Here is a 72,089-nt window from a genome sequence, read left to right as displayed (position 1 = left end):
ATAAAATACTTAATTTTAAAAGGAAAAATCGTAACTTTATAGTGCAGAAAGCTGCAGACATCATCTTAATCAAGTGATCAGAGTTAGTATCATTAATGAGATACATTAACAGCATATGCCTCATGAAAATGATAGTGAAAAGAGCACATCACTTCTGCAGTATTCTTGCCAAAAATGCACAATCTGAATTTAATCACAAAGAAACATCAAGCAAACCTAAACTGAAGGTCATTCTATCAAATAACTGGCCAAGAATTCATCAAAAGTGTTAAAATTAAGAAGAAAAAAAGAAGACTAAAAGATTATCTCCGATTAAAAAAGACTAAAGAGGTTGACAACTAAATGTAACATATGATCCTGGATTAGATCCTGGTGCAGGAAAAAAAAGTCTAAAAGCTAGACACTTATACTATGGTCCCTACACCCTATCTACCTCTACCCTCCTTATTCTCCCCACCACCAAAAAATCTGGGTCCTTTTCTAAAGGAAATGAAATAAATTATCCAGGGTGAAATAAATTAACTAGAATCAATGTAACACATCTAAGTAAAGCCTTTCTTATTCTGACATTTACAGGTCCCCTTAGGTAATGCCTAGTATATACAAACAGCATGAATGTCAAAGTTGGCCAAAAATAAAAGTCTTAGATGAACTTAAAAAAAAACAAACAAATATCCATCGTTATCAAGTCCTTTACTGGTACAAAGAGATCCCAGTGAGTCATTCTATTGCCTCATTCTTAAATATAAACAGACAACCAAAGATTAGCAAACATTGGGGACAGCTAATAAAATGGCAGAGTAAGACTAAAATACACACACACACACACCCTCACAATGGACTTAATGAAGAGAGAATTTTTAAAAATGAAAGATTAACTGTATTAGTAACTTCAGATACCAAAAATACTTAATCCATACAATATACTGTAAAATAAAACAGAAAAAAGGGAGAGCTTTTGTATATTTCACACCTCTGATGCCCCATCTCCTATCTTTTCAGCCCATTTTTTTTTCCTCCAGTTTTTGCTGTGACAAGGAGTTACTGTACAGTTATAACCTAATAGCACAGATCTCTCACTTTCTGCACCATGCACCACTGCATACAACTGCTAAACGAACTCACCTAGCACTTATGTGTATAATCTAGCAGTATGTTCAACAGGAGCTCTCTCCTATCCTTCAGGTAGTCATTTGTGGGTATATTCCATAGCTGCTTACTGGGTCTCAGTGGGATTAAGTCCCAGTGATGATCAACTTTGTCCACAGTGATGATCAGCTTTGTAATACACGGGTACTGACTTTTTCCCTTTCCTGGACTTTCCTGTTTCACCTTTCCCTGTCCTTTACTCCTGGAACCCTTGGATTTCTCAAAATAAACTACTGCATTCTGATCCTTATCTCAGGCTCTGAGGAGAACACAGACTGATATCATATATACCAGAACTGGCTTTAAAAGCAGACCCACAAGATGAAACTTGGGAATGGGACAATTCACTCGTAACTGGCAAGAATCATCTCATTGCTGATGACATGTGCAAGGGTGACAACTCCTAGAATTCAGTAAAATCACAATTTTTGATTCATACAGGGGAGTAAAGAATGGGGAAGTAAAGTACTGACTTACAGACTATATGGGCACAACCGTTAATTACAAAGTATATAGAGTGAAAAAAGCTTTGTTAACAGTTTTAGAAGGCTTGTAAAAAGAAAATGACAGCTCTTGGGTGCCTGGGTGGCTCAGTTGGTTAAGCCACTGCCTTCGGCTCAGGTCATGATCCTGGAGTCCCGGGATCGAGTCCCGCATCGGGCTCCCTGCTCAGCAGGGAGTCTGCTTCTCCCTCTGACCCTCCCCCTTCTCATGCTCTCTCTCTCTATCTCATTCTCTCTCTTAAATAAATAAAGAAAATCTTTAAAAAAAAAAAAAAAAAAAGAAAAAGAAAATGACAGCTCAGTTTAAACAATTATCAAATCGAAAGATGCTGTGAAAGAAGTTCTCCTTGGCAGTGTTTAGACTCTTTTCTTCTAAAGCAGCAGAAAACCAGCTTAGAATTTAATTGCAAAGATAGAAGAGCTACAAAAGAGACCCAACTCACAACCTTAACAGGCCTCCTATGCCAAAGTCAGGGCCTGGAAAGAAAAAGAATGGAACCCTGAGACCTGGGGTGGGGGAAAAAGCCTGAAAATCTTGAATCCCCAGATTCTTCTGGGTTCTGCTTCTGAGGGTAGGCTGATAGAGAAAAATCTATCAGGGGACACAGTAAGGTTTCCACCCAACTAAAGCTATGACTTGGTCATTTTGGACTCCTCGTATCAGTGAGACAGAAAATAGTTATTAGTGGGGACAACTTACTCTGACAGTTACTCTGATTAGGATCACAGTTACATGATAGGAAAGAAATAGGGATTGTTCCAAGACCCAGGAGATGTAAAGGAATGCCTAAAATTCAGAGAGATATGATCTCAGTGCCTAATGATAACTCTTAAGCATGTACTTGCAGCAACCATGTCCAAGAAGGCTAAGAGAACTTGAGGATGAAGGCTCATGTCATCCCATCAGACTAATAATTCAGAACAAAGAGCCAAACTGCTGGCCCACAGAGAGGGAAATATGAAATTTGTAATAAGGAGGAAGATGATAAATACTTATTCCCTCAGAACCAGTTGCACAGTGAGGACAAAAGGTTGTTCTTACTAACACCCCTTTGTAAAGGCTGAACTTGACCACCATGTTGAAAACTCTGTCACTGAATGGACTTAAGAGAGGGCACCAAGGGATAAGAGCATTGCAAAATGTAGACTATAGTTATCGTTAATTTTGCCCCACCTCACCTCTTCACTGCTTTCTATCCCGCCACCACCCTTGTTTCCCTTCAGCCACTGCATTATCGATCAGCTTCCTTAAAGAGATAACCAATCACTTACCAGCTGTCCTGCACAATCTTGCTTTCTGCCCGAGTCTCTCCGATGTTACTGTGTGGGACACCTATGAGAACCTCTGTTGACCACATGAAGATCCAAATACAGCAGAGATACACCATACAGAACCCTTGACAAATGGGAGACAGGAGCCATAATACATTCTCTCCTCTACCATGATTCTACATACCACTGTAGATGGTCCCAGCAGGATAGAAACCAGTTCTCCACAACAGTGACCAGGTTGATACCTTGGTACTGGCTTTCCCTCCTTCCTTATGTCACTTTCCTTTTCCCACACTCCTGTTTCATAGGATCAGTTCGAGAAACAAAATACTAACATGCAAGCCCTTGTCTTAACTGCAGCTTTCTGGGGGAAACTAAGCTAAGAGAGACATTCTTGAAAGATAAAAATATAGTGGCTGAACTTGAAATACGTGAAAACAAAAGACATGTTGGAACATAATATAAGGAAATCTCTTAGAATGTATAAACAAAAGACAAAGATAACAGAAAATGTGAGAAATGAGAGAAAGTATTAATCTAGGTAGGGGTCCAAGTAAGATAAACTGAAGAAAAAAAGAACTGAGAAGGTAAAAAAGCAGCAATTAGCAGAACAATGCAATGAAGTTTTCCAGAGTAGACATGTATGTGATCTTCAAAAACAGCCAATGGAGAGCCAAGCTGGATGCATAAAATTTTCATTACTATGAAATTTTAAACGAGGATAAATGGGAAATCCTAAAAGATTTGGGAAGGGAAAATTTTTGATTACCTGCAAAGGAACTGGAATTGTACTTCCCCCAGCATCTCATCAGCAACAAGAAATGCTAGGACAACAGATCAATGTCTTTATTTTTCTGAGAAACCTTATTAATCTAGAGTTTTACATCTCTCCAAATTAGCTATCAAGTATTCAGAAAACAGACTTTCAAATATTTTAGGCATTAAGACAAACTCACACATCCTTCCTACATCAGTCAGAATATACTACGTTATGCTGCAATAACCCCAAAATTTTCCAGTCTTAAAACAATAAAGGTGTATTTTTCTCTCATGTTCCATGTCCACTGCAGTTACACTGGAAGTTCTGTGTCAAATTATCCTCACCCCAGAAACCAGGCTGACAAAACTGCCACTATCTGGTGACTCTCACATAAGAAAAGAGGCTTTTCACTAAAGAAAGCAAGTTAACTTTAGGCAATAGAAACATACAAACCTAGAAGGTGGGTGGTGTGTGCAGAGGAAAAAAATATATGGTAAACAGCACTAATGACTATTAAACTTTCTCAGGTACTTATGTGAAGAATTTACTCCAATAAAACAAAACTCTAAACCAAGAAACAAAAGGAAATTGGAATCACTAAACAGTGATTCTGTGGATTTGCTGGGCCAAGTCCTATAGTCAGGTTGGAAAAGGAAGACACATGCCTCCAGCAGAAGACCTCTTGGTTAAAAAATAAGTGAAAGAGAGGATGACTGAGAAACTTGAAAAAAGTGAGGAAATGAAGAAAATTACTGGCGGGGGGTGTTGAAGGGAGTTGAGGAGGAGGAAGAGGTAAAGAGATAAAGAAAGAGGAAAAAGAGGAAGAAGAAAGATGGGGGGGGAGAAACCCAATTAAAATTTACCCTAGGAATATTATCCCATTCAGGAGCATGGGTGTCATGACATGTAACACATAAAGAAGCAAGCAGTATATTTGGCTTTGGAGTGAATAGTTGCAATATACAAAGCAAAGAAAATGGTATTTATGGACTATGTTAAGAATCAATCTACAAATGACAGAAGCTTTAACTACAGCTACAAAACAATATAAACGTTATCAACCTTGACAATGTAAAAACAGCGTATTTTAGAGTAGTTAGCTGAAGGCAGGAGGTTAATGGAGGTAAAGAGGTAAGTAGAAGGAGAGAAGAACCAATTTCCTCATCTTACAAAATGAAGAGACAAGTGAAGCTTTCTCTAAAAAAAAGATAGTGGTCACAGTTTCTCAGTGGAGGAATTGAGACTAAAAATATGGCTGATTTGGAAGGAGGCAAAAGTTTTATGAGGGTTGGATAAATTTATTAAATACATATATATAATCTAAACTTTATAAATTTTGAAACAGCTATATACTATTATTTAGAGATGTGACAACTATCAGCAAAAACACAAACTGAAATGGTTAAATAAGGCTGATCGTAAGATACTTCTTTTTCAATATAAGCCCATAGATACCATTTGATATGTTTAACCACAAGTATGAATTAAGTTTTTGCTAAGTTGGTTTTTTTCCCCTTCCTCAATGAAGTATTATCATTAAAGTCAAGAACTAGACAAGAATGTTTAGTTGTTAATCTTAACTATTCAGTACTGTACTGGAAAGCCTGGCCAATTCAAAAGAAAAATATGTAAAAATAATAAAATTTTGAACACAGGAAGAAAATTTGTCATCATTTGTGAGTAATATGGTGTTGAGAAAAATCAAACACAACAAATGAAAAATTATCACAGATTACTTAAATTCTGTAAGATGACCAAATATAAGAGCAGTATCAAAACTCAGTTTATTTCCAGGGCGCCTGGGTGGCTCAGCTGATTAAGCATCTTGACTCATGATTTTGGCTCAGGTCATGATCTAATGGTTGTGAGATCTAGCCCGACTTCCCTTCTGGCTCCACACTCAGCAGACAGTCTGCTTGAAGATTCTGTCCCTCTCTCTGCCCCTCCCCTCCTGACCCCTAAAAATAAATAAATAAATCTTTAAATAAATAAAAATCAGTTTATTTCCTAAGAGAGAAAAAAAATCAATCATAAGGTATTGTAGAATTTGTCACAATAGCAACAGAAACATAAAATAAATAAAAATAATCCTAATGAGAAATGTGTAATACATATTGGAAGAAAAATATAAAGATTTACTTAAAAACATAAACACATGAAAAAATGACAAGAACTACCATGTACCTGGATGGGTAATCTCAACATTTAAACTATTCTCTCCAAAGAGTTAATGGGCTCAATGAATCTATTTCAAAATCCCGAAAATATTTTTAAAAGGCACGAAAATGTTATACTATTATGGAATAATATTAAATGTACAAAAAGGAAAACTGAAAGTGAACAATACACACAGGGTGGACCACAGCTTTAAAACACTGTGGCCCAGGTGCAGACATAGATATGGAGATCAAGTATCAGAATAGCATCCAAAACAGAACCAGGTGTATACAGATATTCAGTGTGTGATAAAAGAGGCTTGGAAAATCATTCAGACATGATTACTCAATGATAAACGGTGTTGGGACAATATGCAATGAGATCCCAAAGCCATATTCTTAGAAAAAGAAATTTCAGATCAAATAGTACAGACTTAAAAAACTTTAAAATTTAAAAATATATAAAAGAAACTAGCAGTGAAAACGGCAGAAAATCAAGAGCCCATAAATAAACTACTTACGTATTTAACTGTATGAAGATTTAAACTTTTATATGAAGGAAGATACCATAAACAGATAACTGATCATTAGTAGAGAATACACATCACAAACAATTAATATTCATGTGTGTATTATTCATATACTTAAAGCATAATAAAAAAGTACTCACAAATCTATGAGCAGAGACTAGGAAAGGCAATTGCCATGAAAAGAAATATAAATGGTTAAATGAATTTATGAAAAGATGCTCAAATTTGTAAGTAAGTATGGAAACACAAACTAATACAAAAATGAAATAGTGTTTTTCTCCTGTTAGACTCACAGGAATTTAAGGGCTCTAAATATTCTAGTACTGATAAGAGAATATAGTAAATGGGCAAATCTCAGAGACTGATTAAGTAAATTGTACAACTGTTTGAAGAATGACTTGACAATACCTATCAAAATGTAAAATGACCAAACCATATCATTCAAGACTATCTTACGAAAAATAGTTTAAGTATTAAAATATAGGTACAAGAATATTCATTACAGCATAGTTGTAAGAGCAACATTTAGAAGTTCTGTAACTGTCCAAGGATAAGTAAATGGATAAAAGACATTTTGGTACATTCATTATTAGAAAATATGAAGCCATTAAAAAGAAAAAAAGGCATTCAATACGCACTAACTCAGAAGAATGTTCATGGTACACTGTGCAGTGCAAAAAAGCTCTTTGCAAAAATATACATTATTTTCTAAAATAATAATCTTAAAGCATACAGATGATTATATAAATATTTTTAAAAAGCCTGGAATAATAAGTATCAAACTGATAACACTGCCCATGGAAATTAAGATTGGAAAGTGAGACTATCACATTTTATGTACTTTTTGATTTAATATTTGTTCAAGGGGTATCTACTACTGTTATAATTTCAATAGATAATTATAGTACTTCAGAATTTTCCAAAGTATTACTTTACATTAAAAAAAAACAACCCCAGCAAATAATTCCTGGCAATCTAGCTCTAACATAGCTTTGAATACATTTTCAACTATAGTCCTCTCCCATTCCAAAACCCCACCCATACATCTATACCATTTCTAAATCTCATCCACTTCCCCAAACTTCATCATCTGAGTTTAAACTCACATTCTCCCTGAATATGTATTTTATTTTTTATTTTATTTATTTATTTATTTTTATTTTATTTATTTATTTGACAGAGAGACACAGTGAGAGAGGGAACACAAGCAGGGGGAGTGGGAGAGGGAGAAGCAGGCTTCCCGAGGAGCAGGGAGCCCGATGCGGGGCTCGATCCCAGGACCCTGGGATCGTGACCTGAGCCGAAGGCAGATGCTTAATGACTGAGCCACCCAGGCACCCCCTGAATATGTACTTTATCTCCATATAAGATTTAACCTCCTTGAAGGCAAAGATTGTCTTTTATATCTCTTTATCTCCCAAAGTATCCCACTGAAAATGTATCATACATTTTTGTTGAATTTAATGTAAATTTACTGACATGCTGTATTGAATATACTTACAAATACTAGTTCAGATTTGCTTACCCTTTTTAATGAAGCTCTAAGACTAGATAGTGTTTTTGGAGGAGGCAGTTCAAGATAGTAACGTACAAAAGATCCTGAACTTGTCTCTTCCCACAGACACATGGAATCTACAGCTACATATGTAATAATTACCTCTGAGAAAGACCTGAAAACTAGCTAAGCAATGCCTTTACATTGGGCAAATGAGAAAGAGGCCACATTAAGGCAAACAGGAGAGCTTGAGACCCAATCTCACCATAAACCCCACCCCCAGTGCAGTGAACCACAATTGGGAGGGAACTCACAACCCTGAAACTTCTTCCTGAAGAGCAAAGGCTTAGTCCCCCAAATTGGACACGCCAACTTTTTTTTTTTTTTTTAAAGATTTTATTTATTTGACAGAGAGAGACACAGCGAGAGCGGGAACACAAGCAGGGAGAGTGGGAGAGGGAGAAGCAGGCTTCCTGCCGAGCAGGGAGACCGATGCGGGGCTCGATCCCAGGACCCTGGGATCATGACCTGAGCCGAAGGCAGACACTTTAACGACTGAGCCACCCAGGCGCCCCTGGACACCCCAAATTTTAAGACCCCCAAAACGTATGGTTTGAAAGCTAATGGGCTCATGTCCATAAGACCCAAAGGACTGTAATGAACTGAGAAACAGCTCTTAAAAAGGGTTCGCATGCAGAATCACTCACCACAGGGCCCAGCGCAGAAACAGCTATCTGAAAAGCTTCCAAACCTGTGTGAAAGAAACTCATTTGCTAACCTTAAAAGCACTGGCCAGAAGGGCAGGAGTTTTTTGGGATACTCTCAGGGGATGGAGGCTGCTGGGAGCCACTTTTGACAACTTACCCCCCCTCCTCTCATCATCTTCATACTCTCCCTCTACCAACCACTCTCCAGAGTGCCAGAATTCCCCAGAGGGAAGCTTTTACACTCCTCTGATCCCCAGTTTTTACATCTGGTGTCCCTGACCTTATGGCTGCAACTCAGGGGAAGCCTTTGATCACTTAGCCCTGGGAGGCCTGTGGGGCTTTCATTCCTGGGTCTCATGGGCTATAACAATTGGGAAGGCAGCTCTTGGCAGATTACTATCCCAAGGGTACTGCACAGATAGCAGACAGAAGCACATCCTCAGTCTTTCTGAGAAAGAGGCCTATTTCCAGGAGCTTTGGCCTAAGGGCCAGCCTTCTGGTATAGCACACTTCTAGAGGCCTATAGAGATGCTCTCAGGAAACTGTTAAAAATAATAAATTCAGTAACGTTAATAGGCTACAAAATCAATATAAAAAATTTGTTGCGTTTCTATACACTAATAATGAACTATCGAAAGAGAAATTAAGAAAAAACATTTACAATTGCATCAAAAAGAATAAAATACCTAGCAATAAAGTTAACCAAGGAAATGAAAGACCTGTATAGTGAACACTATAAGACATTGCTGAAAGAAACTGAAGACACAAATAAATGGAAAGATACTCTGTACTCACAGATGGGAAGAATTAATATTGTTAAAATGTCCATACTACCCAAAACAACATATTCAATGCAATTCTTACCAAAATCACAATGGCATTTACAATAGAAATAGAAGAACAATCATAAAATGTGTATGGAAACAAGACCCTGAATAGTCAAAGCAACCTTGAGAAAAAAGAACAAAGCTGGATGCATCACACTCCCTGATTTCAAACTGCATTACAAAGCTATGGTAATTAAAACTGAAGGGTACTGGTGGGGCGCCTGGGTGGCTCAGTCAGGTAAGCATCAGACTCTTGATTTCAGTGTAGATCTTGATCTCAGGGTCATGAGTTCAAGGCCCACGATGGGGCTATACGCTGGGCATGGAACCTACTTAAAAAACAAAACCACAAAACAATGGAACAGAATCCGGAATCCAAAATTAAACCCATGCATATATTGTCAATTAATTTACAACAAAGGAGGCAAGAATATACTATGAGGAAAGAACAGTCTCTTCAATAAATGGTGTTAGCAGGGAAAACTGGACAGCCCCAAACAAAAAAATGAAACTAGATCACTATTTTACACCATACACAAGTTAACACAAAATGGATTAAAGACCTGAACTTAAGACCTGAAATCACAGAGATCCTAGAAGTAAAACATGGGTGGCGAGCTCCTTGACACTGGTCTTGGCGATGATTTTTTAGATAGGACTCTAAAGGCAAAAGCCACAAAAGCAAAAACAAAAAGGCGGGACTGTATCCAAGCAAAGCGCCTCTGCACAGCAGAGGAAATCATCAACAAGACGAAAAGGCAACCTACAGAACAGCAGAAAATACTTGCAAATCACATATCTGATAAAGGCTGAATATCCACAATATATAAAGAATTCGTAACAACTTAATAGCAAAAAAAGAATCCAATTTAAAAAATGGGCAAAAAGGGACACCTGGGTGACTCAGTCAGTTAAGTGTCTGCCTTTGGCTCACGTCATGGTCCTGGGGTCCTGGGATTGAGCCCTGAGTTGGGCTCCCTGCTCAGTGGAGAGTCTGCTTCTCCCTTTCCCTCTGCCCCCCCCCTTCCCCACTCATGTGTGCTTTCTCAAGAAAAAAAAATTCTTAAAAAAAATTAGGCAAAAGATCTGAATAGACATTTCTTCAAAGAAGGCATACAGATGGCCAACAGGTACATGAAAAAGTACTAACATCACTAATCATCAGAGAAATGCATATCAAAACCACAAAGTATTACCTCACACCTGTAAGAATGGCTATTATCAAAAAGACAAGAAATAGCAAGTGTGGTTGAGGATATGGAGAAAAAGGAACCTTGTACACTGTTGGTGGGAATGTAAATTGATTCAGCCACTGCAGAAAACAGTATTAAGGTTCCTCAAAAAATTTTATAGCTACCATGTGACCCAGCAATTCCATTACTGAGTATCTACCCAAAGAATATGAAAACACCAGTTCAAAGATATATATGCACCCCGACTTTCACTGCGTTACTTAACAACAGCCAAGACATTGAAACAATGTAAGTGTCCACTGGTGAACAAATGGGTATGGGTAAAGACAGGATACACGCATGCATGTGCGCGTGCACACACAAACACACGCTAGAATATTACTCAGCCATAAAAAGAATGAAATCTTGTCATTTGAGTAACACGGAGAAACCTTGGGGTATTATGCTAAGTGAAATAGGTCGAACAGAGAAAAAGGCCATATGATTTCATTTATACGTGGAATCTAAAACAAAAATCAAACAAAACCCAGACTCACAGAGAACAGATTGGTAGTTGCCAGAGAGGGAGGTGGTGGTGGGAGAAGACATGGGTGAAGGCAATTAAGTACAAAGGTCCAGTTATAAAAGTAGTCACAGGGATACAATGTACAGCATAGGGAATATAGTTAATAACGTTTGCATTAACTTTGTAAGGTGACAGACAGTAACCAAACTTTCATGATGACCATTTTGCAAAATATATAAATGTCAAATCCACTATCTTGTATACCTGAAACTAATATAATGCTGTATGTCAATTATACCTCAAATTTTAAAAAATATGACTGTGGGCTATTGAGTTAAAATAATGAGGCTCGGGGCGCCTGGGTGGCTCAGTCGTTAAGCGTCTGCCTTCGGCTCAGGTCATGATCCCAGGGTCCTGGGATCGAGCCCCGCATCAGGCTCTCTGCTCAGCGAGAGGCCTGCTTCTCCCTCTCCCACTCCCCCTGCTTGTGTTCCCTCTCTCGCTATGTCTCTGTCAAATAAATAAATAAAATCTTTAAAAAAATTAAAAAAAAAATAAAATAAAATAATGAGGCTCAAAATAAACAACAAAAACCAAAAAGCCTGACTTTATTGCATGCAATAAAGTCTGAAGCACCCACCAGAGATGATGATTAAATGTGACATTATAAAAGTCACCTTCGATTTTCCTCCTTACCCTATTTTTTATTATGCAACTCCAATGTGCTCTGAGCACCTTTCCTCCACATCCACACTCGGATCTGATGAGTCCAGTTACAAGACATATCCCTGTATGACTTCTGGATAAGCCCAAATGTACTTTAACATAATGTGTTTGTCCCTAATGATCCTGCGCCCTCATCCTCTATATTTTATTCAGATCTATGACCTCTTTCCAAATCCTTGACTGTACTTGCAGGGTCTTTGTTTCAAGGTCCAGTGAAAAAGAAAAGTTCCTCAAAGATTAAAAAAAGTTCTACTCTATTCTATCATGCAAGGTAATTCGGGCTTTGTCTTCTTGTTTGTTGGATTTATCTTAAACCAGTTTCCTGAAGCTGGCAAAATAGTTGAACAATTCCAGGCTTCAGTCACATACTGTAGTTCCCTGAGGTGAAAAAGTATCTCTTCTAGTGTCTGTCTCCTGAGAGCAAGTAAATCTCTTTCCCAGAAATCCTCAGAAAAACTCCCATGGCATTTCACTGGCCTATCTATGTATGGTAAAACTGCTCAGTTCTAAGCCAAGCCCTGGCAAAAGGAATGCCATGCCCTGACTGATTTAGGAGTTCCTAGGGGAATAAACTAATATAGGCCAATCAAGTCTACTCTGAGGATGGGGCCAGCTATTCCTAAATCCTCAAGTCTACTCTGAGGATGGGGCCAGCTATTCCTAATTCACAAGGTGGGACAGGATACTTAAGTGATAGTTAAAGAACTGTTAGGATAAATAAAAGAATGGTGGCCATATAGGAAATCAGTAACATTCACCATAACCATTATTTAACATTTAATAATAAAAAGTCAGTGGGGTCTGTTCTCAAATTCTCAAAACTGTGTGTCCTCATGGCAGTAATGACAGCTGTTATATATTACAATGTATGTTTCTAAAGATATCTGCTTACAAAGTATGATGATAGCCCCAGTTTTTGCATGAGGTTTTCTATACAACAGAACATGGGTATGTGATTTTGAAATAAGACATGACAAAAATGGGGATTTAACCTTATCCAAAATCCCCAAAAGGAAGTCTGTATATAGTATATATTTCATATGCATTTAAAGTTTGAAAACACAAAAATAAAAAAAGAACAAGTTAATGTTCTAAGCTTAAAATTAATCCCAATACATTCTATCCCCATAGATTTCAGTTAAAAACTCTCTAAAGTTAAATAGATGGAAAATACTTCATCTAAAGGGAATGTTCCCATAAAAACCACTTAAGTCTTAATTTGTATCCGAGCACCTGGGTAGCTCAGTCGGTTAAGCGTCTGCCTTCAGCTCAGGTCATGATCCCAGGGTGCTGGGAGCAAGCCCTGCATCCGGCTCCCTGCTCAGAAGGGAGCCTGCTTCTCCCTCTCCTCCTCCCCCTGCTTGTACTCTGTCAAATAAATTAAATAAAATCTTTAAAAAGTCTTAATTTGTACCAAAATTCTCATCTACTTCTCAAATATACTACAAATGAACAGGGAAGTACACATCTTTGCATTCGATAAGCCAGTTATTTGCCAACTGATTTAATATTTTCAGCTAAAAACTGAGCTTACATTTCAGAATCACTGAGTCCCTTAGAAACTTTGAGAGGCTAACTGTAGCTGCCTGTCTTCTTGCCTACCATATAATTTAAAAATAAAGTTCCTTTCAGTGACATCAGTGGAAGCCAAATCTACGACAAGAGTTTACTGACCTGTTACACCCTGAATATCATTAGTAGGATTGAACAGTCTTTCAGATGCCACACAGACACACAGAAAGAAGAAACTGAAAGGGAAACACAAAAGTGTGAGAGTTAGAAACGAGGAGGCGGCAAAAAATTAGATGAGCCGGATGACTGTAAATTAAGCTGTTAAGATTCCTATCCCTATTACAGTGAACTTGAGGTCTAAAAGTTCGCCACCCACCCCACAAAAAGGAAGTTTGGCCCAATAATGTCATGTGCCTCATTTTAATAAGTGTACCAAATTGCATTAGGCACTTTTTCTATCCAAATCAAACAATTTTAAAAATCAGGATAAAACGATTCATGTGTCAGTCACCCTTACCTTGAGGTCAGGAAACTCTAGAATAGTCAGTGAAATGCTGGCAACAATTCTCATTTCCTTTTTCTTATTCCATACATCCAACATCCCTTGGGATAATTTTAATAGTATGACAAAGCAGGATCTATGTCCTTCAGAAGAGTGACCAATGCATTCTACAGCAGGATGAAAAGAGATATCCAGAAGAAAGCTATGCCTATGACAAAATATTCTCAGTGAGTGAAAAGTCAGACATTCAGATAATAGTTCTATGAGATTGTGCATTAAATTTGATTAGACATCTGTTACTTTGTCATTTGGAAACTGCCCTTCCTGATGTAATTCCCCTGGAGCTGACTGTATTATCACCTGCCTCTTTTGCCTCCCACACTGGCTGGTCAAAGAACCCCACTTCCCTGAACACACATTAGATCAGAACTGTCTCCATGAAAACTATCATGGCTATTCAGTGCTTCTGAGGAAATGATACTCAGTGGAAAACTGGTCTCTCTCCTTCTGACACTGGTGAAGTATATGGATAATGGAAGATTGGAGGTGGTGATGGACATTTTTAGAACACTTAGACTACAACTAAGAATAAAGCCATTATAGAGGGAAAGCAAAGCCAAGAGAGAAGTGACATACCTGAATTCAATTTCATTCCCTTGAACTTTTACTCCAGATAATAAAATCCCAGACTGATTTCTAAACTTTGAATAACTGAATTTTCTGTTTTTGACTTGAACATATGGGACTGTATGTTACCAATGTAGAGATTTTTAGAATTAACATCACAGAGTCCATGGAAAAAACCATGCCTCTCACAGTAAGAAAAATTATCGTCTTCAATTAGCTAATCAAACATTTCAATTTTACAGGTCTATTATTTTGACTCCTCTGAATAGGGGAAAAAAATTATAAAGCAATCTTTTATACCATGTTCCTGTCAGTTTTCTCATCAAAAAAAAAAAAAAAATCAGGAGAAAAGTTACTGTGAGGATTAAATGAGCTAACGTAAGTATACAGAATAGTGCCTATTAGTAAGAACTCAATACATGTTAGCTTTTTAGAATAAATTAATTGGATAGTTAATAAGCTTCTTAACACCCAAAATACAAAGCATAGGTTAACTTCTAAGTGACTGGACACTTCAGGAAAACCCTCTCCTTAATAAGAAAAGCTAGAAGAAAATATGTTTAATATCCTTAGTAGAATCTAGCACCATTGTTTTAAACATATATTATGTTCTCTTTCCAAAACAGATCAAGTGGCTTCCTTGGAAACACTAAATTAGATAAAAATATGGAAACTTGCTCCATCAATTGCTACTTTTGTCCTCTTGGGCAAGTTTAATCTCTCTGGGCCTATCTCCTCATCTATAAAAATAGGAAGTGGGATGTTACAGGAGGATGAAATTAGTAATGGAAGCACAAAGTACCTTTAACTGTTCAATATGATTTACAATTTCTTATTAGTATTACTATTATTTCAGGAAAATGACTTATTTCTTAAGATAACATTTTTGGTGATTCCACTACATCTTAGAAGTTTTCAGTTTAAAAGGCATGGGGGAAAAAAAAAACCCTTAGCTATTAACTTCTATTAACTTTCTGATGAATACAAACATCAGTGAAGTGACTTCACCAATATCACCGTTTTCAGTCTAATTGAAGGCAATGCAACTAGAACCCAGGTTCCCTATCACCTAGCGAAATGTTCCTTCTTCTCTACCACACTGCACATATTTAAAATAAATCCTTAGGCTTTATTTTTGAAACAGGTAAATAAAACTACTGATTATGAGTGCATGGAAAAAATATTCTAAATGCCAGGGAGAATATAAAAGCAGTAAACTGACAGTTTTAAGTATCTTTCAAGAGTGAAGTTCCTGCATTCCCCTTTTCAGACCAATACAGATTAAATATAAAATTGTGATCATGATTTGGTACAGACTGCAAGGTAAATAGGACACCATGAAAAAAGTGGTCATATACTTAAATACCCCAAATGTTTTAAATATTCAACTTAATAAAAGCCAAAATTTCAGGTATAACTCAAGAAACTGAAATGCAAAAAAGTCTTTCATAAACTATATTCTTGTGCGGCCCTTTATTTTATATAGCTTATTACTATTGGGAAGGATTGATGGATAACTTAAACTATGTACCTGTAAGAGGTAATTTAAAAGTATATTTTAAAAGTAAAATAGAAAAACATCTTTAAAATAGTCCACTTATTGAAGATGAAAACAACAGAAAACCCGAAATAAGAAAACAATCCTGTGACCAGAGTAGATCCAAAAATGTTATCAAAAGAGTAAATACTTAACCAAATATCAACATAATTCCATCAAGTACCATTAGTTCTTATATTAGAAATAGAACTAGGCTTTTAACATAATTGGCCTAGGACAATCATTTCTGCCAAAATATGCAAAAAAAAGGGGGGGGGAACCAGGGTTCCTATACTTCCTAAACACAAAGCATTATGTTATGTCCACTAATGCCTAAGAAAACAAACTTGCATCCAGACAAGAAAGAAGTACAACAGGTTAAGTGTCAATCTTTACCAATTTATTTTATACAAAACAGTAGCAATGTAGAATATGGGAATTATCTTCCGCTGCCACACACGCAAGTTGTGAACATTCCAAGCCAATGTATACAGTTTGGAGGGGAAGGCTAAATGACAGCATCAACCATGCTACTGAACATAGGAATTTTTTATTTAAAAAGATTAAAAATTAGATAGCAATGTCTTCTTAATATTGCTCTCATCATTGAAGACTGAAAAAAATAAAAAGTGACTTTTTAAGATTAAAAAAAGAGGGAAAGGGAGAAACAAAGAGGCTGCTACAACACTGCCATACTGTCAAACCATCATACTTCAATATTTGCATACTTGATAGCAGCATTATTTTTACTGAACCGTGTGCAACTACGTTTAGAAACACATCAAAGCAAAATATCATGGCAGTCATCAATCAAGATCCAAAAAAAAGAAAACAAACAAAAAATAACTCTAGGATGAACACACTATAAGTAGATGAACATTTATGGAGAATGAATCATTATCTACATTCTTGGACTGTTCCATTCTGCTCCAACAAAAGTGTCAACTCAAACTGTCAACTGTGCATTTTTGGAGGATTTGAGTTTTTCCAGTTCTTATTATACTGCATGCTTGGAACAAAGAGGGATTTAATTAACCCTTCTACACAATGAACTTTAAGTAGACCGCTGAAAATAAATTTACTACTTGTAAACACACACACACACACAAAAAAAATACAAGATTTTTTTATCTTTAAACAATCAGTGCTTCCAAAAGCGCATTATCTTCTATATCGACCTCTCTCCCCTCGGTCTCTGTCCCGGTCACATAATCGCTCTCTTTCTCTTTCTCTATCACGTCCTCTATCTCGTTCTCTGTCTCTTCTGTTATCTCTAGGGCGGTCTCGCTCTCGCTCCCGATCTCTTTCACGGGGTCTACTTCTCCGACCACTGACAACAGCTTGTGTGCGACGAAGGAAATCATCCACCCTCATGTCATAATCATGCTAGAAAAGGTAAGAAATGGGTTAGGTATGTCAAAAAAAAAAAGAAATTTATGGTCCCTATATTGTAATTACTGTACAGTAGAGAAAAAAATCTAGAGAAATACACTAATGGATTAATTCACAAAATGCAATTTTGATACTGCTTAGAAAAAGGATTTTGATGTCTTACTAGACACCAACAACAGAAATTATTCAAATCCTGTTGAAACTCACTTCGTGCAGTTTGCTATATAACTTCAATGACTTTTCCATCTAATTTTTTTAATAAGATTCAGGCCAAAGTAACAACGATCACAGATACAAGGCTGATGCCAACTATGCTAAGTTTCATCAATGTTTTTCTGCAATAGGTGAACCCTACTTTTTTTTCCTTCTTTGATTCTACAAACTAACCTGACCCAAGTCTGCCCTCTTATGGTAAAATGAGGAATTCTTACATTCCAAATTTTCTTTCAAACTAAACCAGTTAATGACAACTTATGAAATAGGACGTGATTTTAAGAAAATACTTTAGTAAGATTGTTAAGTCTACTCCACACAGATCTAATAATACATAAAAGGCTGAGGAGGATGAGAGAGGGTAAGATGAGCAACTGTCCAAGTTGTCACCGTGGCTACTTATAATCTTGTTCCCTGCTCTAGCTTTCTACTCTTGGTTCTCAACTCACCTTTACTTAACTGAACTTGGTCTTTCTTCAAAGGTCAGCTCAAATACTCAGAATGTAAGGTTCAAAACCACAGTTCCACTCTACCTCTCACATACAATGAATACATGAATATATTAGCATAAAATATATACACTAACCAAAAAATTACATAAAAAGGACAAGTACCCTTTAGTAAAAGAATCTTAGAATTCCTATTTTGAAAATTATGTAATCATTTATACCACCACAACTTGGGATGCCTGGGTGGCTCAGCTGGTTAAGCATCTGCCTTCAGCGCAGGTCATGATCCCAGGGTCCTGGGATCAAGTCCCACAACAGGCTCCTTGCTCAGCAGGGAGCCTGCCTCTCCCCCTGCTTTTGTACTCATTCTGTCTCTCTCTGAGAAATAAATAAGTCTTTAAAAAAACAAAAACAAAACAAAACAAAAAAACACCACAACTCATCTTAGCCAACTAAGATTTCATCATACATAGGCTGTGTATTTCTTCCTGTGTGACTGAAAAAAAAAAAAAAAGTCTATTAGTCAATTAGGATTCTCAAATTGTTTCACGGAATATTAAAGATCCTAAAATGACTTGATTTTGAAGAATTAGTATCTTTACGAGAATAAGAAAATAATTAACATAAAAGTATCTCAAAGATAGGCTGGGCTACTCTTGACTGGCCCTCTCAAATATGCATGCTCTTCAACTAAGCAGGAAGATAAAGAATATTTATTTGGCCCAGCCAAAAAACTCACGTCAAGTACGGCAGCGGGAAGGAGGTCGGGGATGTCCAAACTGTACATCCTACTTTAACAACCAAACTACCTTTCTAAAACTATCAAATTTACACACAAAGGAATCATAATAACAAGTACAAGGAGACAATTTCAGTTTAAAAAAATAAAAGTACTATTAGAGGGAAAAAAAGAGTATCAACCATTTAATAAACAATCTCTAACTAGTATAATGAAAACCCAAGAAATCTCCAACTAGAGATTGCCTTTCATTCATTCTGTTTTGAAGTTATCAAAAAAAGCTTTCCATATCAACCATATCAAATTATTAGAACCAGTAATTACTAAAGGACAACTACTCATCTGCCTTTCTTAACATCTGTTTGTCATTTGTTAGCATCGTCTTAAGAATCAGACAGTGGAGGTGAATTGATAAAATCTGGCAGAGAAACAAATAACTAAATGAGACTAGAGATGACCTGTTAAGTAACTTAATACACACCATCTATCCTGTGAAAACTAAGTCCGAATATACAGAAAGCTTAGAAACACCTATTTGCAATAATAATTAGTTATAACTGAAGACCCCTGTACCGAAAGAAAATATCCTAGTTATGATATCCTTATGACATTAGCTAAGAGTTACAAGTAGAACTTGCCTCAACTTGCGCAGTCTGCTTGATCAGTGAAAATAAATACAGTCTATTTAAATAATCCAAAGGGATTAGCCATATTTAATTAAAACAAGTTGTGAATTACTTCAAAACAGCATTCAGTAAGAATATGAAACAGTCCACCACTCAACATAATCTAGTATCCCCACATTTAAATTATCAACAGAATTCAAAGTAGTTCCCTCACACTTGAGCCTTCTCGTGCACTTACTACTCGCTTATCTCTGTATCTTGCTTCATGTGGTACTGGGTGATGTCCTGAGTAAGGGGGATGAGCTTGAGGAGGTGGAGCATGGTGTTGATAGTAAGGATGGTGTGGAGGTTGTTCCATTCCAGGATAAGGAGCCTAAAAAAAGAAAACCACTTCCATAAACATCTACCAAATAAACCATTCTTAGAATTTCCCTATACAGGGCGCCTGTGTGGCTCGGTTGGTTAAGCGACTGCCTTCAGCTCAGGTCATGGTCCTGGAGTCCCGGGATCGAGTCCCACATCGGGCTCCCTGCTCAGCAGGGAGTCTGCTCCTCCCTCTCATGCTGTCTCTCATTCTCTCTCTCGCAAATAAATACAATCTTAAAAAAAAAAAAAAAAGAATTTCCCTATACAAACCACCTATCCCAAACAATTAATTTAATAATCTGTACGATCCACTTACTCTGACATTAAGGTTCTTCAAAATACCCTCTTTATGTGCTTGTTGAAAATATGTGCATAATGAACTAGTTATACATCCTTTAAGATTTTAAATACTAATAGAACACAACAAACCATTACACAGTGCTTACAATGAACAAGGCACTGTCCTAAGCACTTCACACATCTTATTTCTCACAGCAACCCAATGAAATAGGTACTGGTATTCCTAGTATACAAAAGAGGAAACTGAGCCACCAACTGGTTAAGTAACTTGCTTAAAATCACTGCTAGTAAAAAGGTGGATCTGGGACATAGCATCAGGCATTCTGGCTCTAAGATCAATCATTAACCATTATGCAAACATTTACCCTTAAAAAATAAAAAGACCTCCAGGACATACTGAATTTTTAAATGCCATTATAAAATGAGTTAAGGGCAAATCAAAGATTACTTTCCTAGTTAGCGCCAAGATAATATTCTGACTTTTTAAAAATTTCACAGAATCTAAAGGAAAGCCATCCTATAATTCATCTATCTGTATACAGTACCTTAAGTGAAATAAGTCAGATGAAGAGGCCACATTACAGGCAGCATTTAAAAAAAAAAAAAAAGATAATAAGAACTACTTAAACTTCCAAGTTTTTTATTTCTCAGGAACTAATGCTTCGGCTATCCTCAATACCTTAAAAGATACTCTAAGAATATTCAGTTTTCTTACAGAAAGAAAAAAAACTAAAAATCATGCACAAGAAAAAAAATTATGCACAGGATTTAATTAGCTTAATTTTTTAAAAGATTTTATTTATTTTAGAGATAGAGAGCACAAGCAGGAGGGGGAGAGGGAGAGAGAATCTCAAGCAGACTCCACGCTGAGCATGGAGCCTAATGTGGGGCTCGATCTCATGACCTGAGCAGAAACAAAGAATCAGACGCCTAACCGACTGCACCACCCAGGGGCCCCTAACCTTATTTTAGAAAGAATTTACTGAGTATTGGGATCAAGCACTATGCTAAACTTTACATATATTTTGTAAATTATCTTCCCCACACTCCCATGAGGTCAACACTGATATTCATTAAATTTCAAACCATACAAAGACAGACACAATGTCCATTTCATTCACCAACCCAGCGTAAAGCGGAGTGCCTTACACAGAATGGGTACTAAATATTAATTTGATGAGCCAAAGAATGAACAAATGTCCACTGAGTTTTACAGATAAGGAAAACTAAGAAGAAACTTGTCCAAGGTCACAGAGTTGAAAAGGGAAGGCATTTGAACCCAGGCAGTTTACAATACTAGCCACTACAGTAGTAAACCATAACACTTAAAACTTGCATTAACACAAATCAAATTATTCATTAGTCTTTAGTTTTAAAAATAGCCCTCCAACTATTTAGATTTATATTTTAAGTCTCTTAATGGGTAACTGTAACAATCACATTCCAAATAAGCATTCAAAATATATGGAACTGCGAATGAAATTAAATAATTTGCAAGAAAAGAATACAAACCATTCCTTGCCAAGGTGGTGGTGGTCCCATGTTATGAAATTCCCTCACATAATCATTGTAGGACTAAAATGAAAAATATTAATGTCAATAATAAAAATCAAACCCGAACTATAAAGTAAATCAGATCCTGGTTTTATGAACATTAAATATATAAAATAAAATACTTACCCCATTTAAAAACACATCTCGGCGAACTCCTGAAAATCGTCTGTTGGGAATAAGATTTGTGAAACTAAATTCAGGTAATTCATAAACTAGTTCCAAGAATGTAATTTAAAGCTAAGCAAGAGTGAACCCAACTTACCTGTCTACTTCCTGGTATCGTGGATCCTTTAAATACCCTGTTCAAACATCAAGCATTTTAGTAAATCAAATTTATATTTTTTATTATGGCATTATAATTAAACCTTCCTTACCACTCATTTCAATTCTTCCCATGAAATATAGTGATGCTATTATTGTATTATTCCATTTTCAGATTTTCTTCTCAGATTACATGATAATCTAGGAAGTAACTAAATAACTTACTGATATCACAGAATTATAAACTGCTAGAGAGGTTTTCATATGAATCTTCTAAAATCCACACCCCAATTCTCGCTAGATAGAAAATTTCTTCATGCTGCACCATAAGGAAAGTAAGGGCAGAGGAATTATCTTGAGGACAGTGGTAACAGGACTTCCTTAAATCAAATGTTTACCTTCCATCTTAGGTATACACAAGCTTTGCTAAGTCAACCAGATAGTTTTAAAAAATGCAAACTTAAGAGGGAGAAAAACAAAACTGCAAAAGTCACAAAAATGAAGATTATACATTTTAAGTGAAAGAACCATGGTGAAAAAAGAAATATTCTTTCTCCCCTTCTTTAGTAAGGACTTAGCAAATTAAAATGTAAAAACATTTGCGTGGCCATGTTACTGAGGAAAAACTAATTTCACTCTCTGGAATATCCCATTTTGGAAAAGAATAAGGTTTATCAAGCCACTTGTTATGTAAAAATGCTGTAATGCTCACTAACACCAATTTTCAAATTGCCTAATTTTTATAAGTGTATTACTGTTTTAAATAAGTATCTTCTCTTAAATACAGTTTGCCTTTTTTAATTGGTAAGGGAAAGACTAGCTGAAAAGCTGCTGTGTAGATTAAAACCAAATTATTTCTCATTCCTCTCTAAAAACATGATGTTAAAAGATTTTTATTTAGAAAATATAGTATAACTTCAGTGTCTAATTAAAGTTATATACCACATAAGATATTAAGTATAATAGGAAATAAAAAGCATAATAAAGTGTAAGATTACTGCTTTCCCTAACCACTTTTTAATCTTAAAACATGTGTGCAGTTTCCATTGTGAAATAATTATAAATTAGCAACATCAGGTAATTAACAGATTATGATAATGAGTCACACTAAAATAGATAGCCTTCACAAAGTAGAAAAATTTAAGTGACAACTACTGATAATTTCCTATGGTTTAAGGAGTCACATCCTAAAGTTTTCTCACTTTTAGAACTATAGGATTATAATAATGTTTTTGTGGTGTTGTTGTTGTTGTTTCATAATTTTAAGTCAAATATCTGCAGGATTATAAAATATTAACCTGGTCTCTGGTGAAACTCAGGGGCATAGTCAATCCTTGGTTTCTTTCTGCTGTTATGAATATCATAATCTTCTGGTCGACGCCTACACAAATTAGACACATTAGAAATTAAACCAAAAACTGCTGGGAGAACAAACAGCAATGCAAGAGTTTCTGACAGAAGTAAGTACAAAGAATAGCCCATTATTTCCTTTAAAATAACATCCTAATTTCTGGTGAACAAATCTTAACAGTTTCTAAATTTTAATCCCTCTAATTATTATAAATCAATCCTTGAATGTATTGCTGGAAATAGATATTCTCTGTAATCCTCACACTATGATGAAAAACTTGAATAGTCTGCTCAAAATATGTAAATCAAATTTTAGTATTCTAAACAAAAGTAAATGAGCGGCCCTCAAACTAATGTAAATATCAGGTTTAACAAAACACTTTCCCAAATAAAGTCTCCATTCAGGTGAAAAAGAAAATAAAAAAAACTATCATCATTACACACAACACGTTAACTCTAAAATCTATATATTCAAAGTTATTAGAAGTCTAAACAAAATTAAGAATGTCTTATTTCTTTTTGCTTTGCACAGAATGATGCTTTTCACATGATCATACAGAAAATTTGATACGTACTAAGTGACTTTACAGGAAAGTTTTGAAACTCTTGATACTTTGAAAAACTAATTTCTATAGTTAATAACATTTAGAGTTAAGGGAATTTTCTTCTAGAGACAATGCCTTAAAATAAAACTGGAACGTAATGGGGCAGTTTTAACAGAGTTCATAAAACAATTTCAAAGTATATTCTTTAGAAGGTGAAATTTTACTGTCTACAGAGGGCTGCTCTTTACGGTCTCCCATAAATCTCAATGGTTAATGTAATACACCATAAATACACTTCATTTTATTTAGCATTTGATAAAGTACTACACAAAATAAAAACAAAAATTCCAAGTTTTTTTGGTAATAAATATCTTTTTACCCTTTATGTCAAATAAAAATTCTGTAATAACCTGGCATCACTAGTTTTCCAGCTATTTATCAACTGCTTTCATTAACTTTTCCAACACAAGTTCACTCAAACTGCAAAGTGCAATAACCCCAAGCCCCCCAACAAAATAAAAACAGTTGCATCTACAATAAATAAGACTAAGAAAATGAAAAGCTGGTTTAAAAAATAAACATACCGCTTTCTTGTAGTTTGGGGAGTGCATTTACGACCGGTATAAAACATGATAGTAACAGTTCATATAGTAGTCCAACTACTGACTTTAAGCTGTAAGCCACATACATATATGGAGGCCCTGGCAGGCTTGAGAGAAGGTGTAGTGGTGTAATAAGTATAGTTTGCAGTCCATTGCAAAACTGAGGTAAAAACTTCACTTGTATATATTGTATTGCACTGGAAACCTCTTAGCTTAAAACTTCAAAAGACATCTTGGTGTTCAGTCCTTTAAGGCCAAAAATAAGGGGGCTCTGCCAGGTTTCCTCCTACCTACTCGACAGTGTCCTTTTTAAGCTCAAAGAAATGGGGACTCTTGTTGGATTATCTGTACCTACCACAGGATGTTTCCACCAAAAGGAAACTTAACCAAAGGTTTCATCCCATCAACCATACATCCAACAGTCTTTAGCAGAATATTTTAGGTTTAGCTGTATGCAAATCTACACAGGGAAAGGTGTTGGGTAGAAGGGCTTAAATCAGTCCTTTGCAAAGACTTCTCCAATTCTGTAACAAGTTAAACCCCCTTTTCCTGGAAAATGCTGCTTAGTTCATAAAGTAGTGATCAATAACCATGGCGATCCTCTAAAAAACACTTTAAGTCCACAGGTACTGCCAGCATCTGGAAAAGTTGTAAATAGACACAGCAACAGCCCTTCTTTTCGGTTTGTTGCCGGGTCTCCCAGGGCCACTTGATCCCCTTTGGAAAGAACCTATTGTTTTCAGAAGCTCAGCAAGATGTGTGAATTCACTGGGTACATGTTAGAGAATATTTGGCAATGGGGTTAACACATCACGGTGGTAAAATTTGAAACAGTCCCAATAATGCTCCTCTTGAATATCAAAATAACTTAAAATATTTTATCCTCTAAATGAGGCGTCATCTTCTGAAAAAACATTAGTGATCCTTTATAAAAGTCCCATATCTGATAAGGCTTATCCAGAGACACACCTGAAAGAAAAGGCTTTTTACAAAATATTAACAATTTTCGCAAATAAAGACTTCCTCCTCTTCCTCCTTTCTAGCCTGTTCTTAGCAACAAAGGCCTACCTCATTTCAATTGTATACATTGTATGATCAGAATATTATCTAATTTAAACTGGTTATCATCACTCTTTAGCAAATAATTTTTTTCTGCATAAGGAAAGATCCCCATTTTCCTCTTCAAAAATGACTGAGACCAAGGTGACCATGTGAAATCCTCAATGAAGCCACAAACTAGTCCATGCAGCTTGATTTGAGGATTTTCTCTTTCTTCTTTACCGCAGGACAAACTTTTGACGAATCACATTCCTCCATCATGTTATTCTGATACATGTGCCTATTATCAGTCCAAAGAACGTTTCTAACCTTCCCACATCCCGGACTGGTTCTCGACGGGATGGACGTCCTCTTGATCGGGGCTGAGAATGCATTCTTCTCTTGTGACGCATTTTATGAATGACCTGATACAAGTCAATACTTTCATCGGGGGGAAATAGAAGACAAAGCTGGGTTCCACATTCAAGTTCAATTTCCTAGAATAGGAAAGTAGCAATTTACAAGACGAAAACAGGAGAAACTTTCAATAGACTTGTTGTATTTTCCTGAAGTACAAGAACAAAAACTGACTTGGAGACTTCCTTCTCAAGGTTGATGATCATATGGGATTCCAAAAACTTCCTTTGATATTATCCTTATATAAGGGTAAAAACTGAAAGTGTAGAATCTCCAAAGTTTAATACACCAATGCAGTTGCTTAAAACTGTGACAAGTGTCCTCTACAAACAAAGGAAAATTTCTTTGTGCAAAATACAAAAATATCAGAACAGGGTATCTACCTTAACTCAGCGCAGGAAAAACATGTTAGTGTGTGCCAACGACTTTGATAATCAGGAACTGCGACATACACTAAAATACATTAGATTAACTACAAAGAGATACTGATGTATGGACTTTTTAAAATGAGTTTTTATTTTCAACTACCAACAGTTTCATTTATGAGCAATCAAAGCACACCAGTTGTGGTTCAAAGTTACGTGTAGAAACTATGGGGGTCAAAGATTTGGGTTTATTTTAAACCACCACACTTTTAATTTGCAGACTTGAAAACCTGGGTACATATACTTTTCATACAGCTTCCTTCTATTCAGAAAACTTGAATGAAAATGTTATAATGGCACTCTGAAAATTATACAAAGTGCAGTAATAATAAATGAAAAACAATTTAAAATCAGGACCAGAATTTCTCTTCAAAAAGTTTTAATTGTATTAATGAAAACACCATATAAAGATGCCTTTCAACATTTATGGAGGTCTTACTAAATGGTCAAAATCACAGTAATCATGAATTCCAAATAAGAGTATTTTCCCTTAATCTATCACATGAATTCTTTCAAAAATGGCTTAGAAATGCCCTTCGATAAAACTATCTAAAAGGATTAAATGTGTGTGTTTTAAATAATCAATTAAAACAACAAACCTGTCCATCACGTCCAATCTTTACTGGTTTATGTTCATTCCAAGGATTGGTGAGATGAGCTGACTTAGTGAAGGGTAATTCACGCCTAAATACAAAGTAATGTCAATTATATTCTTTTGCAGAAATCTTTGGGGACCTTAAACTACACTTCAGCAATTAATCTTGATTTAAATGTGACTAAAATTTAAAGAATCACTTAGACTAGTAGCGTTTATTCCCCAGGGAAGGAGCCCCTTTAGAGATGTGTTCTTTCCACATTCTCCAGTGTTCTCAAAAAAAACCTAATTAATATAATGCTTAAGAACATGGTTTAAATCCCAGCTCTCTCTTAACTTCTCTCTGAGCCCGAGTTTCTTCAGCTTATAAACAAGGGTATCACTACCTACACTTCATACTTGTTCTAAATAGTGTGCAAAACGATATATGAAATGTTTAGCTATCTCTTGCTTCTGTGTACTCAAAAAATTGTTTTTATTAACTAATCAAAAGAGCTGAACTTTAATCAGTTAATACTAAATTAAAATAAGTGTTCTCTATCCTTGGTTCAGAGCTGCTCTCCCAGATTCAAATGTCACTGCCCCCTTTTTCTAAATAAATCTTTGAGAGAGAGTGAGTTCGAGCATAGGGGAGGGGAGCAGAGGGATAAGGAGACACCCTGCTGAGCAGGGAGCCTGACTCTGGCTCGATCAAAGGACCCTGAGATCATGACCTGAGCCGAAGGCAGACGCTTAACTGACTGAGCCACCCAGGCATCCCAGTTCTCCCCCTTTCAATAAGGCAATATTCCCTACCACCCATGGAATGGCTCTTGACAATATGAATATTTACTTAGAAATTCATCTATCTGCACACATTAATTATGCCCTTCACTTACATTACAGTGCAGTACCTATATAACAAACCCTGGCTCTAAACTCTGAGCTACAGGGCAATTTGGTCTCACCAACATAAAAAAAGATATCCTATATTTTTATATTCTTTATCAACCTAGCACAATGCTGAATGTAAACATGACATGTTAATTGTCAAGGAATAATCAAATTAACAGCATTTGATAAGGTTTTATCTATGTGTGCATAAAGTGAGTAATGCCAAATTAAATAAATGCTTTAAGGAACTATTTATTGTCATCTACGATACATGAAACTGCTCAGCCCAAAGACATACAAATTTTCTTCCACAGCTATCAAAAAAGAATAAATAAGCACACACAATTATTTTGGTAAAAGAATGGGTACCACAAATAGACAAGTTTTGTTGTTTTTAATATGGATGGCCATATCTATTTTAAAGAAAGAAAATAATCAAAAAATGCTTCCTGGAAGTAGCATATGCTCAAAGAAAAGTGACCCAAGAAAAGCCAAATGTTAGGAGTTAAGGAAGAGTTACATTTGAAACAATGAGAGAGCTTGTGCAAAGGTATAATGGAGAAGAAAAAACACAAACAAGTAACTTGATCCAGTGGATAAGCTACATAACCATTTATTCTAATCTTACACTAATTTTCTTAAAGATGAATATAGAATGCTCAAATTTTATAACTTCCTTAAACCTTGGAAAAAAAGAAATGTGTATCTAAAGTCAAAGTAACAGGTGGCATGCTCTGTGGTGATGGTGATGTGAACATACAGGGGAAGTGGCCTATGAGGAACGGAAATGCCCACTAGGTATTACTAAAAAGCTTGAATTCTTAGTGTAATATTGATCTTACTTCACAAATCAAGAGTGGTTCAAGAATGTATACACATACACATATACAAAATATATACACATGCTTTTTTTTTTTTTTTAAACTTTTCAGGCTATCAGAAGTTAAAAGAAAAAAAGAAGACTATACTAACAAGCCTATACCAAAGTCTAGAGTATCTAGAGGGAAATCTCTAGTTAATTCTTTGTACTTTAATACTTTCTTAGATTATCCCTCTAAACTGCCAGCTAAAAAAGTTATAGGAAAGGAATAACCTACAAGCCACCAAAATATAGGAAAATTACAAATTATTACTGTAAAGTTATCACTTTATTTAAATATTAGCAATGGCATACTGAAGGTCCAAAATAAAACCATACGTTGAGCTGGTTGAGTCAGTTGGGGTTAATCTTCTTTGGTAGCATTGGTTCTAACTAGCTAGATTCTAAAGGTATTTTTCTGTGTTGACAAATTAAGCTCAACCAAGAACTTGAGGCCCTAGGCAAAACAGGACTCAGAATACATTAAGAGAAACTGCAGGACTATGATCATCACAACTATAGAATAAGCATCCTAAAAATTACCTTTTGAACAGACATGTAATGATGAAGCCCTAGCTTTACTGTGAGTACTCTAGAGAACATGGAAGTAACTCACTGATTTAAAGAGCCTGGTTAAGTGGGGGCAAATTTAACAAAAGAACATACAACTGTACAAAGGTTCTTAGGTACTGGATAGTGTTAGATTCTTAAAAGTTAAAAGGAGTAATGGAAAAATTCTAAAAGAAAAGAGAAAATGGGTTATCTAGAATGGACATTAAAGGGGTGACCATAAAATACCATCAGTTTATTAAATTCTGGAAGAATGACATTTCAAAGAATATAGCCTTATTTTGAACTAACTCCCAGTGACAACTTAAGTCACTTTTTGTGGCTCCTCTCCTATTTGCTAACATGCACCATGTGGTTGTGAACTTCAGTGTGTCTAACAAAATACCTGAGCCATCAGAAATTCATCGGTTTGGGGTGTGTCTCAAGATTCTACATTTTAACAATCAGATACTACTGATGCAAGTAATCTAGGCACCACACCCAAAGATACTTTTGTCTAATTATTATTAAATCCAAAGGGTGCTTAAATAAGTCTATCATAACTACTGTATCTGAAAAGAAAAATACTAATAGCAGTTACAGCAATTAAAGCCTTAGTTGTTTATAAAGTTTGATACTTTTAACTCTGAGTCAAATATAATTCTCATTTTATAATGAAAATTTAAGAGTACAAGAGATTTACCCCAAGGAAAATACCAATGTAATAAATATTACAAGCCCCTCAGAACTCTTAAGTATTATAAAACTACTCTTGAACATAAGTGATGAGTATTTTCAAAATTAAAGCTATATATAAAAAAATTAAAATTATAATTTTATTTAAGAATATTTTTTCAGAGGGTGCCTAAGCGGTTAAGCATCTGACTTTGGCTCAGGGTCCTGGGATCAAGTCTGGTGTCTGGGCTCCCTGCTTCTCCCTCTCCCTCTACCCCTCCCTCCCCCTGCTTATGTGTGTGTGCTCCCTCTCTCAAATAAATAATCTTAAAAAAAAAAAAAACTCGTTCTGAGCACAGGGTGGCACAACAGTCAGTTAAGCACCCAACTCTTGGTTTCGGCTCAGGTCATGACCTCAGAGTAGTGAGATCAAGCCCCTTGTCGGCCCCTATGCTCAGCGCAGAGTCTACTTGAGAGTCTCTCTCCCCCCGCTCCACTTGTGCACGCTCTCTCTCTCTCAAATAAATTTTTTTTTTTTTTTAAGATTTTTATTTATTTGACAGAGAGAGACACAGCGAGAGAGAGGGAACACAGGCAGGGAGAGTGGGAGGGGGAGAAGCAGGCTTCCCGTGGAGCAGGGAGCCCGATGCGGGCTCGATCCCAGCACCCTGGGATCATGACCTGAGCCAAAGGCAGACGCTTAACGACTGAGCCACCCAGGCGCCCCTCAAATAAATCAATCTTTAAAAAAAAAAAAGGATATTCTTTCCAGATAAACCTAAAACTTAAATACAATAAAGAAACTTTACTACCCAAAATTTTGTACAAAATGTTAGTAGGATCAACTTTTGGGTTTGTATCTCTTCTGTTGGTATATGCATTTCAAACAAGTTAATGAAATAGCCAATAAGTCAATGAAGAGGAATAGGAAAGCAATAATATACGAACAAATTAAGCTCACCTTCTGAAATAAATTTCCTTATCAACAATTTGGAAATGAAGATTAACAGAACAAGTAACATTCAAAACAAAATTTGCTTCCTAATCCTAGGGCAACATCATCTCCAAATATTTTCCAGTAACACCAATGTTTCTAATCATAAAACCATAGACTAACAAACTTCTTGGGCCTTTACAGTTATAGTCATCCAAATAAATCACTCAGTCTACCTCTGCTAAAAAATAGTAAGCACCTTGTTTTCCCTATAAAGTGCCACCGGATTTTGAAATTTTATAATTTTAATTTGATTATAATTTAAGTGTAACTTAATTACAACCTTAATTTCTGAACAGCCATAAATTTATATTTTAAAACCCTGGGTGCAATGGAGCAGGGGGATATCACCTAAGGTCTTAACACTGCATTCCCACATTATAATTATGTAATTTTTTTATTTGTTATGTTTTTCCATGTTGTTACATGGATAATTCTTCATTTAAGTGACAAACCATAATTTAACCAATTTCCTACATGGAAGAATTTAGTTTGCTTCTAATTTTTCCCTATAGAAAGTAATGATGGTGTGAAGAATAATGATACATTTTCATGCAGACAGCTTTTTGCAACAGTATCAACAATCAACCTAATGCACTATTTTTAACTATACAGTTGCCCATGTATCTTCATAGTCTTTCACTGTCCCGAAAGTAAAAGTTTAAACTCCTTAGGCTGGCCCATATTATTGTTCATCTTTGTCTTTTGTTCTCTTTATCACCTGCTTCATAAAAAAAGGTGGCTCCCTATCCCACTCACATACCCCCCCCACCCTCCCACCTCCTCAGCCCAATGGTTTGTGTTTCCATGCTCTTCTTCTGCTGGTTTGTCTTCCAGAACATGAATAATATTTTTCATTCTCCATCTCCATCAAAATCTAACACCTAAGCTAACTTTAACTTACAAAAAATACATATGGTCTGTTTCAGGTAATTTTTTTTTTTACTGAAATTAATTTTATAGGCAATAGATGTATGCAGGTCATTATAAAGTTCACTCAAATAATTAGCTTTTTATGTTAAAATAACTTTCTAGGTCCAGGATGTAACTGCTCGTGCCCAAGGTGCCATGCCAACAGACTGAAGCTTAGATTTAACTTTTGTATCCCTGTGCTTGGCTCGACCAGAAATGCAGTATATCCAATCAGCCAATCCCCAAACACCAAGCCACCCCAGTATGGGCTTTTTATCCCAAACAAGGTTGACAACATAGCCCTATCCAACCATTTTCTATTTGTCTCTTCCTTGTTCTTTATTCTTTATCCTATAAAAGCTTTCTGCCTTCTGCCCCATTCTGCAGTTCTCCACAGGACACTGACCATTTCATGAAGTGTTAAATAAAGTCTGTATCACATAAATTTACTTCTTTAATCATTTTTTAACATTGCACAATCATTCAGTAAGAACATAAAAATAGTGGTAATAACTCGGTGCTCAAAATGAGTCTTTTTCTAATAAACAAATTTAAATCTTGATCACATCAGTTCAAAACATCATAATGCCAACTAAACATGACATGCTAACTTCCTTAAGAAATAATAGTTGCTGGGGCGCCTGGGTGGCTCAGTCGTTGAGTGTCTGCTTTCGGCTCAGGTCATGATCCCAGGGTCCTGGGATCGAGCCCCGCATCGGGCTCCCTGCTCAGCGGGAGGCCTGCTTCTCCCTCTCCCACTCCCCCTGCTTGTGTCCCCTCTCTTGCTCTCTGTCAAATAAATAAGTAAAATAGTAAAAAAAAAAAAAAAAAAAGAAATAATAGTTGTTCACAACTAAATTAGTCACCTCCAAAATGTTAGCCAAGTTAAAGAGTGACTACTAATTTCCTATTCCAGTTACTAAATGACATAATTAAGTCACTAAAATCATACAGATCTATCCAGGTAACATATCAAGCAATTGTCTAATTCATGACAAACTTACTACTGTATTACTAATATAGAGAACAAATGAAATACATAAAGCTCTCGACTAAATAAACCTTTGCCCTTTACATCATGTATTTATGAAGACAGTGAACAAGACAAGCAAAACATACTGATATATTTTTACTTTAACACTGCTAAATTTTTTGCATCCAAATCAGCCTAGGAATGAAACAAACAAACAAAAAAGAATGATAATCAGAAAGAGTAAGTTAAAATTAAACTGTGGAGTTTTAACATTACTGCCAACTGGTAGCCCATTCAAAACAAGGGCAAATTTTATTATCTCCACTAATGTATAATTTACCTGCAAATCCAGTCAATTTTAAAAACTCCTCCCAACATTTTAGCATTCATTCCTGCCGGCAGCACCCAATGTATAGGAGATCCTCCATGATGTGATTCTGAAGAAAGTCTTGCAAATCCTAAGGGAATCAAATCAAAATATAAAATATAGATGCTAATATAAATGATTTTTTTATATATCCGAATTATTTTTATTCTTACCTTGAAATTTTCCACTCTCTCTGACAGAAAATATTAATATAACACTCCTTGCAGATCTGAATGCAGCATTTAATTTCTTCTCATTTACAGGCAGCGTGGACCAAACACCCTACACAAATGATATAAGGATCACAGACAGAAATTAATGAAAATCTTTCATCTTTGCAATTATATTTGCAAAAGACCAAGGCTACTGATACTGTTGTATTTTAAATTCAAGTAAGCTATAATAAAGGTCTTATTTAACAAGTGTCAAAATAATGTACTAACTTATTAAAAACTCAGGAAAAATATGGAGAAAATTCCGAACCTTAAACAAAATCACTAAAGCAACTAGAAAACACCTTGGGGTGGGGGGATGTCAAATCTTATGGGCTAGAATTCTACATAATAGAAACAATCACCTACAATTATTTCAATATCACAACCATTTACTGTGGTAAAAACATGCTGTTTACAGGTGAATCACAGTAAGTACATTTTTCTCCTTAAAAAACTGCCTAACCAAAATAATTTAAAAATACTGTATTAGTAAATCCATCAGTGAAGATTTTTGTCCAGTTCCTAGCATTTCTCATTTTTTCTATTTAAGTTCAAATGTTTATGCATTATTAGTGTGACTAGAGACCTGTGTTGTACACAGAGCCAGAACAAAGTTATTAATCTCTAAAGAATTTTAATCTATTATTTGTTCATGAAAAGATTAGAAGAAATAGCATGGTAAAGGCAGAAGCTCTAATTCAGTTCAATCTGCTCATACAAACTAGATCTCATTCATACTAAGTGCTTAATTACTTCTGCCTAAATTCACTCCAGCAGAGGAATAGAATAAACTTCCACTATGTAGTTATTTGGTATATAGCTTCCATTTATAAAGTCTGATGGGTAATTATTATTGTGAGAAATATTAAAATATTAACACTGACAAAAATATGTTTAGAAAAATTAACTTTCTAACAATCAGTAGAAGCTGTAATGACTCATTTTAAACCAAGAAAAGAAAAATTTTATAATGGTGTGACAGATGTATTTTTGCAGCAAAAACATAAACATAAAATTAGTATCTTACAACATCCTACAGCAACTGGACATATCATTTTTGTAAAGCATTGGGGTGGGCCTTTAAGCTCTTTCCCTTTTCTTCTAAATTCAAGTGATATTACTTCTAAAACTAAAAGAAATTCTCCGTAAAAGAATGATTTCTTCTCAAGAAGATCTCAAGGTGTAAAACCAGCATCAATATAAAACAAAAAAACGGTTAATTACAGAAACATTTAAAGAAGTGTTAGTACAGGAAGTTAGCAACTGAATACAGAAACACAAAAATCTAAAAAAATACTCTCTTACGGTACAGAGTAAAAAACATACATATTCTTCAATATCAAATATTTTGACTTCTAAAATCATCTTTAGAAGACTCTAACTGAAATTACTACTAGGTTGCCTAACCAGCCACAAAGCAGACCCTAAACGGCAACTGGGCTATGGGTCTTTAAAGTTTTAATGAAAATCACAGTATACTACTAAGATACTCAAGTCCACCTTCCCATTTAAAATTTTCAAGACTGGGATAGTTTCAACAGAACTGATGCTAATACCTTAGCTTTGGCAAGAGACACATTCTCATGGTTGTTACTCTTTATGAGAAAAAATCTTGCATCCTGTAGGACATATTTGAGTTTACTGGTTTGATCTGAAAAAAAAAAAAAAAATCCAAACCAATTAACCAGAGGCCATTATCACAGAGGTGTAAGCTGTACTGAAATTAGCCCTCCACAACCCAGCTAAACTTTTAAAATTCATCATCACCCATTCGACCTGGAAAGCTAAGCCACAACACATAATAGAGCAAAGCTAAGAAAAGACACCAGCATTCTGCAAGAAGTTAAACCTAATCTAGTGATGTTCCGATATATCAGATTCATATTTAAGTATGAAAATAGCTATAAATTTTATAGATTTCTTTTACCAGATTATTCATTTAAATAGACCATTATGCTATTAAATATATATATAAACCAACGACTGTGTCCAAAACTATAAAATATCCTAAGATGTTTGCTATTGTTCTAAAAGATACGCAGTTAAGAAGTAAATGTGGAGCTGTCTCTTTGTTAAGACTACATTATTAATTCTTTCCTTTAACGTAATATATCAGAACATTACTACATTAAAACCAACCATTAATGGAGAACTAATAAGGCAAAATAATGACTTTATGCAGCATGCAATGAAAACAATTTCAAATTTAAATGATACCTTTTCGGACAGCACGAACGGAAGATGATAATTTCTCATGCTTCTTTTCTGAACCTGTATTTAGCCAAAGTACATTTGTTCAGATTGAGCTTTAATAGAGATAAGACAAAATTTCTACAGTCTTGTCACATAAAGTTCTCATTCAAGACAAATTATTCTTCCTGGCGCACCCACACACACACAAAAAAATACTTCTCAATGTGTACGAGTGTTTTTGTTTTTTGGGTTGTTTGGATTTTTTTAAAAATATATATATTTGAACAGTTTCCCACTCAGAAAACTAGTCACTGAATCATCATCTTCCAAGAAAAAAAAAGTGAAATTCCACTTAAGCAGTAACAGAACAGGATTAAAATAATAAGAAAAAGCTTAGTTTCCTCTAGAATTATTACACTGAACATGCCAAAAATCATACTAATGAACATCAACAAGTTCACACTAAACTACAGCCTCCACTCTTTCTACAGCAAATTACATTAGAATCAGTCAGATATGATCACAAATAAAAGTAAAATGAGGATACCTGCATATGACTCTGATGCAGAGCTTCCACTTCTATCAAAAACAATTGGAGAGATGCCTCTAGCTCTCTTCCTTTCCTTCTTTTTCTCATCTAAAAAGAATTCAAACAAGATTTTTAAAAACATTACAATACAGGTACAGGTACTCGAACAAGAATATATCATGTGCCTGGTTTTTGCACAATCCTTAAGTATTAGTCATTGCTAATCTCTCCCCTAACCCCTCAATTTCCTCAGAAGGTGTTCCATTTCAAAGGCACTGTTCAAAAAACAGAAACATATTGCTTCTCCCACCAACTTCAAATTAAAAACACATGACCATATATCTGAGAACTACTTATCCTCTACATAAAGGTAGTCTTAAATAAAATTTTCAAAGAGGGAAAAATCTGCAAAGCAAACACATCTTTTATTTCAGTCAAATATACTGTGTTTCTTTCTATGTACCAGGTACCACTGTTCTAAATCCTCTCTCTAAAAAGTATACTATCATTCTTCATTACAATTCCAACTGATTCTTAGATGTCTGACAAACCCCAGAACCCAAAGCTTTTCAACTGTAAAAAAAATAGTAATAATAATACACTATAGTAAGTTAGTGATTCCTCTTCTGGTTGCCACTGCTTTTGTGTCTTCAATTCCATTCTTCATGACCATATCCCTCTTGGATTACTGCCGTTGTTTTCAAATTCAATTTAAAATTTATTCCTAAAATGTTATCAACAGCCTATGTATTTCTACTAAAAAGCTGAGAATCTTCGGCGGACAGAAGAGGTTTCGCATTACCTGTTATTTAAGAACAATTTCAAGCTTAATTTGGAACTTTATAAGCATATAAACAAACACCTAAAATGGATTAGGCTCTCCTGTCTCTGTTTATTGGTATTTTAATTATACCATTATAAGTTCCTTTACTTTTCAGCTAGAAGATAAGGAGGAATAAATATGGAAAGAATATGCACACATTTACTTTTACAAAAATAGCAGAAAGCTAAAAAAAAAAAAAATGGTCCTGCATATAATTTTCCATTATATGACTATAAACAGTTACCTATTTAAAAAGATTTAGCTAAATTATCTCCCTAATCCTCCTAACAAGCTCATGAAATACTTAAAGCCATTATTCTCATTTACTGAAAAGAGGAGTGGTTAGGCAACTTGGCCAATGTCCCACAGTTCCTGGATGGCAGAACCCAGTATCAAATGCAAGTCCTCTAACTTGAAAGTACAAGCCCTGAGTTCTCTTCTTATTGAGCAAATAGAAAAGATATTTTACTACTACTACTCCTGAATGGGGATTCCAGGTCTAACCAGTTTGAAGATGGAAAATTCCAAGGACATTCTAAGTTCCTTTTCTTTTAGTTTAAGCATCTTTCCCTTTATCATGAACTGCTGTCTCTCCAAACAGATGTAACAAGAAGCTTGTAAGTGACGATGATTTTCCTAACACAGGGCTGAAAGAGCAGAGCAGGGAAACACATACTGGCACAATTACAAAGCTAAGCCCATTTAAAGCAAGCAACCATGGGGGCATCATGATATCTCAAATAACCAGCTATATATTTATTTCCAGAAAAGCATTTATTTCCAGGCCCACTTGCTTTGAATGATACCTGACCTTTCAAAAGTTTTTTTTTTTTTTTTTTAAGATTTTATTTATTTATTTGAGAGAGCAAGAGCAAGAGAGATCACAGAGGGAGAGGAACAAGCAGACTCCCTGCCGAGCAGGGAGCCGGACACAGGCCTCAGTCCTAGGACCCCGAGATCATGACCTGAGCTGAAGGCAGACACTTAACCAACTGAGCCACCCAGGCACCCACAAACTTTCAAAAGATTCAGGAATCCTTTCCCTCAGGGCCAACTGTAAGACTTCAAGTGAATAGACTGAAGCTTTTTAATATAAAATGACTGAAAAACCTCACCCAAACAGATAAGAAACAGGAGGTTTTGTAAAATCCTAAATCTCTTTCTCATACATGTGTTTTGTTCACTGACTACACATTCCTATATAGTGCTTAGCACTGAACAGAAACCCAATTCAGTAAATCAATGAATATGACATTCATAGAGATTAAAAATAAAATCTTGTTAAATTTATTTTATATATAAATTATATTTAAAATTCTAGCATCTTTATCATTTTTCTCTCTGAATACGTAGGAGTCTAAGCATTACGAATTGAACACTAATAATACACCTTTGGTTGATAATTAAAAACAATATTTTATAAAGTACTAAAAGGATCTCTCACTAACATGATACAGAAAAAAAAAAAGCAAAGTTAAGATCCTGCCCATTTTTTTTTTTTAAGAGAAAACTTCAACTTTTAAAATAAACACCATTAGAAATCTCCAAGGATTTTTCATCTTTTTTTTTTTTTTTAAAATAAATAACTCCTACTGCTCTTAAGTTTATGATCTCCTCATTAGTCTCAGGTTGAAAGAACAATGAAAGTCATCTAACATATAAACTTTTAATGACCACCAAAGTGTGCCACTTTTATATATGTTACTGAAAATTCTGAAAGAAAAAAAAATAAACTAGAAGCTAGAAAATTCGTAACACAGAAACTAAACTGTGATCCCTTCTGTTTAAAAATAGACATCTCCTGGGGCGACTGGATGCTTCATTTGGTTCGGCGTCCAACTCTTGACTGCAGCTCAGGTCATGATCTCAGGGTCATGAGATCTAGCCCTACATCGAGCTCCACACTCAGCAGGGAGTCCGCTGGCGACTCTCCCTTTACCCCCCAACCCCGCACGCGCTTGCGCACGCTCTCTCAAAATAAACAAATCTTTAAAAAAAAAAAAAAAGACATCTCCTAATTAAGGAGTTCCAAATCCACTCCCATTTTTTTTTCAAACATTTTTATGAAAAACTACTCCAGGATTAAAAATAACAACTTCCTGCACACTAAACACAGTCTCTAAAACATGTTCCACATTAAAGGATCTTCCAAGGAAAATCCAGTTTCTTTTAATAAGCAAAGTAAGAATTCCAGGTATCTCTTTTAAAACAATAAATTCTTCAATAAACAGCTGATATCAAGGCTCATGAAACTATTGGCTACCATTTAATCTGAAATGTCTTATCCACAAAAATATGAAGTATTATCAAGTACCTTGCTACAGTATCAGCATCATCTAGGAGCTTGTTAAAAATGCAGGTTATTTTAAGTCCTACCCATTCAAATAAGTCTCCCTTGTTTGACTTAAATAGGACAAATATTGTTCCTAACATAGATACCAAAAAGAAGATTCCTAGAATAAAATATCCCCTACCCTACATGGATGTTTCACACATTCATCACAGTAAGTGAACATTCATTCATATTGTCAATGCACCTTTTGTTCTCTATCCATTACTAAATTATAAAAGATATATAATCCCATCAGTTTGCAAAAAGTACAATGGGAAAGTACAATTAAAGATTCCACAAAGTTTGGGGCGCCTGGGTAGCTCAGTCGGTTAAGCCTCTGCCTTCGGATTAGGTCAGGATCCCAGGGTCCTGGGATTGAGCCCGACATCAGGCTCCCTATTCAGAGGGAGTCTGCTTCTCCCTCTCCCTCTGCCCCCACCCCTTGCTTGTGCTTTCTCTTGATTTCTCTCTCTCTCAAATAAATAAAATCTTAAAAAATATTCCACCAAGTTTTATATCAAACTCAACTACTCATCTACTCAGTTTAACTCTTTATCCCCCTTTAAAATCCTCTCTAAACTCCCAAACCTAGAACTCCAATGAGCAAAAGGTTGAAAGCACTTCAGTTACCAATCTCTAAAAAATAGAAAATAGCTGGCCATTTGCTTTATCACCTACACAATTTTAAGAATATGACTAACGATGTACTTTTAAAATGATATACCAACAATGTACTATACAATGATAAAATTTTATAATAATGAAGTTGTAACGATCCTATATAACAAAACAATAAAATTTTTCTTACTATTCCAACTTTTAGTTCATTTAGAATACACAGCAGATTTGGTTGCATCCGGACATAAGACAGCTATGACAGTATGCATAACCATCATAAAATGGCAAGGGATTTCTTAAGTACCGTGACCTCTCCTTGTTGTATGCTCTGAATTTCCCGTCAAAAGAGGGTCCCCCTGCCTTAGCCTAGTGACTAAAACTACCTACCATTCCTATATTTACATCTCGTAGATCAGATAGTGATAAAGTGGTAGGACATGTAGTATTGAAGGAATGACCAAGACAGCTCTTAAACAATCTCCCCACAAGAATCTTAAACTTTTATTTTCCACCTCTTGTACTTTTACACCCAGCCTTTGGGAGATCCCACCCAAGTGTGTCAACCCACAAGTACAGAATTGGAAAAACACTGTGTACTCCCCCCAAAAAAGTTAAGATTTCTATTACCATATGATAGAAATCTAGAGACATTTAACATGGAATTACTGTAATAACTAGTAGACAGGTTCCATATCAATATACTTCAAGTACATTAGACATCAGTGTTTAAATAAGCTGTTGACTAGCACGAAAATCTAAGAATTTATAACATTAAAACCTGAAATACATTTCCATATAGAGAAATAAACAGACTTGTATTCATTTAGAACACAATCAATTTGAAGCTGGGAAACACATTTACTATTACTATTACTCAAAAGTATATAATTATAAAAAAAAAAAAATCACAAGACAACCTTATTAACATCCCCATCTCAAAATATTTTGTAATTCAATTTAAACATGTTCAGAAATAAAATCAGGTTTTTTTTAAAAAAAAACAAACTTATAAATACAAAAAAGTAGTACCTGATCCATCTGTGCCTGAACCGGATCTGACAGATCCATCTGTGAAAGAAACGGATTCAGAATCAGAGTCGCTAGCTTCACTTCGAGTATCATAATCATTTCCCTCTTCCTTCTGGTCTCTCTCATCCTGTTCATATTCTTCCTCCTCCTCCTCCTCCTCTTCCTCCTCCTCCTCTTCCTCCTCTTCCTCTTCCTCCTCCTCCTCTTCTCCATCTTCATCCACTTCTTCATCTTCCTCTGCATCTTCTTCTACCTCTTCATCTTCCTCCACATCTTCTACCCCTTCCTCCTCATTCTCAGTATTGTTGCCTTGCTCATCGGAAGAACCACTGCTGCCAGTCTCATGGTCAGAGCCATATTCTTCAGAGTTCACTTCTTCCTTAGAAGATTGGCTGGATCTGCTTGCACGTCTATCCACTTCAAGCCCAATTCTCTGATGTTTAAAGAAAAAGGGAATCAGCAGTCATATAACAGACAAGGTCAGAGTGAATAAATAGTTCTAAAGCCTCAAAAAGAATTGCTTTGTTTTACATCTGCAATAACATTTACTACCTCAGAACCATCTGGCGTAGGGGATTTGGTCCTCCTATCAGGGTCCCTTTTCCGGAGACAAGTTTTTTCAGGTTGACTCTTATAAGGTTCTCTAGAAGCACTGCTTGACAAACGAATCTTCCGATCAGCTTCTAGACGCTTGCTTCTTTCAGATCTTTGATATTCCTCATTTTTATACTCTGCAACTGACTTTCCTTTAGTACTAACTATTCTTTTGTTATTGCTAACAGATGAGCTCAGTGGCTTAGAAATCAACTGTCTTGAATGAACAGAAGGCTTTTGTCGCTTGATGTCAGTAGATTCCATTCGGTCGCTTTTTCTTTTTGATCCTTAAAAATACAATTTAAAGAAAGCATATAAATGTATTTTAGACATTCTGTTTGTTTCACCAAAGATTAACAAATAGTATGTATCAAAGAGGGAAAAAAGGCTCATTTCTTTAAAATATCTTCTGAAATGTTAATCATAAAAAAACAAAGCTTGCAAATTTTGGAATAAATTCACGTATGAGACATTTCACACATCTGAAAAAAAAAATAGATCACTTTTATTCACATAGAATTGGGTACAGTTTGTTATGATGGTACTTTTGGTGTTAACGGACTCAAGGAATAAGAACAAAAACAAAGTCACTTTCTTAATAAATTAAATCTCTAAACTTATTTTTTAGAAAATTAAAAATATTACATACCCTTTTTCTCGTTTTTATCTTGTTCACTCTCTGGATTATACAGTTCATCATCCTGTTCTGGTACTTCAGTCAAAATATCATCTAGTACATTTAGTTCTCCATCTGAAAGCAAGAAAATTAAAAATAGGGAAAAATCATTACCATTAGCATTTATCTTGGACTACTACATTGGGTCTACATAAACATGAAAACATAACCCTCAAAGACATTTTATTTCAGGATCAAGACACAAGACTAATTCTATAAAACCATACAAAGTAAAGGACATGACACAGACCTCTGGTCTACAAAGCCAGGAGTAGTATATACCCACCCCATAGGGTATGAAAGGATATCCTGGAGTACAAAAAGAAAATGTTAAGAATTTCTGTATCTGTAGCTCATTTTCTAATTTCTAATTTTTCTAACTGCTTTAAAATGTGCACAAAAAATAAGTAGAGAAATACATGTGTGTTAACATAAACACACACTTACCAAGGATTGTGTACTCCTCAAGATACTTACTGATTACCAAGAAAAAAATAATTTTACAGTGGAGAAACATGACAGATTCCAACTTAACCACAGTGAGTCAAATCAATATCAAAGACCACCTGGCAATGAGGCACAACAATTCTGTGATACTCCTATGCAAAATTCAAACTCTGAACCTATATGTGAGAAAACATCACATAAACCGAAATGAAGGGTCATGAACTACAAACAGTAAGAAATTACTCCAGATTAAAGGAGAATAAAAAGACATGATAACTGAATAAGGCACATAACCGGGAAGCTAGTGAAATTATAATAAGGTCTGTAGATTAAATATCACTGTTAATTTCCTGAATTTTGATAGTACTATCATTAAGTAAAAGTCCTAATTCTTAAGAAATAGATACTTAAGTGTTTAAGGACAAAGAAGTATCATGTCTGCAACTGACAAACGGTTCAGGACAAAAAAAGTGTGTCTGCATATGCATACGTCCCCAAGAAAAACAATGTGGCAAAAAGTTAACATTTGTGGAATGTGGTTGAAAGGTAAAAAATTTTTTTGTACTATTCCTATAGCTATTCTGTCCAAAAAATGTCAAAAATAACATTAAAAGAAAAAAAAAAGTACTTCTGTGACACAATCAGAAACATTTCAGACTACTAGTATAAACTATGAAACATGTTAACTTGTTCAGGCAAGAGAACTGTTGACTATAATTGACATACTGAATGATCGTGAAAACCTGTAACTCAGTTTTCTCACTGCATCCCTACCCCCGCCATTTCCAACAGGACAAAATAAACCCTAGAAATACATGCAAATATTTACTACTTTAAAAGCTGATTTCTTTTATACGGGCACCTGGGTGGCTCAGTTAGGCGCCTGCCTTTGGCTCAGGTCATGATTCCAGGGTCCTGGAATAGAGCCCCATGTTGGGGTCTCTGTTCAGCAGGCAGTCTGCTTCTCCCTTCTCCCTCAGCCCCTGCTCATGTTCTCTTGCTCATTCTCTCTCAAATAAAATCTTTTTTAAAAAAATATTATTTTTAAATAATACACTAAAGCTAATGATAAATGCTTTGAATACTAAGTATTCTGGTGCCAAAAATATCTTCCCAAATTTAAAGTGTGGTAAAGGGAAATACAAAGTCATGAACACTGATGAGATAGGACATTTTATTTTATGGCTCCAGCCAAAAAGCAAAGCCCATTAAAAATTATAGCAAGGGTAATAATTAACCTGACCTGAGGTCTATAACCAGGATAAATGAAACTAAAATATCTCCAAAGGGTGACAGAAATCAGTGACTGAAGAGAACTAAAATACTTAATGTAGGTATAAGAAAGTCAGATAAGATACAGAAAAAGTAACATCTCAGTAACTGGAGTCAGACACAGTTGCTATTTAAGAACACATCCTCCTCAGTGTCTTGAGTTAAGACAGTTGCTGCTTAAACATCTAGGGGCACCTGAGTGGCTCAGTCCTTTGAGAGTCCCACTTGGTTTCAGCTCAGGTCATGATCTCATGGGTCATGGGACTGAGCCCTGTGTTGGGCTCTGAGCTAAGCGGGGAGTGTGCTTGAAGTTTCTCTCCCTCTGCTCCTCCCCCACAAAGCATGCACGCTATCTCTGTCTCAAATAAACAAACAAAATTTAAAAAAAAAAAAAATCAAAAACTACATATGCTGGAATGGCATAACAATTGATTTCTCTGGGTGGTAAGAGGGCACTTTACTGTTTTTCTAAAATGAATATATATACTATATGGATTGTTTTTATTTTTACTTATAGCTCTCTAGTCAGTAAAAAAGTGTATCCAACAGGGGCACCTGGGTGGCTCAGTCGTTAAGCGTCTGTCTTCGGCTCAGGGTTCAAGCCCCACATCGGGCTCCCTGCTCAGCGGGAAGCCTCCTTCTCCCTCTCCCACTCCCCCTGCTTGTGTTCCCTCTCTCACTGTGTCTGTCTCTGTCAAATAAATAAAATCTTTAAAAAAAAAATGTATCCAACAGATCTTCACAAGAATCAGCTACATTTCTGAACCAAAAACAAACAAACAAAAAAAACCCTATCAGGATGAAATAGGCAATTATGTAAACATAGTGCTACACAAATCTTTTCATGAAATCACTAGCTCTATATTAGGAATATCAACCCAAAAGCCTGAACATTTACATGAAATTATACACTTCATATGTGCTAAATCTAACACAGAATGAAGGATTTGTGCAGGTTAATTTGAATCAATATAAATTTCAGGCACGTTTAAATCATGGTTTCCCTATTTTAAAAAAAGGATATTGTTTAAAAAAGTCTTAACAAATAATTTTGTCAAATGCAGAGACTGCAGTTTTAAAAAGCAGCTATAAATTTTTAAGACAATAAATATTAACCAATGCTTACTTTTTTTAAACATTTTACCACTTTCACATATATCATATATATACATACATAAAACACCTAAACTATGTTTTATCATCCATTACCTCACAGATAAAGAAACAGGAGCTCAAAAGTACAAGGTGACCAAATTCATGTGTCTAGAAACAGATGGGTACAAGCCTACAGTTCAGGTTTTCTAAATCTAGAGTTAAATTAGATGGGGAGCATTAGAAAAACCTTTAAACAAAGTATAAAGAACCAACAAAAATGCAAATTATTATTAAAAAGTCATGCGCACTAGATTAATTTCAAATTAATGCACCAGAAAGCTCTGTGTAACTGACATTATAGCATCTTGAAATTTAAGATCAAACACTACATCCTCACTTGATGGTCTACGTTTTTATCCATATTATATTTCATGACATCAATACCTGTGTTTTAACACAATACCGACAAATGAAAATCTGCAGAATAAATTCAACCTATGGCTTATTTGACCAGCAAGATAAGAATGGCTTCTGCATCTTAAAGGTTGTGTTTGGGGGGGGGGGGGGGTGCAAAGAACAACATGTGACAAACCCTTGTGGGTTTTTCCAACCCCTAATATAAGTGACATTTTAAATTACTTTTCTCCATTACTGAAACCCCTTATATATTTACTGTAATATAATATACAGAAGATCTGGATTTGGAAGAAAATCCAGGTTATCATTTAAGAGCTAGGTTATCTTCAGGAAGGTCCCAGTCTGAGCTCCAGTTTCTTCACTTCTGGTAAGAGGCATTTAGAATAAAAACATCAGTGTTTGGGGAAAGGAACAGGAGCACAGTTATCTGAATCTCTTGAGTTTTTAACCTTTCCTTTATCACTATCAAATTCTAATAAACTCTGCTTGCCACAAACCTTGTGTTAATGACCAGGATACATTATACACAAAATCTGGTCCAGAACACAAAAATCCTTTTTTTTTTTAACAAACAAATATATACATGTTCTAATTATCTATTGCTATGTAACATGCCATCCCAAAACTTAGTGGCTAAAACAATACAATCATTTATTATTATTGCTTATGGTTCTGGGGCTCAACTAAGGTCTCTCAAGTGGCTGCAGTCAGATGGTGGGTAGGGCTAGAATCACCTGAAGGCTTGTTCATTCACATGTCTGGCTGACAACTACACCAGAAAGACTCAAAACAGCTGAGGCTTCTAGGGCATTTCTTTCTGTGGTCATGCTCTACCATGGCAGCTTCAGGGCAGGCAGACTTTTTACATGGTGGTTTAGGGCTCTAAATATGAACATCCCAAAAGAGAAAAGGCCAGGCAGAAGCTCGGTTCAGTATTTAATTCAGAGGCAATCACAAAAGTCTACTCAGGTTCAAAGAGAGGAGACACAGACTCTACCTAATTGATGGAGAAGTGTCAAATACTTGGTAGGTGTTTTCAAAGCTATCACATCTACTTAGTTTTGTTTAAACTTAAGGATTTTAATTACAAACGTAAGGTGTATTTTTAAAAACCAAAATATGGTTTTAAAATGAGAAAGTTTACAGTACTGGGTTATAAAGCTAACTTAAGCTCTTTCTCTGACCACTTCTTTCATTGGCTAGAAAAAGTACACTTTGTACGTATTTCAATCCACTTTTTCAACCCAGAATGAATTATAAAGAAAGTAAATATTATTTTAATATTCTCAGAAGCTACTGCTGCTGAAGACTAATCATCATTGGCATATCCCTTCTGGAAAAAAAAAAAAAAAATTCTCTTTAAGAGATAAAATAACACCCACTAGTTTTCTAGAGTGACTTTCTTTAAAATACCTTAATAAATTTAATTTTTATTTTATTTTTTTAAATAAACTTAATTTTTAAGAGTTTTAAATCACTCTTTGTCCTAAAATATACACTGTATATTTTAATATTCATTATTATTATTCTGTATATTTTAAATATTCAAGTCCTTCATAACAGCTTGACAGCAGCACCCCAACCTAAGAATGTTAAACAGTAAAACAGCAAAGGTTAGCAAGTGCCAGATTAAGAAGAATTCTATGAACATACAATTCATGTACTACAAAAATAACTCTAGCATAATATTTCTATAAGATAAAGCACTTCACATAGTTTTTGGATACGTCTTTACAACGGATACAATATTGGGGCACCTGGGTGGCTCAGTAAGTCGGTTAAGTGTCTGCCTTCAGCTCAGGTCATGATCCCAGGGTCCTGGGATCAAGTCCTACATCAGGCTCACTGCTCAGCGGGGAGTCTGCTTCTCCCTCTCCTCTGTCCCCTGTTCATGATCTATCTCTCTCTCATGCTCTCTCTCTCAAATAAAATCTTAAAAAAAAAAATACAGTATTTTTTGAAAATTATTTTAAAGACTCAAAAAACTGTTTAAGATACCACAACAAAATGAATTTTGTCACAATGAATTAGCTCAAATGAAACACAAAATTATTCATTAAACAGTGTTTCTATTTACAGCTAAAATTCAAATTCATCCAAAAGTTATACCCTAACAATTTATAGTATGAATCTAGCTCTTGGACACTGTTGTTAAAACTCCAAGTATTTAATACAAAAAGGCACACCTTGCATTTTTTAAAAGGACGATTTGGTCTTTAAGGAACCAGATTCTCACCTGAAAGCAACCAAAAGGAGCGGTCCTGAGACAGAAAAGGTAATATATGTCATGGTTTTGCAAGAGACAATCTGGGTTTATGCCTGGTAAACATGTGTATTTACGAATACTGCCTGCACACAGACCATGCTTGCTCTTTTACTTTTTTTTTTTAACCTAGTACCTATTAACTATTAGACAAGTACTTTATCTGTCTGACCCTAGTATGCATGTAAGCCTGTAACTCCTGAATAACAATGTTAAATAGCTGCAAATAAATTTGGTATGCATGATACTTTGTGAAAGAGTAGAAATGGTTAGAGGACAATCTTACACACCTCTAGTGGATTAACTGCCTTAACAAAACTCAAGCACCATGTTGTCCAATCTTCCAAAGTTTCAAAAGGATTCCCAAATTCAGATTTTCATTTGGAATTGACTTATTAAACACTGCCTCAAAAACAGAACAAAAATGCAGGTTGTTGCCAGCGTGACTACTCTGTGGAAGTGCTATCTGTGAATGTTTTGTTTTCACAATACAAGATGTAGATGGACTTCACTATCATCACTGATGCAAGCTAGCCACAATCTTATTTATCATCGCAAACTATTAGCAAACTGAGTTTTGAAATAAAGGTACAGATCCAGGGGTACAGGAAGCAAAACAAGAAAATAAAAACAATCACTGTCTTTAGAAAGCCTGTTCAAAAACTGTCAAGATGTTAGGAGTAACAAGGCTGTTTTTTATTGTTCTATTGGGGGATTTTTGTTTGTTTTAGATAATCATGGGAAATTGGAAATCTAACTAGCTTTCAAAGTACTTGAACCACCAGGTTCAAGAATCCCAGAATGAAGCTTACAGAACTGAAGTGACTTCACTAAAATCTCACAACTATGAATCCAAATTTAGTGCTCTTTGCACTACACCAGAATTATGCTTTAATCTTGAAATTCCTGGCCCAGGAAGGCCACTCCCAGGGTATCAGTCTAGAAAATTAACCTTTCTCTGAGACACAGTGCATTGTTTAGGACCCAAAAGCTTCTGGGTCAGGAGATACAAAGTATTATTTGAGGGTCCAGCAACAAACTAAGACCTAGAATATTTAAACAAAGACAACCCGGCAGTTAAATATACCACACGTTCTGTTTTACAACACAGAACACCAAAGTACATTCTATCTTTTATTTTAATTCATTTAATATAGTCTTAATGGACTTTGACAAGAAGCAAGAATTCCTGGAACCTCCCCTTCTGTTACATTTTACATTAGACCAGTCTCAGTTACTGTTTGTCATTCAAAACTGTCATTCCACTAAATGAAGCTTAGAAACTTGCATATCCCATCCCACACAAATTTGCTGCTCTCCAATAAGCATACAATTTGAAGTCTAAGGAGAGCATTTTAAATTTTTTATCCTATTTCTATTACGGGTAAAACAAATACACTGGAATATCAAATACATACTCTATTGCTTTCTAAAGTCCTAATTAAAGTGGACCAAGGAAGTCAACCTTTTTCTAAGGACTTACTATAGTGAGGGCTATACCATGTACATATAATACGTGTTTATGTATATATAACTGTGTGAACATATTCATATGTACCTGCCTATATGACTGTGTGTGTACACATACAATTTAAACTGAGAAAACCCTTAGCTTTGACAGCAATAGCAAATGTCTCATAATGAGTTACCACTGAAGTCCAACCTTGAAGTCATTTATTCAAGGCTCTGAGTCATGATTAACTGTTCACCAAGAACCTGGTGAACAAGAGAGACACACTCCTGGCCCTGATGGAGCTTTCAGTCTGGAAATGCAGAAAACATATTACTTATGAAAGTGGTTAACTCATTACCCTCATTTTGGATATATTAAACTTTCACACTGTTTTTCGGAGAGAACTTCATAAGAGCTTAAGAAATAAAATGAATACAAGGTGTTTAAAATAGAAAAGATATGTATTCCTCATATAGAAAAACTAACAGTTAACACCACCAACAGTGCAGTATCTTTTAAATCCACTTTTTGGGCATATAATCACCATAGGAATGAGAGGGAGTTGGCAATTTACACAGGCTTCAGCTTCTAAGTATGGGTATTATAGAAGCATTATAGAAGTTAATGTTTATTATACAGTTAATATGCAAAGCCCAAAAATCCAAGGACTCTATAACCAAGTCTTTTAACTGTTCTGTGACTAACAGCAGATTTCTGCAATTTAAACTCATTTCTTAACAAGATTCTGTATCATTCATGAAATCATTTAAGGCCTGTGACAAGTCTTAAGATTCTTATAGGGCTTAACTTTAAAATTTCATAATGTTTCATATAAGATAAGTAATAAGTATTTCACTTCCCACTTTTCCTTGTTGAAATATGAGAAGGAAGAGGGAATTAGGTATTCTAATTCTGGTTATTATTCTAGCTGAGTGACAATGATCAAGTAAGTGAGACACCCTGGACCTCAGTTTCCTTATTGGCAAAATGAATTATTCTAGAAATCTTCTCATTACACCATAAGCAATTCCAGTAGGTCTGTATTTGCCAGCTTTCCCAGTAAACTAGAGACAATCTTTGATCTAAACTATAAAAATAAGCACTTACATCAGAGATTTTAAAATAGAGATAAATTCAACTACAGAAATTAAGTTAATTTTTTTTTTAAAGATTTTATTTATTTATGTGAGAAAGAGAGAATGAGAGAGAGAGAGAGAGCAAGCATGAGAGGGGGGAGGGTCAGAGGGAGAAGCAGACTCCCCGCCGAGCAGGGAGCCCGATGCAGGACTCGATCCCAGGACTCCAGGATCATGACCTGAGCCGAAGGCAGTCGCTTAACCAACTGAGCCACCCAGGCGCCCCTAATTTTTTAAAACTATACAAATGTGAGATCTTGCAAAAGTTGGACGACTTATCCTAAGTATTGCTAATAGGTGGCATTATAAAGTCCCTAAGAATAGTTATAAAGTTTATATATTTGGACTGCACTTTCATCACTACATCCATTTCTAAAACAATTTTTAAAACATAACCTACTTTTCTTCCACAGTGTATGTTACTGTGTCTATTACTGACTTAACAACTATGTTCATTTTAACAACGAATTCTTGAGAAGTACTGGACTTTTACTCATTTTGTATTTGGTTTACCTCACCCACCACAACCACCACCTGCACTCCCATACACACAGCTCACAGATTACACTCTGATACAATCAAATGTTGACTGAATTAATTTTTATTGATTAAAATAATCTATTTTAATAACTGACTTTACTAATTAAAAGCAATTTCTTTTTGTCACTAACACCATGCAACCTGAAGTTTACATCCCTTTCACACTTCTCAAAATGGGTGGTGAGGTGGGTTTAAGATTTAAGAAAGGTAAATTAAACTACTACAACCTAATCGCTGAATTGCTTTAACATAGCAGCAATATCTTAAACATATTCCCAAACACACCACTTCCCAAGCTTGTCCCTATCCTAGAGCAGTTTACTGAAGCATGAAGACTCTTCTTTCTCTTAAGGAGAAAAATTAAAGAGATCATAGGCCTAATGCAACTTGACCTTAGAATCCATTTAACAAATCCCCACCCCCAAGTTAATTAGCCACACAAAAGAGTATATCTATGAGATACAGGGAAGCAGCTGTGCCATATTTTTTATCAACTATAACCTTTCCAAAACTATCATGGTAATCCTTAAAGTTAGAAAAGACCCTAAAGGCAGCATCTAATCTAGACTACTCTCCAGACGGGTATTGATCCAGGATATTCATTAATATCTGTAGGGCCTGGGAGGTCGGTATTTCAAAAGACATGACATTCCATTCTGCCAACATCAGTTCTTCCTGTATTTCACTGTAATGTTATTCCCCCAGCTCTCTATAAATTACATCCGTTTGCTCCCGGTTGTACCCTTTGGGTGCTAGCACAATGTGCTTCTATCAGAATAGTGGCCAGGATTATTTTTGCCAACCCTGTATCATGTAAATATCTCTTCAAACATCATGTTTTCCAAAATAAGTATTCGAGGAACTAAATGGACAATTCTTGCCACTTTGCCTATTTAACAGGAAGAGCCATAAATGACTTGTAGTTATTTCTCGACATTACTAATCCACCTGTACAACTTCTTAAATATGGGCACTTACTAGACTGCCATCGTTTTGATCGTGGCATTAAGGATTTTCGAAATTTTGCCTGAGAGAAAGAGTCGTTCTGAAAATACGCATTACATCCGCATAATCCTACCAGGAAATAAACCTAAGGGCCTGCCACTCAGCACAGGCCCCGTAAGCCGCGCCCAGGACTGCTAAACGGAAAGTGAAGAGGGGAATAGGATTAAAAAAAACAAAAACAAACACACACACGAAAACCAACCCTAGGCGAGATGAAGTGCTAGGTCAAACGGAGATCGAGGACCAAGGGCAGGCCTGGTTTCTTCCAGTGAGTCCAAGTGTCTCAGGTGGGAAGGATCGGCTCCGCGCGGGACAAGCTAACCTCCCCAACCCCCACTCCGCAACGACGACCACGGCTCCATCGACCCACTACAGAGCGTCGCCTCCACCCGTCACCTTTCTCCGCACTAACCTTTCTCCTCCCGGCTGTCGGCCGCCATTGCTCCCCTCCTGTTTCCGCTGCTGCTGCTGCTGCTGCTGCTGCCGCCGCCGCCGCTTCGACGCGACTCGCGCGGGCGCCGCAGCCGCGGCAGCCGTAGCACGGGCACGTCCGTCAGTCCGGCCGCTGGGCTGCGCGCTTCGCACCTTGGCCTCTACCGCTCACCGTTCTCGACTCACCCTTTTTCTTCCCGCTTCTTCCCTTTCTCCCTTTTCTCCTTTCACTCCAACCTCTGGCGCCCTAGGCCCAGTCTTCTCGTTGGGGTTCGGGGACGGGAGGGGGTAAGGGGGAGGGAAGGGAAACAGATGGCGACGGCGGGCGGCGCTAAAATGGAGCCTGCTTCCTGCGCGAAACAATCCCGCTCCCAAAATGCCCTGCGCTGTTTACGCTTCGTTCCTCCCTGGGAGCGTCACAGTGCGGAGAGGGGCGGGGAAGCGGGAAACGTGATAACGTTTGCACGTCGCTCCGTCTCCCACAGCCCGGATGTCCCCGGCTTGAGTCTCATTTTCAGTGATTGGGTCGCCGGAGTTATAGCTTATTGGGCTGTCCGCAGCGGTGCGTACACCCAGGTGTCGCCGTTTTCTCACCTGAAAAGCCTACTGACGGATCTTACTCAGCGCAAAAATGCTTCCGGTTGTTCCGCGGAACTCCTGATCCGATTCTGGAAACCAGAGATTTAGGATAAGTCTGGGCCGGTCCTTTGCAGCCGCCACCTTGTTCTCTGGTTGCCAGATACACTTTCTAAGTTGGTGCCCTAGGCTTAGCCAAAGGCAGCGCAGGATGCACCCCGCTCGCTTGTCACAAAAGCCTACTAGTTTTGTTGTTAATTGGGGAAATTAGTTCTATTGTATTTTAGTATAGCTTTGTAATTCATATAGTAGCAAATTTGATTTAAACATTTATCGAGGTGCTGGGGTACACAGTTGATTTAAACAGGGTATTGAGAAATTGAAACTACAGAAGTGACCAAAAATTACCTAACTACATGATATGGTAAAATCTGCAAGGAAACTTTCAGGAAGTTCATTGTCCAACAAAGGAATGAAAATGTCATTTTGCTTCACTGTTCCATAACTGAGTTTAAAAGGGAAGGAAATTTTGAAGGGAAGAAAAGGTAACATTGTTATATAAAAACAAACTAAGCATGTTCAAAGAAAGACAAATAGTATAGAGTGTGCTGGCCATTGTAACAAATTGAGACCAAGCTAAAATCTGTGGAAAGAGTTTAAGGAGGGCCTGCAGGAAAAAGAGGAAGGAAAAACTGGTAATATAAAACCCAGCTATGTATCAGATGCTTAGGAATGAAGAGTAAACAGAACAGTATTTCTGCCTTTAAGGAATTTTCCAGTATAATATATGGAAGAAACAAGTTAACAGAAAATTCGTGTGTAATAGTAACAGCTGAAAATTATGTGTTTTTACTGTGTGCCAGGTACTGTTCTGAGGATTTGACCTATACAATCTGATTTCATCTTCCAAAAGCCCAATTAGATTATATTACTAACTTAATTTTACATAAAAGGGAAGTGAAGTAATATGAAATTAAAGTGCCCAATGTCACGAGTAGTAGTAACATGGCTCAAGTCCATGCAATTTACCTCTGGCCCCCACCCAATTGAAAATAGTACCTCAAGTAAACTTAGAATGTAACTGGAATTTTCAGGGGCACATTACTCAGACTTGGGGGGGGGGGGGGGGGGGGGGGGACAGAATAGAGTCAGGAAAGCTTTCTGGAGAAGGGAAAATTAAGCCTACTTGAGAGCTAAAAGACTTACTAGTCTAGGTGAAAGGGAGAAAGGGCAAAGATGGTGGGTAGAGGATGTTTTTCAGGAAAAAAAAAAAAAGGCCCTAGGTGGCAAAGCTGCCCATGGTTCAATTCAGGTTGATATTCAACGGTTAGGTAAGAAAAGACCAAAACAAGAAAAGCATTATATAATGTTCTACTCATTTATTAATTCAGTCAGATAGTATTTGTTAAATTCCTATTCAGTCCAAATATTATTATAGGCTCTGGGGTTAAAAAATTCATTTAGTATAGGATCTAGTTTCTTCAAAGAGTTCAACTCCACATTCTAGTTAGGGAGACAAGGCATAAGTAAACAAATTAAAAATCATGATGAATTCTATGAAAGAAACAAGTAAGATGCTATTATGGTGAAGCAGAGTTGGGGAGGGGAGCTTTTTATGTGGAAAAACTAGTAAAGGCCTTGTTGAGGAGGTGAAGTTGAGACTGATACCTAATAAAAGGTGGAGGTAAGAGTCTTCCAGACACAGAACAGCACATACAAAGGCTCTGAGGGAGAAAGAGGCCATGGTATGGTCAAGGATGTAAGGAGAGCGCCAATGAGCTGGAGCCCAGATAACGAGAGGACGACTGACTGAAATAGTGTTTGATGGACAGGCCATATCTTAGGAGTAAGGGCCTAATCAGGACCTAGACTAAAATAAAAGCAGTACAAGATTTGAGAAGAGACAGAATTTTGAGGTTGAGCCCACTGGAGGGCAGGAATGGAAAACACCTTGGGCTCTCTAAAGATTCACGCCTGTAAAATGTGAAACCAAGCATACACAAGTTCAAAGTGATCAGCACTCCTCAGAGGAAGACAATAAAATCTACAGTCTCTGAAACATATTTTTCACAATATTCAACATTAAATCAGGCCAAGGCTAGGTTATATAACACAGGTTGCAAATTGGTGCCTGCTGATCTTGAACCAATACAGTGTTTGTGTGCTTTTGTTGAAATGTAATGGTTTTAATCAAACATTTTTCGATGAGACGTGGCCTCCATCATCCCTCTCAGGTGCCTTACCCTGGCCAATATTACTGATTGAAGTGTCTATGTATCTAGAGTACGGATTCTGGGGGGTATGGGAGGAAGGTAGTTGGAATCTTTTCCTGGAAAGATTATATAGAGTGAGGAGTAAAGAAGACTCAGTCCCAAATCTTAAAGAATATTGATATAGGGAAGGCAAAGATACAATTTGAACCTAGGACATCTTGTCATACCAGAAAGCTATGATGAAAGAATGCTAGGATCCTGTCAAAATGACTCAGAAGAGTTGCTAACTAAAGTGGCTCCCACTAGCCAAATATGAGACATTTTGAGCATCTGTAAAGATAAAACTGCATTGGATTATGTTTCAATTCATAAATTCTGTAATAGTTCAAAAAAAAATAAAAACCCTCAGTCCTCTTTGGATGATGCTAGGGAACAAGTTATTTTGAAAACTGGTAAACAGAGAAATCATTGATCTTGTGTTTCCAATTAGAACTGTATCTCGGGGTTACCAAGCAAATAGTTAATGAAGGAAAGTTTCTCTATGGAAGTATTCCAGCTAATACATGGCCAGGGTGAAGCAATGATAAAACTAGGACATTGCCATTTTACAGCTATTAATGAAATACAGATCAAGGCAATGATTATTAAAGGCTGAAAGACAATCAGATTTTATGTGCCTCTTGATGGAAATACATAACATTATCTATGAAATAATCTTACCAAAACACTAAACCCAGGAAAACGTTTGTCAGTGGTTTTCAACCAGGGATAATTCTGTACCCAGAGGACATTTGGTAATTTTTGGAGAAATTTATAGTTGGCTCAACAGAAGAACTAGTAGCTCATAGTGGATAGAGGCTAGGGATGCTGTTAAACATCCTATAAGGCACACAAGCCTGTAAAACTACCCCCCCACACACACACACATACACCCCTATCCACTAACAAAGAACTGTCCTACCCAAATGCCAATAGTGCTCATGCTGAAAAATCCCTCTAGGGAATAGGAAAAGCACAGTGAATATTTTAAGCAATCCATACAAATACCATTAGCAAAATTCAGGCAATAGGAAACTTTACAGGAGTGAGTAATCTATACATTAAAGTAACGTATGAGAAATGTAAAAAAATATAAGCTGTGGATGTTATAGGTTGAATTGTGTCCCCCAAAAAGAATATGTTGAAGACCTAACCTGAAGTACCTCAGAATGTAATCTTATTTGGATATAGGGTTGTTTCATACGTAATTCATTAAGATGAGGTAATAGTGAAGTAGGGTGTGCCCTTAGCCCAATATGACTTGGTGTTCTTATGAGAGGAAAAGAGACATAGTGATAGAGACACAAAAGGAAACTTGTGACAACAGAGACGGGGGTTGATGATGTAGCCAAGGAACTTCAAGGATAACAGGCAAAAACCAGAAGCTAAGAGAGCCAGAGAAAGATTCTCCCCTGCAGGTTTCAAAAGGAGCATGACCCTGTCCACCACTTGATTTCAGACTTCTAGCCTCCAGAACAATGAGAATAAATTTCTATTGCTTTAAGTCAGCTGCTGTACTTTGTTACAGCAGCTCTATGAAGCTAGTACCTTGGACCTTATTTAGATACTGATTTGAATACATGAGTACACACACAAACACATACTCATACTCACATATACCTATGAACAAACTTCAAAAACTGAATGAATGTCTGATGATTTTAAAAACTTGCTGTTGATTTTTTTAGTTGTAAGTTATGCTTAAAAAAGAATTCTTATAATTTCATGACACATACTAAAATATTTGCAAATGAAATGAAACGGTATCTAGGTTTTCTTCAAAATAAACTAGATAAGAGCCGGGGTTATAGGTGGGGGTTTAACTATGAAAGACACCTGCTTATGAGTTGAAAATGGGTAATGCCTACATGGACAGACATACTCTCCTCTACTTTCTTAAAAATATATTTGAGATTCTCTTTAATAATTTTAAAGAAAGAGCAAGAGAAACAGCCAAAAAAAAAATTGAGGTGATATCAAAATGCCATTTTCCCTAATCCATGATTATCCTATCAGAGCTAAGCAGTAACTGAAAATAATCTTCATTCATGCCTCCTAAGGATGAGATCTTTTTATAAAATAACACAATCAAGAGGTTGGAGAGGGAATGTTCTGAACTCATCTGAAGTAGGTTTATAAAGATTTAAAAATACCTTGATAGGAATCATTAAACATTTAAATATGTATTCTGCACCACCTTCTGGAATCTGACTGAATTCATGTCTGGTTCATAGTAAGACTAGGTCCTTTCTGGTAACAAATTGCTTGAAACTTTTCCAGAACTGCCAAAGAACGAGGAAGAAGCACATTAACTATACCACAGTAAATATTTCTGAACTACTGAATGTAATGTAGCGGAGTACTTGGTATAACACTGAGTTCCTGCTTGCACAATTTAGCATATTATGTAATCTTAAAATAACATTTGACTGGCACATTTACTTAGAACTTCTCTTTCACATATATTATCTCATTTAAACTGCACACTCAGCTTGTAGGTTAAATATTTATTATAACAACAAGTAAGTTTTTAAATTAAAAAAGTCAATGAAAATAAGAATACTATTTAAATATTACCAGGTATCCTTACATTTGGAAATGTATTAATCTTCTGATTTGAAACCAGGTACCTGAACCTTTTCTTCTGCATCAAGATGTCAACATCAAGTTTCCTTTAGTTTTTTTGTGTACCACAGAAGGCAGCCTTGCCTCCTTTAACAAAAATTATATTGGTTTATTTCTCAAAATAAGAAGCAGATTTTCAAAATATAAGTATTAAAAAAACCCCAGAGTTTTACATAGCTTAAAAAATAATTATCTACTCCCAGGATATTTAAAGAATTCTGGGCTTCCAAAGTTGTTCTACTTACTTCTCGATGATATCAGTAGCTGGCATTTACTGAGTACTGACTCTGTGCAAGTACTCTGAATGCTGGCTATATTTTACCTCACTTAATCCATCTGAATGCTCTGAATACTGGCTATATTTTATCTCATTTAATCCATCTAACAACCCCATGAGACATTATTGTTATCTTTATTTTACTGAGTAGGTAAGTTTCTTTTAAGTAAATGCTTAGTCTTTTAGGGTTTTTTAAAATTTTTTTCCTTCCCCTCTTTTCCTTCTCTTGATAGCATCTTGGTATATGAATGTGCTATATATCTCTGGCTGCCTTGACACATTTTTCACACTCTCCACCCTGCTCTGTACCTTAGAAAGCTGATCCATATAGACTGCCCAGTTGGTTCCCTTCCATGGCTTTGGTTGAGTTCAAATAATGGGAGGCATAAACAGATCTGAAAGTAGGAGGGAAGTGAGGGTTAACTGTTGATTTTCGTGATTCCCTCTCTGTAGGGTTACCAGAGGTTGGCTCTGTCCCTCTATCCATGGCCCAATTCCTAGCAGTCAACACTATACAGCTATCCTATCTGGATCTTGGTAATCCCACCCTTAATTTGCTCATTCTAGCCTAGTGTAGTGCCATGGATAGAACTTGTTCACCCAAATTCCTATGTTGAAGCCCAAATGCTCCAATGAGTGTATTTGGAGATAGAGCCTATAGAACCCAAGGACAGCCCCTGAATACCAGTGTCCTTGCTCCAGTGTCATTCTCAGTCTCCTGCTTGTTTGTTGGTGCTCTAATGGGAATCCAGGCTGGCAGACCTGGAACGACTTGGGAGCAGGATTCAGGGAGCTCTACAAAACCAGTAGCAAGTGCTGTGAAAGACACAAGCCTAAAAGTAAAAGGGACTTGAGGTACTAAGAGCCTCTCATGACCTGCTTGGGCTAGCCCAGCAAAGAAGAAAAATCTAGAATTAATTCTGTGAAGCAGAAAAGACCCAGCGTTTGATCCCAGCTCAGTCCTCCAGCTCTGAGTTTGCCCAGGTCTGGGAAATCCAAGGAATGTGCCTGATGGTGCTCTACTTTTTAGTTCTTTAAAAAAAAAAAAAAAATGCCCCTTTTGTTCCCTCCTTCCTCTTTGAATGGGTACAAATTTAGTTCTCTTTAGCAGCTGGAAGACATTCCTTCTACCCTTCCCCCTCTTGGCCAAAGAGAGCACCCACAAAACAGTCGGACCTGGTCTCTCAGGTATTGGGGGCAGTTGGATCACTGCTTGGATTCTGTTTCAAGGAGGGACAGTGAATACATTGCCTGCATGGTTTACCCTCCCCTCCCCATCCTATTCTCATGCCAGGCTGCTCTGGTTATTACAGAGTTACATTGAGCCCAGCTGCAGCTGCCTGGCCATCTGGACATTGTCCTCTGGATAGCCATATGATACATTGAGGGCTGAAGCCTGTTTTTCTCCTCTGCTCAACAGGATGTCATCATGGGAAACAGAGAAGAGAATGTGGTTTCTCTTGTGTCCCTCTCTACCTCTCACTCTCCTACATTCCCCATCTGTGTCTCTTTTGTTCAAAAGGAGAGTAAGAGCAATAAGGAAGGAGACTTTGTGTTACTTATCCATTTCTGAATAAACATTTGTTACTCTTAAAAAAAGAAACAAAAACAACAACAACAACAAAAAGGGAAAGGATACTGTCTTTAATATATGGTGCTAGGGAAACGGGATATCCACATGCCAAAGAATGAAACTGGGCACCTATCTTATACCATACACAAAAATCAACTCAAAATGGATTGAAGACTCGAATGTAAGATCTGAACCATAAAACTCCTAGAAGAAATCATAGGGGTAAGCTCCTTGACATTCATCTTGGCAATGACTTTTTGGATTTGGCAACAAAAACAAAAACAAGTGGGACTACATTAAACTAAAAAAAGCTTCTGTACAGTAAAGGAAATATCAACAAAATGAAAAGGTAACCTATGGAATGGGGAAATCATATATCTGATAAGGAGTTAATATTCAAAATATATTTTTAAAAAGCCCATACAGCTCAAGAGCAGAAAAGAAAGGAAGGAAGGAAGGAAGGAAAAAGGGGAGGGAGGGAGGAAGAGAAAGAAAGAAGAGAAAGAGAGAGAAAGAGAAAGAAAGAAAGAGAGAGAGAGAAAGAAAGAAAGAAAGAAAGAAAGAAAGAAAGAAAGAAAGAAAGAGAAAGAAAGAAAAGAAAGAAAGAGAAAGAAAGGAAAGAAAGAAAGAAAGAAAGAAAGAGAAAGAAAGAAAGAAAGAAAAAGAAAAAGAAACCCAATCCAATTAAAAATAGGCAGAGGAACTGAACAGACATTTTTCCAAAAGAAGATGTAAAAATAGCCAACAGGTACATGAAAATGTGTTCAACATCACTGATCATTAGGAAAGCAAGTCAAAACTACAATGAGATATCACCTCACACCTCTTAGAATGGCTATTATCAAAAAGAAAGAAATAACAAGTATTAGGTAGATATGGAGAAAAGGGAACCCCCATGCACTGTTGGTGGGAATGCAAACTGGTGCAGCCACCATGGAAAACAGTATGAAGGTTCCTCAAAAAATTAAATTAATACTACCATATGATCCAGCAATTCCACTTCTAGGTATTTATCTGAAGAAAATGAAAACATTATTCTGAAAAGATATCTGCACCTCCATGTTCATTGCAGAATTATTCACAATAGCCAAGGTAGAAAAACAACCAAAGTGTCCATGGATTAATGAATGGATAAAGAAAATATGGTGTGTGTGTGTGTGTGTGTGTGTGTGTGTACGCACACAATAATATTCCACACACAGTGGAATATTATTCAGTTGTAAAAAAGAAGAAAATCCTGCTGTTTACAACAACACGGTTGGACTTTTGGGACATTATGCTAATTAAAATAAATAAGTCAGAGAGAGAAAGACAAATACTGTATGATATCATTTATATATGGAACCTAAAAAAAACACGGGAACTTGGGGGGCTCATTAAGTTAAGTGTCTGACTCTTGATCTCAGTTCAGGTCTTGATCTCAGGGTCATGAATTCAAGCCCTGTGTTGGGCTCCACACTGGACATGGGCCTACTTAAAAAAAATAAAAAATAAATAAAAATAAAATTAAAAAAAAATTTAAAGCTGAATTTATAAATATAGAGAACAGATTGATGGTTGCCAAAGGCAAGGAGTAGGAGGGTGGGCAAAATAAGGATAGGAGGTTAAAAGGTACAAACTTCCAGTTGGAAGATAAGTCCTGGGGATGTAATATACATCATGGTGACTATATTTAATAATACTGTATTGCATTTTTAAAAATTACTGAGAGAGTAAAGCTTAAAAGTTCTCATCACAAGGACAAAAATTGTAACTATGTGTGATAATGGATGTTAACTAAATTTATTGTGGTAATCATTTCATAATATATACATATATCAAATCATATGTTGTACACCTAAAACTAATACAGTGTTATATGTCAATTATATCTCAATTAAAAGAAAACAGAAAAGTAGGCAGAAATAGATGGATAAGCCAGAGGCCGTGAAAAAAAAAAAAAAAAAATCCACAGGGTCAAAAACAGAAGACTAAAGTGCTGTTGGTGGCATAAAGAGTAGTCAAAGTAAAAAAACAAATTTAACCTTAACTCCCCATAATGATGGATTGATTCTAGAAGGAAACAAGTAATTCCCACTTCTGAGAGGTATTTGCTAGAGATGTAATTAAGTCAGTAAAACCTGTGAAACAATCAGAGGTATTTTTTGTATCCTAAATTATGTTCCAGTTTATTTTCTTTTGTGGCACTTGCCTAAAAGGCTGTGTATTGGGTATCTCCGTGCTCTGTATCAGGAATCCAACATGCTTTCTAACTGTGACATATTCTTTCTACTTTTATTTAATTTTAATCAATGTTCTTTAAGTATGTATACCATGAAAACTATTTAGTATTACTTTTTTTTTTGAGCTGTCACCCAGTTTGCCTCAAGTGACCACTGTCTGCTCTGTTGTCCCGTAACACTTGCTGCCTTCCTCGTGGCTACTTGTACACCTGGCTCTCCAAACGCACTGTCACCTCTCGGTGAGCAGTAATTTAGTCTTAAAACCACCATCTTATTTTTTGAACCAAAATTGGGATGCATATAATTTGAGTGCCAGAATGGTATAGTTCTCTATAAAGTGTTTATGAAAATAAATGGTAAACAATTTTTAAAATCCTTTGAAAATTAGAAATGTATAATTCTTATGCTGTCTACAGCTTTATCCTTCCATAGTACTAAACAAGGAGTTGTTCAACCATTATTTGTTGAAAGCAAATATGAAAATGAAATAAAAAATGCTTTTTTTTTTTTCAGTAAGTGAGATTCTAACTTGAAAATCTAAATTGAGTACAGGTCCATCATACCGAGGCTATGGGTAGTACATGGGTGAGAGTTTTATACATGTACACATGTGCTGGGAGAGTTAGGGAAACTAGAGCTGAAGGCAATTGATACATGAACAATAATGTCCTAAGATAACAATTCAAAATTTACTGAGTAATGATTACATGTCAAGCGCTATAAAAAGTGCTTCATGTGCACTCTCATTTAACCTTTATTTTACAGATTGCTGGATAGAAGCTCATGGCTAGTGTATTGCAGAACTAGTCTGAACCTGCCTTTTCTGATTCCGGGATCTGTGCCCTTAACCTCTATCCTTTACTGCCACTGATGATAAGATTAGAAAAATGTTGTAAGTCAATCATTTGAAGAACAAATTCTACCATAAAGAATACATTTGGATGTAGGTGTCTTTGAAGCTTCATAAACAATTAAATTCAAATCTTGCTACCTGGGGTACATACTCAGTTTTCTTATAACTTGATTAGAATATCAAAAATCATAGAAGAAACTATTGTATTAGAATCAATTGTGTTATAGCCAGTTTGAAGGAACTTTATCTTCTAGTACAGTAGAAGTAATAAATAGTAGAGTAAAGGGTATTTTGACTCCTTTAACCAATGGTGAGCTGATAAATATTTAACAACCAGCTCTCCAGAAGGAAAAAAAAAAACCTTCTTTCTAGTGTTTGCCAGTTTCTCTGGTGTAAATACTCCTACCATGACCTACTTCAAGCTACGAATGTGACATCCCATTACTGAATTCAGAGTTGAGAAGTATGCAGTAACATATATATTATTTCCACTCTGCAGATGTAATAGGTATAAATGCAGATAAACTCAAGAACATAGATGTTAAATTTTAGTTGAAAAAATTAGGAAGTGATCAGTTTTGAAATTTGTTACTTTTGTTTTTAATATAATATACTTAACTATCACTTTACATAAATCTAATTTTTAATAATCTCTGTGTTTAATAACCAGCTTCCAGAATTTCTGAAAATCTAACAATTGGCTCTTGTAGGTCATTATGACTGCTCTAGCACCCTATTGCCCTTAACTGCCTCTCAGATACAGAGCTATTGTTAGCTATTTTTATATAATGTTGTAGTTATCTTCTGGCCACAACTAAGGTGAGTGACGTAGGAATAGGAATAAGTTCCAAGTCACTTCCCCCAGAACTTGGAATTCAGGAGTCAGACTAGGAATCATTTTCTCTGTGTGGCTGAAGCTATGAGTAACACATGAATATTTAAAGCTAATAATTTTTTGGCCATAAAGTGGACCAAGCAGCAGATCAGATGAAAACATGATGGTCCAAAACCTTTGGAATGGAGCAGAAGCAGTCATAGGAGTGAAGTATATGACAATACAGGCCTACTGCAAGAAGCAAGAAAAATCTCAAATATGCAACCTAATCTTACACCTAAAGGAGCTAGAAAAAGAACAGCAAAAGAAGCCTAAAGCCAGCAGAAGAAGGGAAATAATAGAGATCAGAACAGAAATAAATGATATAGAAACAACAACAACAACCAAAGAAAACCCAGTAGAACAGATCAATGAAACCAGGAGCTGGTTCTTTGAAGAAATTAATAAAATTGATAAGCCCCTAGCCACACTTATCCAGAAGAAAAGAGAAAGGATCCAAATAAATAAAATCATGAATGAAAGGAGAGATCACAACCAACACCACAGAAATACAAACAATTATAAGAGAATACTATGAAAAATTATATGCCAACAAACTGGGCAATCTGGAAGAAATGGATAAATTCCTAGAAACATATAAACTACCAAAACTGAAACGGAAAGAAATAGAAAACTTGAACGGGCCAATCACCAGTAAAGAAATTTAATCAGTAATAAAAAAAAAATCTCCCAATAAATAAAAGTCCAGGGCCAGATGGCTTCACAGGGGAATTCTACCAAGCATTTAAAAAGAGTTAATACTGGGGTGTCTGGATAGGTCTGTTGGTTAAGCCTCCAACTCTTGATTTTGGCTCAGGTCATGATCTCAGGGTTGTGAGATCAAGCCCCTCGTTGGGCTCTATGCTCAGTGGGGAGTCTGCTTGAGATTCTCTCCTTCCCCCTCTGCTCTTCCCCCTGCTCACAAGCTCTCTCCCTCCCTCTGAAATAAATACATACATACATACATACATACATACATAAACAAATAAAATCTTAAAAAAAATAAAAAGAGTTAATACTTATTCTTCTCAAACTATTCTTCTCAAAAATAGAAATGGAAGGAAAACTTCCAAACTTCTAGCATTACCTTGATTCCAAAACCAATGGACCCACTAAAAAAGAGAATTACAGGCCAATATCCCTGATGAACATGGATGTAAAAGTTCTCAACAAGATGCTAGCAAATCAAATCCAACAGTACATTTAAAGAATCATTCAGCACAATCAAGTGGGATTTATTCCTGGGCTTCAGAGGTGCTTCAATATTTGCAAATCAATCAGTGTGATATGCCACATTAATAAAAGAAAGGGTAAGAACCATATGATCCTCTCAATAGATGCAGAAAAAGCATTTGACAAAATACAGCATCCATCCTTGATAAAATCCCTCAACAGAGTTGGGATAGAGGGAAAATACCTCAACATTATAAAGTCCATATACAAAAGATCCATCATCCTCAATGAGGAAAACCTGAGAACATTTCCCCTAAGGTCAAGAACATGACAGAGATGTCCACTCTCACCATTGTTATTTAACATAGAATGGAAGTCCTTGCCTCAGCAACCAGACAACAAAAGGAAATAAAAGGTATCCAAATTGGCAAGAAAGAAGTCAACTTTTTGCAGACAACTTGATACTCAATGGAGAAAATCCAAAAGAAAATCCAAAAGACTCCACCAAAAAATTGCTGGAACTGATACATGAATTCAGCAAAGTCTCAGGAAACAAAATCAATGTACAGAAATTTGTTGCATTTCTTTTGTTTTAAGATTTATTTTTATTTATTTGAGTGAGAGCGAGAGAGATCATGGAGGGAGAGGGAGACGCAGACTCCCTGCTGAGCAGGAACCCCCTCCCTCCCCAATGCAGGGCTCAATCCCAGGATCCCAAGATCATGACCTGAGCCAAAGGCAGACGTTTAGCTGACTGAGCCACCCAGGCACCCTGCTGCATTTCTATATACCAATAATGAAACAGCAGAAAGAGAAATCAAGGAATTGATCCCATTTACAATTGCACCAAAAATAATAAGATACCTAGGAATAAACCTAAAAAAGAGGTCAAAATCTGTACTCTGAAAACTATAGAACACTGATGAAAGAAGTTGAAGAAGACACAAAGAAATGGAAAAACATTCCATGCTCATGGATTGGAAGAACAAATATTGTTGAAATATCTATACTACTCAAAGCAATCTACATATTTAGTGAAATCCCTATCAAAATACCACCAGCATTTTGCACAGAGCTAGAACAAACAATCCTAAAAGACCCTGAATAGCCAAAGCAATGCTGAAAAAGAAAAGCAAAACTGGAGACACTATGATTCTGGACTTCATGTTATATAACAAAGCTGTGGTCATCAAGACAGTATGGTACTGGCACAAAAACAGACACATAGATCAAAGGAACAGAATAGAAAACCCAGAAATGGACCCATAACTATATGGTCAATTAATCTTCAACAAAACAGGAAAGAATTTCCAATGGGAAAAGACAGTCTCTTCAACAAATGGTGTTGGGAAAACTGGACAGCCGCATGCAGAAGAATGAAACTGGACCACTTTCTTATACCATACACAAAAATAAATTCAGAATGGATGAAAGACCTAAATGTGAGAAAGGAAACCATCAAAATCCTGGAGGAGAACATAGATAGCAACCTCTTTGACATCAGCCATAGCAACTTCTCTCTAGATATATCTCCTGAGGCAAGAGAAACAAAAGCAAAAATGAACAATAGGGACTTCATCAAGATAAAAATCTTCTGCACAATGAAGGATACAATCAACAAAACTAAAAGGCAACTTTGGGAATGGGAGATTTGCAAATGATGTATCTGAGAAAGGGTTGGTATCCAAAATCTACAAAGAACTTCTAAAACTCAACACTCAAAAAACCAAGTAATCTAGTTAAAAAATGGGCAGAAGACATGAATAGACATTTTTCCAAAGAAGACATCTGGAAAAGGCAAAACTATGAAGACAGTAAAAAGATCCATGGTTGCCAGGGGTTACAGGTGGGAGAAGGATGAATAGGTGAAGCACATCATTGCAAATGGCAAGATTTCATTCTTTTTTATGGCTGAGTAATATTCCATAGTATATGTATATACTACCTCTTCTTTATCCATTCATTGGCCAATGGACATTTGGGCTCTTTACATAATTTAGCTATTGTAGATAATGCTGCTATAAACATCGGGGTGCATGTATCTCTTCGAATCAGTATTTTTGTGTCCTTTGGATAAATACGTAGTAGTATAATTGCTGGATCATAGGGTAGTTGTATTTTTAACTTTTTGAGGAACCTCCATACTGTCTTCCAGTGTGGTTGCACCAGTTTGCATCCCCACCAATAGTGTAAGAGGGTTCCCCTTTCTCCATATCCTTGCCAACATCTGTTGTTTCCTGTGTTGTTAATTTTAGCCATTCTGACAGGTGTGAGGTGTTAGCTCATTGTAGTTTTGATTTGCATTTCCCTGATGATGAGTGATGTTGAGCATCTTTTCGTGAGTCTGGTAGCCATCTGGATGTCCATAGTTGCCAGGGGTTAGAGGTGGGAGAAGGATGAATGGGTAAGGCACGTGATTTTTAAGGCAGTGAAACTACTCCATATGATACTATAATGATAAATACATTTATCCAAACCCATAGAATGTACAATACCAAAAGTGAACCTTAATCTTAACTATGGACTCTGTGTGATAATGTCAACATAGGTTCATCAGTTGTAACAAATGTACCACTCTGGTGGGGGATGTTGATGAGGAAGGCTCTGCATGTGTAGGGGCAGGGGGTACATGGGAAATCTCTGTACCTTCCTTACAATTTTACGATAAGTCTAAAACTGCTCTTCAAAACCATCATTAGGAGACTTTTTACTTGGGTGAGTTTGGATTTAAATTGTCAGTCTTTCTGAAGCAGCGTTCAGGCCAAATTTCCAGAAACATCTAAAAACTGCTGTGGGCTAACTGGAATGTGCAGCCACTACTTTTGTTCATGTGTGGCTATGCATGGCAATGAAGGACCTCAGTGCAAGTAAATTAATGCTTCCATCCAGACTGATTGACCAGAACAACCAGTTCACATGCCAAGGTAAGCAGAGAAAGGTATAATAAAAAGAGGGAAAGAATCAAAGGCATTAAAAAGTGAAATAGTTAACAAGCACCTGGGTGGCTCAGGTCATGATCCCAGGGTCCTGGGATCCAATCTGGCATCAGGCTCCCTGCTCCGTGGAAGTCTGCTTCTCCCTCTACCCCCTCCGCCTCACCTGCTTGTGTTCTTTCTCTCACTCTCTTTCTCTCTTTCAAATAAATAAATAAAATCTTTTAAAATATAAAAATAAAAAGTGAAATAGTTAAATTGACAGTTAATCATTGCACTTGTTTTTCAAGGGCTATGTAACTTTTTGGGGAAAGAAAAACAAAGCAGAAAGTGGAATGGAATTAATATGTGCAGAATTTCTGTAGGATATCTAGTCTATTCTCCTTATTTCTGTCTTAAGCCTTAATTTTATCTAAAATTTAAGCAGCAAGACCTATCTTCCCCCCCTTTCCCCTTCCTGACTCCTTGGGTTTTTTCCCCACAAGTATTTATTGAACACCTATTTTGTGGTAGACACTGCTCAAGATACTGGTTTTTACGCCAAAATAAAGTTTGAACTTGGTCCTCTTGATCTGGAGTTTCCAAAGTCAAATCTTGTATTGTGCATAAATTCCTAAGGAAAATTTATTGAAAATTCAGATTCTTAGTCTTAATCCTAGAGATCAGATTCAGGGGTTTGATATAGGCCTGGTAATCTGCCCTTTAAACTGACATCTCAAGTGATTCAAAAGAATAACATGATTGGATTTACATTTTAAAATAAGTCTATCAGCTTCTATGCATCTAGTAATTTTGTTTGTGGGCAGCCCAACTCTGCGGATTTTGATTTCTCTTTAGGAACACTGGAATCAGGCTCTCTATTCTAATCTAAACTCTGCCATTTAGGAGCTATTGGCCAAATTAACCTCTTTCTCCTCTGTGTCTTAATCTCTGAGGGTACATGCAGATCCTAATACCTAGCTCAGAGAGTGACTGTGCAAGTTCAGCAAGTAAAGCACATGTAGTATCTGGCACACTGCAGTGAGTGCTCAAAAGATGGAAGTTACTGTTAGTATTACTGGTGGTGGTGGTGGTGGTTTGTTTTTTTTTTTTTTTTAAAGATCTTATTTATTTGACAGAAAGAGAGTGCACACAAGCAGGGGGAGTAGCAGAAGGAGAGGGAGAAGCAGGCTCCCCGCTGGGCAGGAAGCCCTATGCAGGGCTTGATCCCAGGACCCTAGGGATCATGACCTGAGCTGAAGGCACCACTGGGTGTGCTGTTCTTGGAGTTATTACTGGTGGCAGTTTTACCATGCTTTGTTTTTTTGAGGAAAGAGGAGTAGGACATGAAGTTTTCCCCACAATTTGTGGTCAAGCTCTTGGGACATGACTAGATACTTAATTAGTTCAAAAGAGAGAAGAGTTCTGACTGCTTCTATTATCTAGAAATAGGCAGAGATTTATTTTGTTACTATTAGTCAGTTTATTTTACACTTTCCATGCATTTACTTATTTAATCCCTATGTAACATGTTCTACCATTATCGCTGCTCTCTAATTTTCTTCTCATTACTTATTTTAAAAGAACCAAAATTATACCTAGCTCAGAGAAGGAAATAATACCTGTTCTTGACAATCATCTAAAAGATGTATTAGTAGAGATAAGTATTATAAAAGAAGAATCAGGACTGTAAGGACTATAAGTCCAGTTTGGGTCATTTTCTTCACCACTTAGACAACCCTAGGACCTTATACTCTTAAATGCTAAAATTTAATTGCATGCATTATCTCACTGAATCTGCATAATAACCTTATGAGGAAGGTATTCTTATAATCCCCATTTTTAAAGATGAAGACACTGAAACAGGTTAACTTATTTGGCCAAACAAAAGTATGTAGAAGAACTCATACTTGAGCCCAGAACTAGCCAATCTTAAATCCCACGTGAGCCTGCTTACCAAACTGCCTCCTAGTCCTGGCAGCCTGGAAAGACCAAGTAGGGTAACAGGAAGACTCATACGATTAGCTCTTAACTCCAGTCAGTTCTAGAGGCTGAAGAAAAAAATAAAAAGTGGCATTTTTTAGAAACTCTCTTGTAGTCCTTCCTCTGAATGATTGACTTTACCTTTGATCTACATTGTATAGTCTTTATCCCAAAGGTGTCTACAAACATTGGAGTGGTCTCAGGTTTACATGTTTTTCAAATGAAAATATGACTGAGTCATCCTGTAGAATGGAGGTAGAAAACATATTTAAAACTAAAATGGACTGTGCTTCTTCCATCTGCTATTAAAAAGATAAATTGAGCCATATTAAAAATTTTGAGTTTATCTGAGCAAAAATCAATGCAAATTGGGTAGTGCCAAACCAGAAGTAGTTAGGAGATGGGAAGAGAGTTTTATAGAGAAAAAACTGAAGCAAAGTAAGGAAATTATTGAGTGGCTATAGTTTAAATCCTAGTTAGCTGTTTGTGGTTGGTTGTTGTTAGCTTTTGATGTAGTAACATTGAGGCATTTACAAGCTTAAGGTTGGTTTGCTTACCTGGGCCGACAGGGCATTTAGAGCCACCTCAGGCTAACAGCCTCTTTAATTAATTTGACACAGGTAAGGGAAGTAGTATAATTGGTATCAGAGGGAAAGACATTTCTGTACTCTTCCCTTACCCTCTTATAAAGAATGGGGACAACAAGCAGAAGACCACTAGATTAACTGTTCGGAAAAAAACCAAAAACAGAACGAAGCAACCCTCCCACCCTCCAACTCTTCTCAAGAATTAGCTGAACAACTGGAAGCAGGAGATATGCAGGACTTATGCCATTTATGTGAGTTTGAGCCAGATTTGTTTGAATATTGAAGAACAGGATAATAATTAACTGCATTACTCCTAAAAACAAACGCTTTTGAGGGAAACTGGGAAGAACAGCAATCTTGGCTTAAGGTGAATAGCAGAAAGGAAATCTTTCTAGTGCTCTGAGTTAAAAAAAAATCATTTGTAATTTTCCCTACAACCAGATTTAATTTATTACATGTATTTAAGTGTTTGCTCTTAAAGATGTAGAGGCCCTTTAAGAAAACAGTTTTTGGCATAAGTAATGATGGATAAATTATAAATCAGTGAAAAATAAATTGACCCAGTAAAAAAAAGTTAGAAATTTACTTGTGTATCATCAAATCTTAATTTTGACAATGTTGGTGAAGAATAGAAGTAGAAAAATGTTCACCTTTAGCCCAGAAGGCTGACCTATAGCCTGCATAATTCCGATAAGGATCAAATACGTGCTGGTTGCTACATTCTTAAAGGGTCTCATGACTATCTGTACGTCTCACTGATAGCTAATACGCAGCTGAATGGCAAGCACCAGAAAAATCTCGCGAAAGTAGTTTTACAAATAGAAATTTGAAGCAAACACTTATGATCTAATATTCCCTGCATGTCCCCTCCCCCTTGAACACTAAGCATATAATCACCAGCTTCATATAGCAAAAGCGCAGCCCTGCCTACCCATGGATCCGGTCTGCGGTCTGGTGTTGCTTAAATATACTAAGTTGCACTGTAAAATGTCTCAAGAGTTCTTTCTTGGGGCGCCTGGGTGGCTCAGTTGGTTAAGCGACTGCCTTCGGCTCAGGTCATGATCCTGGAGTCCCGGGATCGAGTCCCACATCGGGCTCCCTGTTCGGCAGGGAGTCTGCTTCTCCCTCTGACCCTCCCCCCTCTCATGTACTCGCTCTCTCTCATTCTCTCTCTCTCAAATAAAAATAAATAAAATCTTTAAAAAAAAAAAAAAAAAGAGTTCTTTCTTGACCACCTTGAGTTCAAGGATCCTGCAACAATGTGATTTTTAAATTGATACGTCATATTCCATCATATGAGATGAGTTATTGGATATGGGGTGCACTTGCAGACTGTCCTACCGAGTTTAAGCAAAAATTTATAACTCGGTATTTGATGGCTTAAACTCTTTGGAATGGCAGGAAGTAAGTGAACTTCTGGTAACTTCCACTCGCCTGCTAATTCTGCATTCTGGAGGCAGGACTGCCTCTGGGAAGTCATCAAACCACAGGGTGGTGACCAAAAGAACAGTGCCGGCTCCACTGGGTTTGCAGTACCACAAACAGCCCCTGCTGTGAGTCCTGCCTCCATGGACCTGGTGTCCCTGATTGGGGGAACACAAACCCATCCACCACCCTAACAGTGAAGCCATCTGGTATACGTAGTTTTTACCCTCCAACCTCAAAGGCACAGGAAGAATATTAGAAATAGACTGATACGGAAGTAGAGCCTTGAATCATAACTTATTTAACCCTTCTTCAAATTTTGATTTTAGATTGATATATATTTTTCCTTTTGATAAATAATTAAATTCCTATAAGTGAAATCCTATATTCCTATAAGTGAAATTCCTATAAATTGTATTCCTATAATTCCTATAAGTGAAATCTCTGAGTCAAACAGTATGAATTCTGTTCAAATTTTTTATAATCATTGCAAAATTGCCCTCTTGGAAACTTATAACAGTTTATGTTCCCTATTGTCAATCATGATTAATGCATTTGTATTTTTCTTTTTTCTTTTATTTTAAGATTTATTTATTTATTTGAGACAGAGAGA

The 72,089-nt window shown here is 36.3% G+C and overlaps 1 protein-coding gene across 4 annotated transcripts; it reads right to left on the bottom strand.

Moving 5' to 3' along the window:
- Nucleotides 1-16,379: 16,379 nt before the first annotated feature.
- Nucleotides 16,380-52,505, bottom strand: YTHDC1 (YTH domain containing 1). Of its 4 annotated transcripts, none has more exons than XM_032400491.1 (17): nt 52,125-52,505; nt 42,058-42,159; nt 41,367-41,695; nt 40,815-41,247; nt 36,031-36,120; nt 35,508-35,561; nt 34,847-34,941; nt 33,249-33,357; nt 33,049-33,166; nt 26,878-26,962; nt 25,767-25,933; nt 23,200-23,282; nt 21,903-21,939; nt 21,767-21,830; nt 21,599-21,661; nt 19,659-19,793; nt 16,380-17,387 (listed from the first exon to the last, which is right to left on the bottom strand). In XM_032400491.1, exons 1-17 carry the CDS (start codon nt 52,150-52,152, stop codon nt 17,163-17,165), a joined length of 2,217 nt encoding a protein of 738 aa, XP_032256382.1. In that variant the 5' UTR covers nt 52,153-52,505; the 3' UTR covers nt 16,380-17,162. The 4 variants fall into 4 exon arrangements, with proteins under 4 accessions (XP_032256382.1, XP_032256383.1, XP_032256384.1 ...); XM_032400492.1 differs by having other exon boundaries at nt 21,767-21,806; XM_032400493.1 differs by lacking the exon at nt 35,508-35,561.
- Nucleotides 52,506-72,089: the final 19,584 nt, after the last annotated feature.

This window comes from Phoca vitulina, unplaced genomic scaffold (assembly GCF_004348235.1).
Source record: "Phoca vitulina isolate PV1807 unplaced genomic scaffold, GSC_HSeal_1.0 scaffold3, whole genome shotgun sequence".
NCBI lineage: Eukaryota > Metazoa > Chordata > Mammalia > Carnivora > Phocidae > Phoca > Phoca vitulina.
The sequence above is the reverse complement of the archived record's forward strand: the minus strand, read 5'-3'. Positions and strand labels throughout refer to the sequence as shown.

Coding starts and splice junctions, on each gene's coding strand:
- YTHDC1 (XM_032400491.1), bottom strand. CDS start 52,152: ATGGCGGCCGACAGCCGGGAGGAGAAAG. Junction 26,963..33,048: donor AAAATTGACTGGATTTGCAG/GTAAATTATACA, acceptor CTTTGTATTTAG/GCGTGAATTACCCTTCACTA. Junction 23,283..25,766: donor CCAGTCCGGGATGTGGGAAG/GTTAGAAACGTT, acceptor TAATTTGTGTAG/GCGTCGACCAGAAGATTATG.